The 59,617-nt window shown below is 40.5% G+C and overlaps 4 protein-coding genes across 4 annotated transcripts; 3 read left to right on the top strand and 1 right to left on the bottom strand.

The window, feature by feature from the left end:
• Nucleotides 1–7,238: 7,238 nt before the first annotated feature.
• On the top strand, nucleotides 7,239–8,446 carry h2ax1 (H2A.X variant histone family member 1). The gene has a single exon (XM_079247790.1). The coding sequence runs from the start codon at nucleotides 7,343–7,345 to the stop codon at nucleotides 7,727–7,729; it is 387 nt and encodes a 128-aa protein (XP_079103916.1). The 5' UTR covers nucleotides 7,239–7,342; the 3' UTR covers nucleotides 7,730–8,446.
• A 755-nt stretch (nucleotides 8,447–9,201) lies between these two features.
• LOC306761346 (heat shock cognate 71 kDa protein-like) lies at nucleotides 9,202–13,547 on the bottom strand (the record flags this gene model as incomplete). The annotated part of the gene is made up of 6 exons (XM_079247471.1): nucleotides 9,202–9,387; nucleotides 11,002–11,217; nucleotides 11,260–11,508; nucleotides 11,588–11,675; nucleotides 12,997–13,255; nucleotides 13,343–13,547. 6 exons carry the CDS (start codon nucleotides 13,545–13,547, stop codon nucleotides 9,202–9,204), a joined length of 1,203 nt encoding a protein of 400 aa, XP_079103597.1.
• A 5,492-nt stretch (nucleotides 13,548–19,039) lies between these two features.
• On the top strand, nucleotides 19,040–26,482 carry crtam (cytotoxic and regulatory T cell molecule; the record flags this gene model as incomplete). The annotated part of the gene is made up of 10 exons (XM_079247470.1): nucleotides 19,040–19,061; nucleotides 19,287–19,424; nucleotides 19,534–19,686; nucleotides 19,802–19,921; nucleotides 21,839–21,994; nucleotides 22,406–22,630; nucleotides 24,473–24,538; nucleotides 24,627–24,773; nucleotides 24,893–24,979; nucleotides 26,307–26,482. The coding sequence occupies 10 exons, from the start codon at nucleotides 19,040–19,042 to the stop codon at nucleotides 26,480–26,482; spliced, it is 1,290 nt and encodes a 429-aa protein (XP_079103596.1).
• Nucleotides 26,483–28,790: 2,308 nt separating this feature from the next.
• On the top strand, nucleotides 28,791–32,701 carry LOC306761556 (heat shock cognate 71 kDa protein). The gene is made up of 9 exons (XM_079247777.1): nucleotides 28,791–28,876; nucleotides 29,819–30,028; nucleotides 30,143–30,348; nucleotides 30,426–30,578; nucleotides 30,658–31,213; nucleotides 31,282–31,484; nucleotides 31,687–31,885; nucleotides 31,957–32,189; nucleotides 32,272–32,701. The coding sequence occupies exons 2-9, from the start codon at nucleotides 29,824–29,826 to the stop codon at nucleotides 32,467–32,469; spliced, it is 1,953 nt and encodes a 650-aa protein (XP_079103903.1). The 5' UTR covers nucleotides 28,791–28,876; nucleotides 29,819–29,823; the 3' UTR covers nucleotides 32,470–32,701.
• Nucleotides 32,702–59,617: the final 26,916 nt, after the last annotated feature.

Here is a 59,617-nt window from a genome sequence, read left to right as displayed (position 1 = left end):
TAATTGGGATTTTAAATACGGTATATATTAAAAGTCATTGATGTTGTCTTTTATCTGAGGTGACTGGATTCATCAGTGTACAGCTAGTTTTTGGAGTTTAGTTGTGGTTTTATTTTTTTTAAATTTATTTGCTTATTGGTCTGAACTAAGCAGTCAGGTCCTTGTAAATGATCCGATTCTCTTTCTAATGATGTAAAATCCTGAAAAACTGGACCTTATTTGATCCTGAAGCAGCAGCTGAAGGGAAACTAATGAAGAAGCTGGATTTATATTTTGTTATCATCATAATGAATGGCACCAAATGGCCTTGTTGAATGTGTTTTATTGAAATCATTTTAAAGCAGGAACCAACACCATAACCAAATACATAAACACAGGATGACAGTACTAAAGTACTCAGGTGAAGCAGAAGTACATCATGAATTAATCAGCTGAATATTTATCAATCAAAGAAACAATTTGTGAGACAATTAATATCTCCAACTAATAACATGCTTCTATTTACATGCAAAATATTCCTATTCCTATTATTCATATTGTAAATATTTGACCCTGTAGCAGCTACAACTAAACTCAAATTAATCTTTCCAATGTTATTAATTTATTATTAAAAATTATTAATGTCTAATTCTAAACATGTATAATTATATAGCTATTATAGATAGATAGACAGATAGATGACAATATTTACTGCATTTATTTTACAATGTTAAATAAACCAACAATGTTGTAAAGCAGGATCTCATTTGGAGACAAATTAAAGTCACGTCTCACCTTGTATGGACTACAGCGTGCTGCTCCACCTCGTCCTTACTGTATGTTTGAGCGTGTCTGCTCTTACTTCATGACTTTATGTCATTTATACTGGCCTCCTTCCCAGATAAATAGTTCACAGGAAGCCCACTGAGAAGGGAAGGCAACACAAGCCGGCCGATCATCTAACAGACTTTGAACAATAGGTAAATGTATATGGTGTTTCTTTGGTTTAGTGTGACTTTATTCTAAGGATGTCTGAAATTAACTCACCATGTTGGCGCTTTGCCTGCCAACATGTCTGGTAATCACGCCAAGTAAACTGGTTGGTAATGATAAGAGAAGCTGAGTTTCCACAACGTCTTAATAGTTGTTCTTGTTACGTTTTCATTTGTCAGGATTGAAGAGTTTTCATGTTTTTTATTAGGTTTTTCTAAAACTCCCATGTTCAGAGTCAAAGACCATTTAGGATTACAAGACGACACGAAAACCAAAACAAGAAGAAGCTGCAAAACTTTTAAATGTCTGTCTTTACGCCCGATCTTATCCAACCTGACGGCATTACGTAACTAAAGTATTAATACCTGTTCTTTTGTTTCAGGCATATTTACATAAGATGAGAGCTCTGCTGTGACCTCTGCTCCGTGTAAGTGCCCCCCATTTGCCGAGGGCGAGTAGTCTTTGTTAGAAAACTAGGTCTCCTGCTCATCATCTCAGACTTGGAGAGAAAGACACACCCTGGTGAACAAAACCTCCCGCAGCCGTCACCTGAACCACAAATACCCCCTCAGATCACCCTCCAGGAATCCAAGGACCTGATCAGGACAGACCACACAATGGAGTGGAGATGAGCTTACACTGAGCTTAACACTAAGATGTTTCTTTTGGCTGTCTTTAATGTCTCATTTGTTTCACTTTATACGCCTGAGATCCACTTTTGAGTCCTGGAGCTTTGTTTATGACCGCTTTCTTAAAACCTGACGTTATCCAGATAAGTTCATAATGCTTATTATCACGTTTTCCTTTATTTCTCAGCTTCTATGCAAAGAATTACCTCAAAAAAGTTAGGATACTAAAATGTTGATAAAACAGAGAAGAATGATTTGGAAATCTCATAAATCCAGATTTTATTCACAGTAAAACATAAAAAACTTGTCAGATGTTGAAACTGAGACATTTCCCAGGAAAACATCAGCTTGTTCTGAGTTTAATGGCAGCAGCACATCTGTAAAAAGTTGGAAATTAAATTAAAAAACAACTGGAGAAGCATCTGAAAACTAGTTAAGATGAAGGGCAACAGGTCAGTCACATGACTGGATAGAAAAGGAGCATTTCAGAGACAAAGAGTCTCTCAGATGCAAAGATGGGCAGAAGTTCACCAGTCTGAAACAAAATCAGTCTAAAAGTTTAAAAAATCCAGGAAAATGTCCTTCAAAGTAAAATTGCAAAGACTTTGAAGATGGCACCATGTACAGAAAGGTCTCGATGATCCAACAGACCTGACTTAAAATTGATGCATTATTGTGAAGAAGCTGTTTGATCCATTTGATTTGATTCATGTGTGTTGGAGCAGTGAAACAATGAAAACAATGAAACCTCTGAAATGTATAACAATAAAATATTCAGCTAATTTGAAGGAATCTCTGTATGCACAGGACAAGGCTAAAAGTCTAAACAGGTTGCTTGTGATTTTGGTGTCCTCAGGCCAGATTGCATTAAAAACATACAAGATGGAAATTACTGCCGAGACCCAGGAAGACTTCCAGAAAAGCAAAGAAGAAGCCATGTGTGGACAGGGTCCAGAAACAGTGCAGCTCATCTAAAATAGTCTGAGGCAAAGTGGAAAAATGGATGACAATGTGAAATTCTTTGTGAAAACTGTGGAAGTCGTGTACTGCAGACTAAAGAGGACAAGCAGCCTCCAGCTTGTTGTCAGACAATAGTTCAGAAATATACTTACAAATATTACAAACTCAACAACATATGAAGACTACTGTGCTGTGTTGCAGGCTATAACTCAGGGCTCCGGTTCTGCCACCAGATGAACGATAATTTAGGATTTTAATATAAACAACAGATGTCCTGGGAATCTTTAAAAAGCTACATGAATGTTGTCTAGCTAAATTTTTTTCATCCAGATTAATTTTTTCCCTTCATGTGAGTTTGTTGACTGGTCTTTCCCAACTTGTTCATCATTTTTTCTGCTGATCAGTGAGTAGGAGTCATTTGATAATCCAGCTGAAGTGCGCGTGAGGAGGGGGATATTGATACAGATAGTCGATACTTTGATATCGGCTAAAGTATTGGTTTTGATGCGTTTTTAACTGTTGAGATACCACTGTGTTGGTATAAAATGTGACATTTGTTTTCATTTTTGTGAGTTTAAGGCAATGAAACTGCATACGACACAGTGTCCTTCTGCGTCACATGATAATGGGAACTTATGGTATCAGATCAGTCATCATGATTACGACTGTTAGTAACGATGAGGTTTTGTTTAGTTATTTTACTGGTTTATTGTGGGTTACTCTGCATTATTTTCATTATATAATAATCATTATTTTTAGATGTTTGAATTTCAATTTTCCATTTAATCAATGTGAATAATCTTATATTAATCTATTGTTTACTGGTTTCTTGTTGGTTACTCTGCATTATTTTCATTATATATTAATCATGTTATTTTCAGATTTTTTTTTTTTAAATTTTCCATTTAATAAATGTGAATAATCTTATATTAATCTATAGTTGAATTATTTTATTATTTTAAAAGATTTATTTGTGTTTAATTTACAAAACAGTATTATTAATGATTATTTTAAAAGTATTTTATTTCTGTTATTGATATTCTTGAGTTTTATTAACATCCCATATTGCCCTTGCAATAAAGATGATGTATAGCGTGTAATTAGGATTTTCCTATGAGGGGCACAAAGTATTGATATCACAAAGTATCGGTATTGACTTGTGGTATCGCTCATCCCAACTTGCATTGTAATAAAGATCCAAAATGTTCTCCCACAAGCAGCGATAACAATATGAAAATGTATATTTCTTCACCATAATCAGCTGTTAATATGTGTTACTATGATAAGAAAGAACAACCAGTTCTCTGTTTGAAGGGCTGAAAATAACCTCATCACATCACAGACTGAATCAGAAACACTCAGAGTTGTTCTAAATCATAACTTTTACCGCACAATAAGTTTAATCTGCAGTCATAATTATCATTTAGTCTGTTGAGTATTAAAGTTTCCTACAAAACTCTGTCCTAAGAGCTTGATTTTCTTGGTTCCTGAAGACATTTCAGCTCTCATCTCATCAGTTTTTAAACAGTCCGAGGGACGTTTTGGGTTATAGATGGAAAAGAAACATTCACATGTAATGGCTTGTTTAAGTCACATGACCCGCCTGACCACAATGTGGGTTTGTCAAGTCGTGAATTGTTTACTGGCCTGACCAGAACTGTTCTGGTCACATGGTGCAGTGTGTGAATTGCTGCGAAACCTCCCGAGGAGGCGGGTCAATGTGAAATGAGGCCACCACCTCCGTTCAGAGGTAGCTTGCCTTAACATAGATGGTTTCTTTTACTTCTCTTCTAAATGTGTCATCTCTGTCCAAAATGTATAAAAACGCCTCAGCACTGGCGAGTTAGAGAGAAAGAAGCCTTTTAGATGAGTCTGGCTGCCTTTATTCAAGCTATTAGGGTTAGCATGACCTGGATGACTCAGAATCTCCTCCAACAGATAAATAAACAGATAAAAACGTCACCTTGAAGGCCTGACAACCTGCTGCTCAGTTTCCTGAATGATTTCTGAGGAAACAGATCTGAAATAAAACAGTTTCTGAAACAGAAGAAAAGCTGAAGTTTTGCTCACGTTAAAATCTGGCTTTAATAAATGTTCATGGACTTTCAGATCCAGCAGAGGAGCGTCAGCAGCGAGGAAGATTTGGTCACTTTGGTCTGACTTTGTTGAGCAGCTGTGACATTGTGTAAAATGTATATAAATAACAACATTGTGAAATTATTTGTGACGCTCATTAACCCATATTTTACTCCCAGTAGAGGATAAACAACATATCAGATGTTGAAACTATATTTTAATGGAAAAAATTATCTTATTTTGACTCAAAACAAATCTGTAAAAAGCTGGAAAATGTGCAACAAAAGACTGGAAAAGTGATTACCAAAAAGAAAAAAACAATTGTAATAACATTTGACAAGTAATTACATTACTTGGCAACAGGTCAGTTACATGACTGAGTATAAAAGGAGCATTTCAGAGAGGCAGAGTCTCTCAGATATAGAGGTTCACCAATCTGACGTTTATAAAATCATCAAAAAGAATCAGGTGGAAGGAATCTCTGTATGCATGGGACAAGGCTAGAGGTCAAAACTGGATGCTGGTGGTCTTGGTTCTGTCATTCAGCACTGCATTAAAAGCAGACATGGTGATTTTACTGGAAAAAAACCAGCATGGATTCAGGAAGTCTTCCAGAAACCAGTGTGAACCCAGTTCAGGCTGACATCCACACATGCAGGTTAAAGCTCCATCATATGTGAAGAGGATCCAGAAACACGCCGTCTTCTCTGGACCAAAGCTCATTTAAAATGTTCTGAGTGGAAACCTGGATGAAGATGTGGAATAGTTTGTGGACAGCATGGACGGCGTGTCCTGCAGACTAAAGAGGAGAGGGAGCATCCAGCTTGTTATCAGCCTGCATCTCTGATGGGATGGGGTTGCATTAGTGCCGATGGCGTGGGCAGCTTCCACATCTGGGAAGCTCCATCAATGCTGAAACATCTGCTCCCATCCAGACAACGTCTCTTTCAGGGAAGACCTTCCACCATGCTGGACCACATCCTGATGGTGGAACAGGAGAACTGGTCCGGTAGGACCACGCTGGACCACATCCTGATGGTGGAACAGGAGAACTGGTCCGGTAGGACCACGCTGGACCACATCCTGATGGTGGAACAGGAGAACTGGTCCGGTAGGACCACGCTGGACCACATCCTGATGGTGGAACAGGAGAACTGGTCCGGTAGGACCACGCTGGACCACATCCTGATGGTGGAACAGGAGAACTGGTCCGGTAGGACCACGCTGGACCACATCCTGATGGTGGAACAGGAGAACTGGTCCGGTAGGACCATGCTGGACCACATCCTGATGGTGGAACAGGAGAACTGGTCTGCTGCTCACCAGTACAAACCATCATGGAAGCAGCTGGAATCCTGCATCAGACCAGAACGGAACGACATTCCTCTGAAACTCCATCAGCTGCTCTCCTCACTTCCCAGATGTTTACAGACAGGTGTTGGGAGAGGAGATGCTAACGATGCTAAACATCATGTGGAACTACTTTTTACAGACATTTTGCTGCATCAGATTAAAAATCAGATCATATTTACAATGAAACAATAAAGCTTCTCAGTTTTAACATCTGATAAGATCTTGTTTCATTTACATTTTACACAACATCCAAACCCTTTTACGTCAGCCTGGTTGTTTCCTGAGCTTTTTCATTTTGTTTTATTGTTATTATAATTTTTTTTTATTCCTTGTATGATCTATTGTTTTATTGTGTTATTTATATATCTCGTAATTTTTGACTGATGTATAGCACTTTGTCCCAACTTTACAAATGTAAATATGTATAAGGGTACAGCTATATACAGCTAGGTATCATCATGTATGTGTGTTTATGTGTAGATATATGTATGAGTATATATATATATATATATATATAGGTTTAATCATTAATTATGTGCGTAGAGGGTTGGAGTAAAAAAGTTATACTTCTTCCCACCCATTTTTAGACCTGTCAACAGAACACATGGCTATTGTAGAGGCTATATGTATATGTATGTAGAAGAGTATAAATAATGTTGACCAGTCTGAATAAAAAAAAAACAACCCCAAAAACAAGACTGTGGGTCTTTCAAAGGGCTTTACATTTAACACAACACCCGAACCCTTTTACATTAGCCTGGTTGTTTCCTGAGCTTTTTTTTTTTATTTTATTTTTTTTTAATTTATTTATTATCTTTTTTTTTTTATTCCTTATATGATCTATTTTTTTATTGTGTGATTTATTTATCTCGTAATCTGATTTACAGCACTTAATCCCAATTTTGGTTGTTTTAAAGGGCTTTAAAAATAAAGTTGAGTTGAGTTTTCATTTATTTGTTTACTTAATAAATGCGTTCACTTCTATTTTATTTCCATTTTTCAGATACAGGTTATTTAAAGGGTCTTACAATTCCTCTGTGGTTTAGTCACCAGCTGATCAGCAGGAAACACACATTGCTTCCTCTCCACGAGTCCTGTATTTATAAAGTTCCTGTGCAAATTCCTGTGCGCCGTTTCTTCTCCGGGATTGGCGCATCGCCTGCCAGAGGAGCGTCATGACCGCAAGTCGAGCTGCGCCATTGGCTCGTGCGTCTCAGTTTCACGCCCCCCAATAGGAAAAACCTTCACGTCATCCATCCTGACGGTCACGCATAACCACGCAAGGTTCACGCGCGCGGCTCCGCTCCTGTCCTCAGTGTGTTGTTCACCGAGCAGATCGACTTTCAGCAAACATGTCTGGCAGAGGGAAAACCGGAGGCAAAGCCAGAGCCAAGGCGAAGTCCCGGTCCTCCAGGGCCGGACTTCAGTTCCCGGTGGGGCGCGTCCACAGGCTGCTGCGCAAAGGCAACTACGCGGAGCGCGTGGGCGCCGGGGCTCCGGTGTACCTGGCGGCGGTGCTGGAGTACCTGACGGCGGAGATCCTGGAGCTGGCTGGGAACGCGGCCAGGGACAACAAGAAGACCAGGATCATCCCCCGCCACCTCCAGCTGGCGGTGCGTAACGACGAGGAGCTGAACAAGCTGCTGGGAGGAGTGACCATCGCGCAGGGAGGCGTGCTGCCCAACATCCAGGCGGTCCTGCTGCCCAAGAAGACGGAGAAACCGGCCAAGAGCAAGTAGGAGAGAGCACCGAGCCCCACCTGGAGCCCCCAAAGCCAGCAACTTTTTCATAACAATGTGCTTTTTTAAGATAAAAGACTAGATGGCGTTTGCGTTTTTTGGCTGTTTCTAGAATAAAACCAAGGCCTTCTCATCGGGACTAAACTGACTGTCTGCTCGGGAAAATGGAGGCTGGCGACAAAAAGAAACATTTCCCTTCTTCATATGGACCACTTCTGAGGGATGGGCTCGTCTTTTTTTTTTTTTTTGTTTAGATTGGTTGCAAAATGTTGTGATGTTGTTAATTATGTCGTGTTGTTTTATTAAAGGCTTGTAGGAACCGTCTGTGTTGTCATCCGGGTACTTTCCGCCTTTCTGGCGTTGACGTGAAGAGTTTGTTTAGAAGATGCTTCTTTCTTTTAGCCATTTTACTTCATTTGTCTTTAATATGTTTATCTGGGCTTCACATAAAGATATACGTCAATAAGTAGCTCAACAAAGCATTTTATTGGTCTGAACATGACATTGTTGTAGCCCTGAAAAACCAGTTTAAACAGTGGGCGTGTTGAGTTTTCCTTGTGTGAAACAAAATGCCGTCAGTGTAGGTGGAAAGTCTTAATTTAGCTTTCAGGCTTAAACTCTATTAAAAAGTCCATCTTATTTATGAAAATCTATTAGTTTCATACAGTAGTGCTCATATTTATTCATACCCTTTCATTAAAGAAGGAAAAAACAGCTGCCTGTAAAATAAGCTGAAATTGAGTAAAGTAATGATAAATAAAAAATTTTATGAAAATCATGACATTATTTTCTAATTCTGGTTCAATAGAAATATTTTTCTTTAAAAAGCAAACAAATAAGATAATTTATTACATATTACATCACTCATGAACTAATACTTTGTTGAACAATTCAATGTTTCCGCTAGTCAGGTGTTGACAGGTATTTTGTCCCACTGTTCAACAGAAAAGTGCTCTAATTTGTCCAGGACCAATTTGTTTTTTTTTTTTCTTTCTTCAACTCAATTAAATGAAAAAACAGTGTCTTTAATTACTAAACTATATTTTTGCAAATTTTTAATTCTTGTTCCTTTTTTAAGTCTCCAGTTATTTGAGTGATTGTTGTAAATTCAGCCTTTTCTTTAATGAAAGGGGATGAATACATATGAGTAGGCTAAAAGAGCTGAAGCCTCATTAATACTATATATTATTTTTTTAAGGGTCTTGTTAAACATTCAGATAAAGCTTTACAATTTAATTTAAATTCTTAATATGGTCTAAACATTAGAAAACATTTATCTTGTTCTTCCTCCACTGGAAGACGATAAAAACATCTGCCAAGACATGAAGTTTCAGTTAAAATTTATTCTTCAGGACTGAGATAATTCAGTGTTTTCTTGAATCTTTAACATCTGGATATGAAAAACATTCTGCTTCTGGGTTGTTCATGCTTGATTGTTATTCAGAGACGTTGAAGAGCTGCAGGTGTTGCGTTTAATCAACTTCCTCAATGGTAGGTCCGGAGGATCCTCCACCTCCTGTGGCACCACCCGGTCCCGGGAATCCACCTGGCATTCCTCCGGCCATCCCACCAGCGCTCTGGTGCAGCTTGGTGATGATGGGGCTACACACCTTCTCCAGCTCCTGCAGCTGGTGTTCATACTCGTCCTTCTCTGCCGTCTGAAATAGAAACATTTCAGTTTACGAAATCACATGTTCAAAATTAAAATCTTCAACCTGAACTTAAATATTACAGATTCAGATCAGTTTAAAGCTTTTCCAATCACTCGTGGACTTGGACATGTCAGCCCATACATCATTCTCAAAAGCAGTGGTTGTCAAACTGGAGCTCGCTAGATAATCGCCTACATTTATCAAATAAATTTGGGATTTTTACCAATGCAGAGATAAAAATGTCAAAGTAGCCTCTTAAATTTAAAAAAATAGAGTATTAAAATTTAAATATGGCGTTATCTCCAGCAGAGAAGCTGATTTTCGGCTTGTTGACGCTGTTCTACAGAAGTGAACTGGGGCCACCAAAAACCACGCTATCCTGTACATGAAGATTCTGATGGTTTTCTAGCCTTCCATTGAGGGGTTTCTGCATGATGATCCATCACCCAGTTAATCACATGTTCTTGGTGGTGGTGGGGTTCTTGGCACAAAAGGTCTGAGAATCACTGCACTTAAGAAACAGTTCAATTTTAAAGCCTTTTGAAAATTTGCTTTTCAGTCCATTTACTTCCAAAGTTTCCAGTCTTCTCATTAAAAGCACCATTTACTCCTCAAATATTCCTATAAACTGATCACACGGTGACGGCTGCTGACTGAAATACAATAATACACGGCCCTAACTTGTGTTCATTTCCGCTGGAGATAATAAAATGTATGAAATAATGTGCAAAGGTGTTGATGCCGCTCTCATTTCCTCTACTTGGCTTCCAAACGGCCACATTTATTTATTATTCCTTTAAAAGTCCCAGGTTTTCCATGGTTTAAACATTATTTTTGTCATTTTTCACCCATTTTCAGTCCAGTTTTTATTTATTTGTTTGTTTTAAGCTACACAAAATGGCCTATAAATCATTGGGGATATCTCAGCATGCTGTGCAGTGTGTCCCTAATATACCATATAAGAAGTATCTGACCTTAAAAAAAGGCCTTACAGATACATCCAGTGGTCACCAAATCCAGTCCTGGAGTTCGACCTTCCTGCAGGTTTTAGTGTTTCTTTGCTACAACACACCTGACTCAAATGAGATTTTCTGCACCAGCCAGTTGATGAACCACTGATTTAAGTCAGGTGATCTAAACCTCCAGGTGATCCATCTACTGTCGGCCAAAGCTTCATCAGAAATGGTCTCCATGGAAGGATGTCTCCCAAGAAAGCCTTTCTTAAGGAAGGGAGACCAGGAGAAATGGAAAGGAACTGGACTGAAAACCAGTGGAAACAGGTCTGACTGAGGGATCTGAAGCTTAACATGACCAAATCAGTGTGGGATCATCTGACAGAGTATGGAACAAAAGGCTTCGAAAGAAAAGCTTTGGAAAGTCCTTTAAGAAGCCTGTCGAGCTAATAAAGAAATGACAGATAGCTTGTCTTAGACAGTTTGAGCTCTTTTTACAATTATAGCATATAATCAATATAATTATGAAGCTTATTTCTGGTTTAACTAGAAATGTAAATGAATGAGGATCACTTTGTTCTGTAATTTTGATGATACAGTTTTTTTTTCATCATTGAGAAGATGTTGGAAAATTGGACTTATTTAATAAACAAGCACGAGTTCTGACCTGGTTCTTGTCCAGCCAGCTGATGACCTCGTTGCATTTGTCCAAGATCTTCTGCTTGTCGTCGTCGCTGATCTTGCCAGCGAGCTTCTCGTCCTCCACGGTTGACTTCATGTTGAAAGCGTACGACTCCAGGCCGTTCTTAGCCGACACCTTGTCGCGCTGGACGTCGTCCTCGGCCTTGTACTTCTCGGCTTCCTGAACCATACGTTCGATGTCCTGGAAGAAAAACTGCAGTCAGAAACCGTGCAGACGTGCGGCGAGTCTGCTGCGGTCGGACCGAAACTCACCCTTGTCGTTGGTGATGGTGATCTTGTTCTCCTTTCCGTGCTCTTGTCTACAGCTGAGACGTTCATGATGCCGTTGGCGTCGATATAAGTCCTCCCCACCGAGATGAGTGTCTCCGGCCGTGGACTTGACCTCAAAGATGCCATCTTCAATGGTCAAGATGGACACGTCGAAGGTGCCGCCGCCGAGATCAAAGATCAGGACGTTTCTCTCGGACCCGACCTGAAATCAAACGACAGAAACGATGAGCCGGGTCCATTTAGGGCTTCACATAAGAAACATTCAGACGGGAAAAACTGACCTTCTTGTCCAACCCATAGGCGATAGCAGCGGCGGTCGGCTCGTTGATGATACGCAAAACGTTGAGGCCAGAGATGGTCCCGGCGTCTGTCATTCAGCACTGCATTAAAAGCAGACATGGTGATTTTACTGGAAAAAAAACAGCATGGATTCAGGAAGTATTCCAGAAATCACTGTGAACCCAGTTCAGGCTGACATCCGTGATCACAGCGTTGGACACAGACTGACATGAAAGACAAAACAGATTGTAAGACTCATCCCATGAAATTTAAGTCCTTTTTTCTGCATTTTATCTGTTGGGTCTCTAAAATCTACACTTAAATAACTTCATATAAATATTATTATGTCGCCTTTAATACAGTGTAGAACACATTTCTTTCTTCTTTGTATCAAATCAAACTTGACTTTTAAAGTATTTTAATGCACAAAGCAACACAAAGTGTTTTATATAATTGTATTAAAATACAATAAAGATTAAACAAGCCTTCAAACACTAAATTAAATAATAATGCAAATGATTAAGAGAAATTTTATTGGTTTTTCTCTCATAGCCTTTCAATGAAAATCTACACAAATCACCATAAACATCTGTTTTTATTTCCTAATAATTTTTTTACTCATATTATCAATAAAATAACACTAAATAATATCATTTAGTATCTGATGGTCATCCTCTCAGATAAACAATGCTGTGAAGCACGTGACCATGAACGATAAATAGCATTACACCGGTTTTATTTAATTCGTTTTTATAGATCATTTCAGCAAACAATCACGTTTGATGTGTGGATTTTATTGTTTTATGTTTTGATTTTTGTGAGGAGTCATCTGTACATAAGTTTCTCATGAGGGACGATAAAAATAACTTGAACTGGAGCAACCGGACCGTAAAGGCAGCCATGTTGCTTCCTTCCTTTGCTGTTTTTCAGTCATTAATCTTGGGATAATGTTGTTGTCAAACTTATTTATTCAAAAAGTTTTTGTTCTTTTTAAAAGCATATAATAATTCTGAATCTCACACATGCCGTGTACCCGCTGTATCGCATTTAGTGTGTTGGGCGGTGGCCAGTTTGAGCCCAAATCCCAGTCACATTACCCTGTCAAAGTCCAGTCTCTACTGGTGTTGCTGAATGAATCATACTGTAGAGCAGGGGGGCCAAGTCTGGTACTATCCTGCAACGTTTAGATGCATCTGTTCTCCAACACGCCTCTGCAGAGCTGAATCACATGCAGATGAGAATAAAAGTTGCAGGACAGTAGATCTTGAGGACTGGACCCCTTGGTGCAGACAGCTACTCAACATAGCATTTTACCCAGAATGAGTTGGCTTTTAATGCTTTTATTTGTTTCATTGTTTTATATTTTATGGTTTTAAATCTTTTAATATGTTAATTATGTTTTGTTTAGCACTTTGTGGCTGTCAGAAAGTGCTTTACAAATAAAGCTGGCTTGGCTAAATCTACCTTTCCCAGGTAGGCTTCAGCAATCTCCTTCATCTTCGTCAGCCCCATGGAAGAGATCTCCTCGGGATAGAAGCTCTTAGTTTCACCTTTGTACTCAACCTCTACTTTTGGGCGCCCGCTGTCGCTGATGATGTTGAACGGCCAGTGTTTCATGTCAGACTGGACCACTGGGTCCTCAAACCGTCTGCCAATCAAACGTTTTGCATCTGCAATGAAAGAAATCTTTTTTTTTTTAGATGCTTTAAATTCTCTTATGTTGCATGTATTTTTCCATTGCAGCAGGGAGACCTTACCGAAGAACATGTTGGTGGGGTTCATGGCAACCTGGTTCTTGGCTGCATCTCCAATCAGCTTCTCTGTGTCTGTAAACGCCACGTAGCTGGGCGTGGTTCTGTTGCCCTGGTCGTTGGCAATGATTTCCACCTTGCCATGCTGGAACACACCAACACAGGAGTAGGTGGTCCCCAGATCAATTCCTACTGCTGGCCCCTTGGACATGGTCGTTCTGGCACAGGGAAACAAAGGGTGGTGAGACTCCAGCAGGGGGCAGCACAGGTAAAGTCTGCACGTGTGAACATTAATGAAGAATGAAAATGCACTTTCCGGATTTCTTTGTTTTTGCTCCCAAAAAGCCCAAAAATTCATTTCTTTTTTATTAAAGTGGTCTGAAGGAAAAGCCCCCCCCCAGACTGTCTGGAGGTCTTCAACATGTTTCTTCAGATGTTTCTGTTTTTTCTCTCATTTTTAGTCCATTTTTTGCATCTGATCATTTACAGAAGATACTATTTAGTGTGTTGATAACAGACCCATGAAACATCAGTTCATGGAAAAGGCTCCAAATTACGGAGTTCAGCTCTTTGTTTCCTGCCACTAAATCTGGTCTCATTTCTTTAGTTTCTTCTGTCAACATGACAAAAATAATCCTAAGAATTTTTGTAGCAACTAGTTTAGAGGTAAGTTTTGATAAAAGTAATGTTGTTAATAAAGGACAGAACTACAGATTAAATCACGGATCATGTGTCAGAGGAGTGGAGACATTTTACTGCCTTAACTCTGTGGTGTTTGTTTGTTTGGGCTTTTAAAAGGTTATCTCTGGGTCTGAAGTGCGGCTTTGGCGCAACTTTCCGCGTTTGTTTATGAACAGATCACATTGTATATTTTCATTCACTCTGCTGCATCAGGAGCTTAAACGTGCTGACCATCCATCAGACCATCCATCTGACCCCCTCCATCGTGCACGTGGAGCTGTTGTCCCGCATCTGTGCGCCAAGTTGCTCCGATTCCTCTCCAACTTCATCGCACAGTAGATTAATAAGTTGTGATGACATCACGAGTTACTGAAAATGTATTATTATTATATTTAATGTTGCAGAGAGGAGGAATTGAATGCAAGTCGCGTGAGAGGCTGATCAGCTGGCGCGTGAGTGCACTGACAAATGGCAGATATTGTCCTCCTACCTGGATGATGCTGCGGTGCCTCTCACTCCCCCTTCTTTCTCTCTCCAGCACCAAATGAAGATGACAATGATGCTGGCTTCCTCTGCTTCTGGATAAACTGCCTGGAGGTGCGCGAGCCAATCAACTTCCAGAGCAGCGCCCGCTTCCAGCACGTTCCAGCTCAGTCCCCGTGGTTAATCCCTCCTCCTCTGATTGGCTCAGACCCTGGAGGAAAGAAAAGGGAAGGAAGAAGAGAAGATACCTCTCAGGAGGTGGATTAAAGACAGAAAAAGCTGGAGAAGGAAGGTTCCAGGGTTTCCTTTGTGCAGAGGTGAGAACAGAAGCGCTGCGTCATTGTTTGATCAATGTTGTTGATCAACTAAAACACTCCTGTATCATCAAAAGTCATGTTTATTCAAAGTGTCACACCTCTGTTCTGTTGACAGTCAATATCTTTGTTATTATTTAGACCACAAATTATTAATGTGAAATCCAGACTGTTTTTAAAAAAAAATAGTTTCCTGTCTAAATGATACGAGGGGAAAAAAACATATAATGTGGAGGAAATCTAAAAATATTTACAAAAAGGAAAGAAAACTATTTTTAGGTTGGAGAAATCTGATTCCAGTTATTCCAGTTCCACTTATTTAGCCTCAGATTAGTGAACTTCTTTCCTTTTTTACATCCAAGAGACTCTGCCTCTCTGAAATGCTCCTTTTATTCCCAGTCTGTTACTGGTGTGTTGCCAGTTAAACTAATTACTTGTCAAACTCTCCTCCTGTTTATTTTTAATAATTTTTTCCAGTTACTTTTACAGCCTTTTGTTGAACCTCTTTCACCAAATTTACTCATATTTTCCTCTGATTTTAAAACAAATCTTTTCTCCTTTTTTTTCTAAGAAAGCAAGTTGTCTTCTTAAACCTTTTTAACCTTATTCTATTTTATTTTTTCTACCATTCAATAATAATAATATTATTAATATTAGTAATTATTATTATTATTATTATTATTCTTATTAATAATAATAATAATAATAATAATAATAAATTATTATTGTTGTTATTATTATTAGTGTATTTTATTGAATTGGTATCTAATATAATTTGGTCAACTGGTATTTAAAATGTGATTGATAAATAAATTAGGCTTAATTTTCCATGCTGCTGGTAAAAATGCGTCAGTTTTAACATCTTAAATATTATCTATCTTGCATTTGGAATAAAATATGGGTTTATGAGATTTGCCCATCATTGTTTTGGCTACGTGTTGCACATTTGGGATTTTAAATGGAAAAGCACTTTTTTATTTCTAAACAGGAACAATCAAGTTTTTTGCATGTCTGAAATCTGTTCATGAAAAGCGAAAGCTTTGTCTCCATCCCTGGAATCATTCCAGCGCTCCTTACAGACAATCCCGGGTTAGACCTGGTTCTGCTCTGGTTGTTGGAGGTTATGGTTCTGTGGATCCTCCTCCTGGGATTCAGTCTGGTTCTGGTTCTCCATGTGTTGGATCTGTTCTCGTCTCTGATCAACATTTATCCTGTTCACCAGAAATCAACCACTTTGACTGAAGGAGCTAAGTCTAATCAAAGCTACTGAGATATCAAAAACCATTTGCCCTTCCGGGCCAAACATCTGCCAAGCCAGTGATGCGTTCCCCCTATATGCGCCACCTGCCCAGGTAACCATACAGCGCCCTCTAACAGCACCAATGAGAACACAATTAAACAAATTGGCTCCTATATTGACATCACATTTGTGTTGAAGAAACATATTTTGATACCAGGGAAGTCTTCGGGTTTATTTTGATATGAATTGATCTTCTTTGGTCACCAGAGAACATTCAAACTTATTTTACATTGAAAAGGTTTTGTTTTAAGTCTAAAATCGCCTCCTATGTATTAATTTACTCTCCCTTATCTTCTGTGCAGTAATGTTCCACAACATCAGCTGTAATGTGTTTATTAGGCTTGACCTGGCTTATTTTCACTATTAAAAAGAATTAAAACAGTGATATTCTTTATTATTAGAGTTATCCAAAATCAACGTTAACCCATATTTAGCAGACTGACGGGTGTTCATCACAGCTTACAAATCTTTTCCCACTCGTTTTTTTAATCGCTCTTCTTCACCCCCCCTTCATGACTTATAGTGTGAAAAAAATTAAAACCCACAGTTTAGATTAAAAGTCATGAGCAGCTGTAACCTAGATTAATTTAAAGTCCCCCCCCTTCACACCTCACCACTTAAACCAAATTTCCAATGGTGTTTTGAGTCGACCGCCCACCCAAACAGAAATACAGTTTACCCATTAACATCTGAATGTGGTGGGAAAATTCCAGCCCCCTCTTCTCATCTGCTTTACTCGAAGGTCAAAAGGTGAAGCAACACCCCCCCCCCCCCCCCCCTCCATCTTCCGACCACCACTAGACCAACATACAGCAGTAACAGATACACTCTGGCTGTGAAAGATATTAAAGATATCTCTCTCTCTCATTTCTTCACAACAACCTGCTCGTATTAAAACTCCACAAATAGAAACACATCAGTGTTGGGTTTAAGCATGACCAGACGCTGAAATGAAAAGTTTGGGGAAACCACAGGCAGAGGAGTGATGTCATGGAAGGTCCCGCCGCCGCTACGTATATAACTCTGCTGAAAGGGAAACACTGCAGAGTCCAACTGTGAGCGTTAGCGACAGAAATGGAAGTGAAGCTGCAACTCGCCGTCTTTTTGCTTCACATTCAGGGTAAGTTTTTGCTTCTATGAGAATATTTTGACTGGATGTGGTTGTTATGAAAGATATTAAAAAGAAAAAAAATGACAGGATATGAAGAATGACTGAAGCTACGAGAGGAAATGACTGAATTCTTAAAATAAAGCAGCTTCTCTTTTCTTTTGTCTTCTGGTTTTCAGACAAACTTTAAGGAAAATGCACATTTAAGTCTTTTGAAATTTATTTTAGAAGTATTTTTTTTTATAAAATTGAATGATTTTAAGACTTGAAATTGATCATTTTTGAAGTTGGAATAACCTTTTTAATGTCATTTTTTACAACTAAAGACATTTTAAATTAGGTTTTATTTCTGCTTGTTCTGACAGGAGTGTAGAAATTATGTTTTTCTTTCATTAATCTTTAAAAAATTGGAAATAAATAGGTGCAAAACCTAGGTGAGATGTTTTGCACAGACAAGGTGATGCAGACTTGTAAATACTGACACTGGTTTATTATCCTGCTTGTTTAAAACCAACACATTTGAGCAGCAGCTTTGAGATACAAGACGTTCACCCATCTTCTGCTATCTGTTCATAAGTTGTTGTGTAAAATCACATTAGTGACACATGCCATGAAAAATAGCAGCGTGTTAAAAGTTGCAAGAAGAACGGCGGCATGTAACACTTTTTTTTTCGTCATTGAAATTAAAATAACTCCTTTATGAGCCTGTTTTACAATGGTAACCAGTTTAGCTGTTTCCTGTTCTGATATATATTATTATTATTATGATATATTTGACTGTGTTGCACCCTGTTTTAACAGATATTTAAGACCCTTTCTATTCATTTCTGAGTTTTCTGTGTATGTCTGAAGACAGCGTCTTAGTTTGGACACAAAGTCATTATTAATCATTACAGCCGGGCTTTTTCAGAGCCGTCCTCACAGAACCAAACTGATTAAACCTGTCCAGTGTCTGTTCTTCAGGAACATGAAGAACAGGACCTCGACTCATTATGACTACTCTCTCATAGAAACAGTTTAACTGCTTGTAAGGGTTACAAAAGATTTGCACTGCGTTGATACCATCAAACATAAAACTACTCTACTCTCTGAATAAGTACCTTTTTTTGCAGTTTGTACCTGACAAAGACCCTTAAAGCACAATTTTGGTCTTTATACTGTACAAGAGAATAAATCCCTGCTGTTGGAGGTGCAACAGTTGTACCTTTTAGAGTTCCTCTCTTGTGACAAGTAAGTAAAATAGTCCTTTTTTTTCTGAGAATAGACAACCTATAATGATGAAATGAAGACCAATGTGCATCAAATCAGCCAGGTGGTTTTAATGTTATGGCTGATAAGTGTACATACAACACAATCAGGCTGAATACTTCCTCTATAGCAGGTCGCTCTGCAGTACACTTTCATCCGTGTATTACTTATGTTTTATCTGGTCATGTAAGGAATGGAAAAGCTTTCATGCTGAGAAGATGTGAGTTAATTCTTGACCCTTCAAGCCCACTGCTCTCCACAGCGGGTGTCAACAAGCCCCCCCCCCCCCACATATGTGTTTTCCAAATGACTCGTCATTTTCACCCCACAGGAAAGAAAAAAGCAGCCAAAGCCCCCGTTAGCGGCCCACACAGAGTCTATATTCTCTTTCACACCCGCCTTTCTCGCTTTACTTTCTCTTTCGGTGAAGAAACACTGACCACATTACTTCCTGTCGCAGTACCGAAGCTTTATAATGGGATGGGGGTTGGGGGGGGGGGCGTCTTGAAGCTGCAGTACAGATGATGCTTTTCTTCACATCACCCCACCTCCACACTCAGGCCAGTAATATGGGAACAGATGAGTGGAAAGGTGAGAAACAGGGTTTCATTGGTGTGTTGGAGGGAAAAAACGTCCACTCCAGATTTAACTGGATTAATTTTTAATTACCAGAAGATTGTTTCTCGTTTGTTCCTGGATAACTGGGCAATCTGGACACCACCACTGGAAAAACAGAAAGTCCAGGCAGATGTATGGTTCTTAGTTGTAATTTTCAAGGAAATCAAAGTTCCTTTTTTTTTTAAAATTTCGTTGCAGTTTCCCTCGCGATATGGCAGCATGTGACTGTGATGAAGGGCGACACACTACACCTAACCTGCCCCATCACTGATCACAAGACCAACGTGGAATGGAAGAATCCAGACCAAGACATCATGTTCTTCAAACGGACCAAAGGTGCAAATGGTGCCATTTGTACGTGATGCACACCAATAACACTGACACAGCCGCCACCATGATGTGAACGAGAGGTTCTAAATGTCTTTTATTTTTTATTTGTTTCCAGTGTTAAAGGACAAACGATACAGCATCACCAAGCTTTCCAAGTCCGAATACTCCGTTAGCATTTCCAATGTTACTTTCAGTGATGGAGGCAATTACACTTGCTCCCACTATGGCAAAGAAACCACTGAGATCAAAATGGAGGTGACTGTGTTGGGTGAGTTTGATGGCTGCTCAATGACTCAATATTAGATTTACTTCCCAACATGCAACATTTTAACCAAAATATATCGTTAAGTATGTCATGATGTGAAATATTTGGTGTTTTTCAGGTTATCCCAGTATGTCAGTCGCAAAACATGAAGGAAGAACAATCATAAGATGTGTTGCTGAGGGAAATAAACACGCTCCTGAGATCAGGTGGAAGTTCGATCACAAGCCTGAATTCCAAGGTGAGCTGAAAAGAACTGAAAGTCTTAACTTTACCAAAGAAAAGTACCACATAAGGACAAAAATGATTATTTGTTTTTTGCCTCTAACTGGTCGAGGGAGATGGCAGCTCTTCCTGAATCTGGTTCTGCTGGAGGTTTTCCTTCCTGTTAACAGACTTTTTCCAATCACTAGCGTGTGGATGTTCAGGAAAGATGAACTAAAGAGAAGATTTGATGCAATGCGACGCTTTCGTCTAGCAAGCAAACATTTTACTAACCTGTTTATTTAAATGAGACATATGTGAAACGATGGAACTTAAAAGTGGTAAAGTTGAAGCCGTCTGCCTCCTGATGGCATATCAGCATGCAGCCACATATTGTTGGAAAATAATGCTTGAAGAATATAACAGCTGCATAATATATGAAGGCAAATATGCCGTCCATGGTCATTGCATTTCAAGAAGAATGTATTTCACCCAACTGGTCGAGGCAAAGACTTGGCCTTCCTGAGTCTGGTTCTGCTGGTTTTTCCTTCCTGTTAAAGGGAACTTTTACCTCTCTGCTGCGACTTAAACTGGATGTTCAGGACAGGGGATTTATTATTATTTATTATTTATCACACCTGTGTGTCAGATAGGAGAAGTCTTAGGGTTTATTTTGATATGAATTGATCTTCTTTGGTCAGCAGAGAACATTCAAACTTCTTTTACGTAGAAAATGGTTTGTTTTTAGTCTAAAATCGCCTCCTGTGTTGTATTTTACCCTCCTTTATCTTCTGTGGAGTAATGTTAGACAACATGAGCTGTAATGTGTTCATTAGGCTTGTATGGAGCACTATTAAAATCACACAGGGGAGCCCTTAAAATGCAATAATTCTGACTTTTACTAATACAGAAATTGTATTAATCCTTTTCAATTTAATTAAATTACATCTTAATCTTAGTACTAACTATGATAGTTTTTTAACGTGAATAAAGGGATTTTATAGAAAATGGGCCAGTTTAAGTCTTTTTAAGGGCATAAACAGGTAACAGAGGACAGTTGGAGGTCTTAATTTTACATTTTACCCAAATGAACAACGTTCAGCTGCAAGTGGGACAACATAAGTTCTTAAAACTTTTTCGTTCTTCATCTTTTATGGGAATAAATGTATTGTATTTATTTATTTCATTTTTATTTGACAGAGACAAGTATGCTCCATGAATGATGGCACATACTACAGCATTTTAGCCAAGGCTAATTTTCAATGCCCGTCCCTAGTTGGGCTTTTACACAATAAGAAAGTACACACAGATTACATTGCATTATGAAAATTAAAAGTTACACATATTTGCCTTTATATATACATACAAAATACAAATACGTATATATACACCAAAATGTAAAATTAAGTAAAACACATTCAAGGCTGTCAATAAATTCAGTTTGAAATAAGAACAGTGTCAATACATTCAATCTAAACTACCGATTTGCCACCCACATGGAAAAAATTACAATACTAAAGGTGAGTACAGGCCTGATTTGTCTTTATCCAGTTTTTAAGTCTGGAAGTAGACCTTTTAAAATCCGGTATGGTCTTAAGGTCTGTAGGGAGCACTTTCCATAACCTAGAACTCTTCACAGAAAAGGCTGTCTGCCCAAAACTAGTCCTAATAGATTCTGAAAAGGAAACATTAGCATTTCCTGACTCTGCTGGTTTGAAGCTGAAGACTAAAAATAACTCATTTGCATCTGTGAAGCAGCTTCTGAAAGCAAAGCTGCAATTTTCAATGATTTGATCAAATTAGAATAAAGAACCACAGAGTGGGCTTGAGTCTTCATCAGCACACCCACCTGTGGCTCAACGTGACTCACAGTGATGGAAAATGTCACACTTTAAACCAGTTTCCATGTTCACTCATTGCTCCACCTGCTTACGATATCCGTCTTGTTCCACAGTTCAAACAAATGTTTACCGTGAAGGTAAAAAGATGACCTCTGCTGGGATGTTAACGGTCACACCGGGGAACAAGAGGGTCACCCTGAAATGCCTCGTTCGCCATCCGGACCTGCTCACAAGACCTTTGATCCAATTTGTCAAAATTGGAGTAGATGGTGAGTCATTTATTTTTCATTTAATCATTAATTAGTAACCATCAGAGAGAATGGCTGGAACTGGTTCTCATTTTACCCAAAAGTTGTTTACGCTAAAGTACTTCTACATGCAGGGTGGTTTTTTGAGGAACAGTGACAGTGTGGTTGTGTCGTCACAAAACAGGGAAAGCACTGGAAACTTCTTTTTTCTCATGAGTTGCTTCATTACACTGTCCACAGCTCTGAGGTGTGAAACTACACTGACCAAAAGCCAAAAAAAGGCTGCCTTGTGCTGCTTCCTCTTTCTACTTATGTAAATAGTCGAGCTTCTTGCATTAATTTACGAAACTTGAGGTGTGATTGGCAGATTTTCCTCATGTCAGCGTGACTTTTCAGAGATTTTCCCATAACTGAGTCCTGTTTCTATCACAGCTAAAACCACGGCTGGTCCACCCACAGTTCCACCTCGGGGGTCAACAGGGGCAGCAGGCACAACAGCAACATGGCTCATACGTGGCAGAACCGAGGAATACTCTACAACCAGAGGTCTGAGCGGCCCCTCGACCGAGGATGAGTGGGTTTCAAAGACTGCCACGGCATCCTCTGGACTTCCTCTAAACCCTGTTACATCTGCAGGGCCCCGTGTCAGCACAAATGGTGAGGGATTAACACACTCTCAGCAACAAGTTGTTTTTAAGACAAATTAGGGAATAAATTACACCAAAAGTTGATCCTGGAAATGAATCTATTCACCAAAAAGTCAAGAGCTTGGTTGATAACAGAGTGTATGTGAGGTTATAAGGACAAAATGTGGGAAAAATTCACCGATGACAACATAAAGACGGAAGGATGAACTGATCAACTGGTCCGACAGTCTGAAACAAGCTCTGCCATTGTCTTTGGGAACATTCTCCAGACTTATAGACTTTCCAAAGCTCTTCTTTGGATGTTCATGCAGTTTCAGTAACGTTGAGCTCTAAAATCTGGGGAGGATTCATCCCTCCACCAGACCTGTTTCCACTGATTTTCAGTCCAATTCTTGTGTAATGTCATCTAGCATTTTATCCTTTTATACTTGTTTCTAGACAGCCACCCTCCCATGGACCCATTTCTGATGGATCAGCCAAAGGTTCAGAAAAATCTCCTATATTCTGTATCAAGTCTTTACTGGATTTCTGATCCTCTTCATCCGCTTCATTGTCCTCCATTCCTGCAGGACATGTTGCAAAATGCCAGGTTTTCAACTCTAGGCTCATTGGAAATCTCCAAAACCCATCAAACTTTTCATAAGTGCAACTAAAACTGGAACAAGTGACGCGTCTCTGTGACAGACTGCTGGTAAAAAATAGGGCCTACAGATCTCATTTGACATGGATTTGCTGCTAAGTTGTCTGTAATGTACAGACACAACACCGATTCTTCCTTTGAGTTAGGAACCTTTTCATGCTTTGCTTTTCAGTTTCAGAAGGACTAAAAACACAATCTTGTGAAAATGGTCCAAACTTTAGCAGAAAATTAGCTAAAAAGCAGCAGATGTCCAAAGAAACACCTTCAACCTGCTGATCAAAACTACTTTTATGGATTACAAAAACATTTCAAGGTTCCGTATGAAGAAGTGAGGGGTTTTGCAACGTTTCTGTTGAATAAAACATGCATTGGGCCTGCGAGATGGAAACGATCAGACCCTTACACATTGTACTGTGGTTGTGATGCTACGAGATGTGTTTCCTGTGTCGGAGAGCTTGAGGTGAAATGTGAAACTCTGTCACGGTGAATGCATTCATAGAGTCTGAGAATGGAACACGAAAGTTTAGTATCAGAGATCTTATCTCTCCCCCTCTGAAGTTTGACTATACGTGTGTTTGTTTTGACTTTTTCCACTCTGAGAGCCAAAAAACATGAAAAAAAAAACTATTTTATGTGAACATTCATACATTTCAACTTGTAATGATTGTAAATGGACTCAACTGTTTACGTTTCTTCATATTAATTTCTATTTTCCCATGAAATATCTTTATTTGCTGCAGATTATTCAGGATCCTCCATGTTGCCAGACTCAACTGTGATGAGCAATGAAACCATCACTGAAGAGGCAAACACCACAGGTGATGACTGGATGAGGGATTCTTTGTTGTTTTCTGCCATCTAGTGGTCATTCTACATCTAACATTGAGCCAGTTTGTTAAAAAGCAGCTGCAGTGGCTGAATTATTCATCCCATTCATGCATTATGTACCTTGCCTCATCCTGTAGACCGGGATGACTCGGTTCCATAAGGGCTTCAGTCCTGCAGGTTTTCCATGCGTCCCAGTTAATGTCATAGGCTGTTGGATCCATTTAATTTGAGTCAAATGTGTTGAAGCAGGGATACAAATAAAAACCTGCAGGATGTACACTCGTTCTTAAAGGAAATTTATGATAAAAATGTATTTCAACATGTGTGTTAAGCTAAACACCAATAAACCAAAAATTTTTGTATCATCTGCAATTTTTCTTCAAGGTGGGACATTTTTCCCAGAAACAACAGAAGACGTGAACTTCAACAACAGCACAGAGATGACAGGAGGTAAACAGACACATCCATCTTCTGCACGCTGCAACTTAAATGTGTGATGTTACAAGTGAGTGACATGTTGCCTTCTGTCCATCTCCAGAAAATACTGACAGAGAAATGATGAAAGGAACTAAAGGAAATTCCTTCCTACTGGTCATCCTGGTTACGTCCCTCATCTTCGGCCTGCTGGTGGTGGTCATTTTCTTTGCCATCAAGCTGAGAAGAGCTCACATTGCCTGGAGGAAAGGTAAGCAAGCCGCGGTTTTCTGATTTTCTGTGTGGAAAGGTATCGGCATAAGTATGCCGAACTTGTGGTGTGAACTAGTTTTTCACGTGGAAAACGTCTTACAGTTTTTATTGTTACAGAAAATGAAGACTCTAACCCGTCAGAGGAGAGCAGCAGATCAAAATCAAGCCATGAAGAGAAGAACGCGCAAGGACAACGGCGAAGAGGTGATTCAGAAATCCATTTTTAATCTTTAGGATTTATATTTGAACATTTTATACTTCATCTGAATATTATGGGGTGTCACTTTTTGGTTTAGAGAAGGAATCCTGCTCATTATTTCCTGGTTAGAAAGTACCCAGGCGTAGAAGTCTGCTGGAAAACGTGGTATTAATTGATAACATTTATTTATTGATAGAGGAATAACCCCTTGAGATGCACCATCTCGTTTTCAACGGGGTCCTCTAAATAAAAGTAACAACACAAATCAGGAGCATCAGTGTCTACAAAAAAAAAGAAAAGAATTAAATAGATAAATAACAAAAGAACAATTTAAAAATAAATAACATGTAATACATGTGATAGTCATCATTAATCATACATCCATACAAACACACACACACACACACACACACACACACACACACACACAAACCACACATTATAGTTTAATAACTTGTGAGCAGTAAAACGGTTTTGAGTCCATGTAAGAGTTTGTCGTTGATCTGTGTTGAGACATCACTTCAATAATTAATGATCCAATAACATGCGATAGTCTGATCATGTATTCGATGCTCTGAGAAGAAACATGTAGAATTATCGTCAGATATTTTTGGGTTTGTTCACATTGCCGCTGTTTGGTTCACTTTATACGAGTCACTGTCACACAAACTAGGACACTTATATACCTTTTTTTATTTTAACCTCAGTATCTTTCCAGTGTTTTGTCTGTATTTGTATTCAAGTATTTATATATTTTCTGTATTTATTGGTGACTGGATGGAGTTCTTTGTACATCAGTTTGGGGAGAAAAATCAACCATTTGCATTAAGAACTGATATGTTGTATTTAGTTTATAAGCTAATTTAATGATTCTATTCTACAGTCATTTAGCAGACGCTTTTTATCCAAAGCGACGTATATATATATATATATATATATATATATATATATATATATATATATATATATATATATATATATATATATATATATATATATATATATACATATATACCCCAATAGGCACATCGGGGGGGCAACTTAGGGTTCAGTGTCTTGCCCAGGGACACTTTGGCACACAGTCAGGGGAAGCCTGGAAATTATTCCCCGACTTTTGAGTTGAAAGACGACTGCTCTTCCTCCTGAGTTACAGCCGCATCCCATGAAATGTTAAAGTAAATGTACTTTACTTCTCATTAAAATTTACGATCTTGAGTTTTAGATTCTGGAGGCTCTTCTCTGCCACTCTGCCGGCAGACATGGGGCAGTTCTGCAGCCTGTTTCCACAAAATATCACTAAACCTGAAATCTGTCCGTGTGTCTGTCTGCCAGGAATCCTCAACACAGCGTTCACACAGTATGTCGTCAAGGAACCCACAGCGATAACTTCAGTCGTAAACACAGCTGCGATGATATCAGAAGAAAGACCAACGAGACAGCCAACCTTTCAACCTCAAACCCAGACACAAAGTTCAGCCAAACCTGACATAAAGGAGACGTCACTTTGACCGCCATACAGAATCATCACGGTTTTTCTTTTTTTTAAATTTTATTTTATTTTAACTGCACATGTAAGATGTTGCGCTTGAAAATGTCTGCAGCACTTTCTAAAAAAAAACAAAAACAAAAACAACAAATATATCTGTGCTGATATCACTGTGAATGTTAATAAGGTGCCCAAAGATGTGCCAAGGTCACCACCAGCATCCTGGAAGGCTGAGTCTCCATATTTCTCAGCATTAATGGAGACTTATAAGAACATGGTTTTTATTCTTCTACTGTGTTCCGTTCCATTAGCTCTGCTGCTTTATAAATACCCACACTGCGTCTATTTTCTGATGTTTGATGTGGACATTAAATGAAGCTGCAGAAGCTGGAGGAGTTTTCTGTACTGCACTGCATCCTTGTGACTGGCTGGAAGGACAGCTGCATGAAGAAGCAGATTCACTTCTTCCTGATGAATTGTTTGTGAATTAAAGTTTACTCAGAAATGAATGTCTTTTGTAAAATATAAATGCTGTATAAATGTATATATTTTGTACCAATAAATGCTATTTTGCTAGAATATATTGTGTCTGAACATAAAAAACACCAAGTTGTATGTAAATGGGGAAATTAACTTAACATATCCATCAAACTTCTGAAAGATCCATCCATCCATCCATCCATCCATCTTCTGCCGCTTAGTCAGGGTCAGGTCGCAGGGGCAGCAGTCTAAGCAGGGAAACCCAGACTTCCCTCTCCCCAGCCACATTTGCCAACTCTGCGGGGGGATCCCGAGGCGTTCCCAGGTCAGCCAAGAGATATAATCCCTCCAGCGTGTCCTGGGTCTTCCCCGGGGTCTCCTCCCAGAGGGACGTGCCTGGAACACCTCACCAGGGAGGTCCAGGAGGCATCCTGACCAGATGCCCGATCCACCTCAACTGGTTCCTCTCGATGCGGAGGAGCAGCAGCTCTACCCTGTTCTCCTCCCCGATGACCGAGCTCCTCACCCTATCTCTAAGGGTGAGCCCGGCCACCCTGCGGAGGAAACTCATTTCAGCCGCCTGTATACGAGATCTCCTTCTTTCGGTCACGACCCACAGCTCATGACCATAGGTGAGGGTAGGAACGTAGATCGACTGGTAAATCGAGAGCTTCGCCTTCTGTCTCAGCTCCTTCTTCACCGCGACAGACCGGCGCAGAGTCCACATTACTGCAGACGCCGCACCGATCCGTCTGTCGATCTCGCGCTCCATCCTTCCCTCACTCGTGAACAAGACCCCGAGATATTCATACTCCACCACTTGAGACTTTAAAAGAGCAAAACAATAAATTTATTTAGGACCTAACCTAAATGTACTGCTGCAAAATACCTTCCAAAAAGGGGAGTAAGTCTGACTGAGGAACCACAAATACAGATGGTAAGCAGCTTGACAGGAATTTTGGAGGACTGGCTATGTTTGGATGCCGGGCATTTCTTGAATATATCAAACATAATAAATCATTTTAGAAAAGCAAAACAACATAAACTGGTCGGCTGTGAATTAAAGTACATTTGAATTGCTATTATCTTGTTTGATCTGGGTGTTTATACTTGTTGAGGTTCTTTTAAAAGTGCAGTGTGAAATTAAGTGTTTACCTATAAACACTTTACAAAACACCAAATATGCACTTTACAAGACCCCTAATCATCAGCTAAACCTGCATACCAGGAGATTTAAGTATAACCACAATTTAATCATAAAGTAGTTCTTCTGATCTTCCTTCAAAGAATCATCTTAGTTTAATTCAGGGCAAAGCTAAGTCTGTTTTATGTTTCATGACCGAATGAGAAGATTGAGCTTAATCCGTGTCAAAAGGCTTTTTAAATCCTGAACTAATTTAAATCCTTGGAAATTGTCTCAGATGCATAACTGAAAGGCTTTTTAGGCTACAACAAATATACTGCAATATAGCTAAATTTACCAACACTTCTCACGATGCACTGTGAACAAAAGCCCCCCCCCAAGTTCTGCACTAATTATTAAAAAATTAAGAGGTATTTATACGGTTTAATAGAGGAATTAAAATCTAAACATAACATTTAACAAAGAGGAAAATCGTTCAACAATATTTTGTGTTTTAAGTAAAAAAGCTTTCACTTCGAGCCATGCGGTCATTCACTGATTATGAAATATAGATCACGAAGCAGGAAGAAGGCGGGACGCTCGTTGACGTCATCGAGTATACTGAACCTCATTGGTAAAATGTGAATGACAAACTCCAAGACTCGACGCTGATTGGCTGCCGTGCCGGGCATATAAAAAGATCCGCCGTACGCTAGGATTCCTTTCCCTTCTCATCCCGGCGAGGTTGGACGTCCCTCTCCGCTCTTGTCCATTCCACATCAACACATTCTGTCAACACAAACCAACAATTCGGTGAGTTATCTTAGAAACCTGTTAGTTGTGATGTTATGAAAGCTAACCTTTTTATTTCAAAGTGTTTGTGTGATACTTTGTAGCCAGAGCTGTTTAAGAACAAAATGTTTTCATGTTCAGTTTAAACAAAACTTCATGTTAAAATGGATGGAGAGTAAATATGGTTGGCGATGAAACGGTGTGTCGCATTAAAGCACGTGCACCGTGCTTTAGTCAGCTGTTAGAGCCGGGTGAGGTGGGGGAGGAGGTGATTCCAGCAGCTTCCAGAAGGTTCTCGAAAAACCTCTAAGCTTCCTGCAGGGACGGACTTCCGGTTGCTCTTTCTTCATATATGACCGCCTTTTTTTTTTTCTTAAATCATATTAAAACAGAATATTAAGTCAAACATGATCACGTTGGGATTTTATTTTAATTTGAATATGAATTAAAAAAGAATTTTGTAATTTCTTTGACGGTAGGAAGCTGCTGTATCATTGTCACGTGGTCACGATGGAAGCCATTTTATTTCAATGCGGCTTTTTCCTTTTTATTTCTCTCCTTCCTGGTTTTCCTCTTTAACACGTTTGTTGACCCTTTTAACATTAATAACCTTCCCCTTTCACATCGGAGCTTTTCAATGTCTCTGATTTTAAGTCTCCCCTTAAAGCCAACCTCTTTATGCTGACATTTGGTCATACCTGAGCTCTTTGTGTATTTTATCTTTTACTTTTAGATTTGTTTTGTGTCCAATTTTTTTTAATGTGCAATGTTTAATTTTGTGGAGTGTTGGTTTGTTTGTTCAGCACTTTGGGCAGCTGCTGCTGTAGAAATGTGCTGTTTAAATAAACTTATTAATCCTAAAAATTTACATAAATTGTTTATCCTATGAAATGTTCTTAACTTAAATGTTCTTTTAACTTTCTTAACTTTAAAACTTCAATGCTTTTTTTATTTTGTTCACAGGAAACATGTCTAAGGGGCCAGCAGTAGGAATTGATCTGGGGACCACCTACTCCTGTGTTGGTGTGTTCCAGCATGGCAAGGTGGAAATCATTGCCAACGACCAGGGCAACAGAACCACGCCCAGCTACGTGGCGTTTACAGACACAGAGAGGCTGATTGGAGATGCAGCCAAGAACCAGGTTGCCATGAACCCCACCAACACAGTCTTTGGTATGTCGTTTCACAATTTCTTTACATTCTTTTGTCAATTTTGCTTTGTGACCTTTTAATGCCTGCTTAAAGTTTTAATGGATAAGCTTTAATAATATTTTAAATTCTTTCTAGATGCGAAGCGACTGATTGGCCGCAGATTTGATGACCCAGTTGTCCATTCTGACATGAAACACTGGCCCTTCAATGTGATCAATGACAACAGTCGCCCTAAGGTCCAGGTCGAATACAAAGGAGAATCTAAGTCCTTCTACCCTGAGGAGATCTCTTCCATGGTTCTGACAAAGATGAAGGAGATTGCTGAAGCCTACCTTGGAAAAGTATGTTTGGGTTTTCAATAGTTTGTGTGAAATTTGACCCTTTATAAAGTACTAATGGTTTGCCTTTGCTTAATCAGACCGTAAACAACGCTGTGATCACAGTACCCGCCTACTTCAACGACTCCCAGCGTCAAGCCACTAAGGACGCCGGGACCATCTCTGGCCTCAACGTTCTGCGTATCATCAACGAGCCAACCGCCGCTGCTATCGCCTATGGGTTGGACAAGAAGGTCAGTTTTTCCCGTCTGAATGTTTCTTATGTGAAGCCCTAAATGGACCCGGCTCATCGTTTCTGTCGTTTGATTTCAGGTCGGGTCCGAGAGAAACGTCCTGATCTTTGATCTCGGCGGCGGCACCTTCGACGTGTCCATCTTGACCATTGAAGATGGCATCTTTGAGGTCAAGTCCACGGCCGGAGACACTCATCTCGGTGGGGAGGACTTCGACAACCGCATGGTGAACCACTTCATCGCAGAGTTCAAGCGCAAGTACAAGAAGGACATCAGCGACAACAAGAGGGCCGTCCGTCGTCTGCGCACCGCCTGCGAGAGGGCAAAGCGCACCCTGTCTTCCAGCACCCAGGCCAGCATCGAAATCGACTCTCTGTACGAGGGAGTCGACTTCTACACCTCCATCACCAGGGCTCGCTTCGAGGAGCTGAACGCCGACCTCTTCCGCGGCACCCTGGACCCCGTTGAGAAATCCCTCCGTGATGCCAAGATGGACAAGGGTCAGATCCACGACATCGTGTTGGTTGGTGGCTCCACCCGTATCCCCAAGATCCAGAAACTGCTCCAGGACTTCTTCAACGGGAAGGAGCTCAACAAGAGCATCAACCCAGACGAGGCCGTGGCCTACGGAGCTGGTAAGATGTCAGAACCGACTGAACAGTCGGCTTTGCCGTTTCTATGGACTAAATCTTTGTATTTGTAGCCGTCCAGGCTGCCATCCTCTCTGGCGACAAGTCGGAGAACGTGCAGGACCTGCTGCTTCTGGACGTCACCCCCCTGTCCCTGGGTATCGAGACGGCCGGAGGCGTCATGACTGTTCTGATCAAACGTAACACCACCATTCCCACCAAGCAGACCCAGACCTTCACCACCTACTCTGACAACCAGCCCGGTGTGCTCATCCAGGTGAGGACAAGATGCGCGGCACTCACCTCTGTCATGTTTCGCTGTGATGACGTTTATTCCTGCCATTCGTAGTTTCCACCAGAGGTCGTGAGACCAAAGATGGCCCAGACCTTCCTTGGATGTCTGAGCGAAGTGAAGCTGGCAGACGCTGGGAGCGCTTAGCTTTCTGATCCGTCCGTTAACCCCCGCGTCCTTCCAACAGGTTTACGAGGGCGAGCGTGCCATGACGAAGGACAACAACCTGCTGGGCAAGTTTGAGCTGACGGGCATCCCTCCCGCTCCTCGTGGCGTTCCTCAGATCGAGGTGACGTTTGATATCGACGCCAACGGCATCATGAACGTCTCAGCTGTAGACAAGAGCACCGGAAAGGAGAACAAGATCACCATCACAAACGACAAGGGTGAGTTTCAGTCCGACCGCAGCAGACTCGCCGCACGTCTGCACGGTTTCTGACTGCAGTTTTTCTTCCAGGTCGTCTCAGCAAAGAGGACATCGAACGTATGGTTCAGGAAGCCGAGAAGTACAAGGCCGAGGACGACGTCCAGCGCGACAAGGTGTCTGCTAAGAACGGCCTGGAGTCGTACGCTTTCAACATGAAATCAACCGTGGAGGACGAGAAGCTCGCTGGCAAGATCAGCGACGACGACAAGCAGAAAATCTTGGACAAATGCAACGAGGTCATCAGCTGGCTGGACAAGAACCAGGTAAATGTTGTTAAAATTAGGATTTTCTTTTTCCTTTTTACCTGTGGCTTTCTCTCCTAACCTCGTTTCATTTTGTTCTCAGACTGCAGAGAAGGATGAGTATGAACATCAGCAGAAGGAGCTGGAGAAGGTGTGCAACCCCATCATCACCAAGCTGTACCAGAGCGCTGGTGGGATGCCCGGTGGTATGCCCGAGGGCATGCCCGGTGGCTTCCCCGGAGCCGGCGGCGCTGCTCCAGGTGGTGGATCCTCCGGACCAACCATCGAGGAGGTCGATTAAACATTCCATCACTTCAACTACCTCCTGAGATGTTTTCTAAGGAAGAAACCCTCTTACGGCGCATGTTTCACCAAGCTTTAAGAGCGTTATTTAATAAGTTAAACAGGGATCGGTTTTAATTTGTTTGGGACACAAGCGGGAACAACTTGTCTGCACATCTAAGCACTCGCTTCATATGAAGTGTTTTGTATAATGAGATGTCACTTCCTTGACAATAAATCTTGAAACCCTTTGCAAGCTTTTTATTTTACTCCTGCTTCTCTGAGCCTTGTGAATGAAATACTTATATTAAAAAGGTTTAACTTCACTTTTCCATGTCGGATGATGAATAAAATATTTGAGGACATCTAGTGGGTGAAGTGGTTTACTGCCTTGCTAAAATGCAGATTAAATGGTTTTTATGAATACTTTTTGCCAGCCAAGGGGAGGTTTTGCCTATAAAACCTCATTAAGTTAATGTTCAGGTGGCTGCTTGTTAAAATGGATCATCCTGTCAGGTGGTGCTTCAGTTATGGAAAAACACTTCTAAATAATATGACTGAATTACCTGCAAATTGGCCAAAGAGGTAAAAGTACACAACATTCAAGCTTGATGTACAACTTTGCTTCATAGAACAATTCCTACCAGCTTTTACAGTAAACATAGATGGCACCTGCTGGACTTTGTAAAAATGAACATTTCCAGGGGTATCAAACTCCAGTCCTCGAGGGCCAGTTTGCTTGTTTCCTTTTACCAACACAGCTGATTCAAATCAAATGGATCCAGCAGCTTCTTATTGACCTATTTGCGTTTCAATCAGGTGTGTTGGAGCATGGAGACAACAAAAACCTGCAGGATGACCTGAAGTTTGACAACAGTGATTTAAACCATTCACAAATTAGGTGCATAGATTACATTTTCACAATTTATATTGTGCAATTTGTCAATATTTTCCAGTTTTTCCCCTTCCAATATACTAACCAGTATCAGGTGATCATCAGTGTGTGATTAGTGTCTCAGGTGTTGTGTGTATTTTTAAATAGCAGCCAACTTTAAACCCAATAGGTCATGTCATGTACGATGAAAAAGATTTGCACACAGTCCTGCCTACCTTATCCGGAAAGCTTCTTGTTTTGGGGCCAAGAGAAGAAAATGATTAATTTATATTTTATTTGGTGACCGCTTTGAAAAACAGCAGGTTGAAGATGGAAATTCAGAGCATTGGAAGGAGCACTGGAACGCAGCATACTACGTCGTTTCCATGGAGACAACGGAAGAAAACAAGTGAGTTGTTTGAGAAGTTCATTTATCTTGACTTTTTTAGTGATTATGGTGAAATTTAACAGTATTTCTCGGAAGAAATCCATAAAAATGTCCCAGATAATGTATTTTATGACAAAGTTGGGACTGAAATGTGTGTTCTCTGAATGCTAACACGTTGTATGACAGCATGACAGCTGCTACAAACAACACAACCTGAACGTTACTCGGCTTTGATATTTAACAGTGACTCTATGCCTTTTATGCCGCTAGTTTTTCCTAAAAACCAGCTGTTTGTTAAATTAAAGGTTTTTTTTGTTGTTGTTAGTTGTTCCATGAAGGTTTGGGGCTGTTAAATGCATGTGTAGCTGATTAAATAGACTAATCATTTGCTGGCTGGTTCATATCATTATGACAGGACAGATATTTATCCATATTTTTCGTTATAAATTACTGACCTCTGAAAGTTACAGATTTTTCCTCATTTTCTCAGAAAAGAGGCCTTGTCCATGTTTGCACATTCTTTTCCTGGTCTCTTCTCCTTGCATGTAATTTTAGGCCTTAAATTAGGAAACAAATCCAAAACAAATATGCCAATAATTTATTTTTTGCTGATTGTGTTTCTAAGTTGATTGAAAAAGTTTATTTGAACATCATGAAATCTATAAACAAAAACAAAAAAAAACTCCATAGAAATAAAAGATGACAAAATGTTCAAAAGGAGTGGGTAGAAGCATTAGCTTATATGTAATCCCACCCCAGTGATGAGCAATACATTATCAATAACAACAACATTAACTCATAGCAATACAACAGTAGTAACCCAGTATATTTGTAATGACTATATAAAAATAATAATATCCTTTATATGTCATAATCTATATGAATACAATAAGCAGTTAGTCATGGAGCAATGCCAATAATAATAATAATAATAAAAACAATAGCAACATTTATATCAACAACAACAGAACTATTCAGTGTATGTAGTATGTCTTCATTCTATAATATTTCTGTTTTGCTCAATTATCATGTCTTTGTATATTGACTTCAATTTTTTACCACTGCAATGCAACTTCTTTGTTTTATCTTCAAGTTACAGATCCAAAACTTTCTTGCAGTCGACCTAAAACATGGATGAAGAGCCAGTCTGTGGAAAGATGTGTCTCATGTTGAAGGCTTGCAGGTCAGATAGAGAGAGCTTCAATCAGGAGAGACCATGCCAACATGCTGACCACCATCAGAGGAAGAAAGCCGACAGGAATGAGGATGCAAACGAAGATGAGGCCGAAGATTTTCAGTTGTATGATAGTCTTGAAGTAACAACACACTACCAGGACGGGAAGAATCCCAACCCCTTCCGGACTAAATATTTGGATGCCAAAACGGATGACGGAGGGAGAATAAGGTAAATTTGCAAACTGGGTGTTCTGCAATTTGACTGCATGCAAAGCTTTAAACCAAAAGCGTTCATAGCAGTCAGATTCTGAATTAATACTGCATTTTAATTCCTGTTGAAGCAGTGAGGATTAATTTAGTTTTCACATTTTCAGCTGAGCTTTTGTTTGACATTGTCGTGTTAATTTAAGTTCAAGTTTATTTATATAGCACATTTCTGCAGCAGCAGCTGCCCAAAGTGCTGAACATTAAAACAACAACACTGCACATGAAATAATAATCCTAGAGCTGTTGCATCACTGAACTCTGTTTTTACATAGCAACGTCTTAGCTGCGGTTTTAGTGCCTGTGAGACTAATGTCACTTTTTCATACTTTTTTAGCATTATCTTATCAATAGTCTTGTTTTTTATAGTATTGTTTCTGTGTTTTATTTATGTGTTTAATTATTTATTTTATCGTTTGAACATGAGAGCGGTCTGTGTCACTTTCATTGCACTTGTGCAATGACTAAGTTTATTGAAATTAAAATAAAATCTGGACACAAAACAAAAATCTAAAATAAAAGTAAAAAAAAAATTTAAAATACACAAAGAAAAAGCTCAAGTATGACCAAATCCCAGCGCAAAGAAGTGGGTTTTAAGGACAGACTTATAATCAGAGACAGATTATGCAGCTTTGATGTGAAGAGGAAGGTTGTTCCATATCTCAGGAGCAGCAACAGAAAAGGCTGGATTTTAATCTGGCCAACGGGACCTTAAGTAAAAGTTGAGAAGAGGACCTAAGGGTCCTGGCAGGAGTATGTTGATGTAACAACTCTGACAGATACGAGGGAGCCAAACCATTTATGGCTTTAAAAACAATCAATAAAATATTGTACTGGGTCCTAAAACTAACTGGAAACCAGTGCAGAGAAGGGAGCACAGGGGTGATGTGATCATAACGTCGTCATATTTAAGACATGAGAAGGACCAGAGTTGCACAAAGCATCTTGGGATATTCCTTAAATTCCAGGTTAAGGATTCCAGTTGAGGCACTTATTTTTAAGGATGAAATAATAAAACCATGTGCACCATGAATGCACCAAAGATATTGTCTTCACAAATGGCAAAAAAAAAAAGAACATTTGTCAGAGCAAATCCCGTTGGTTTTGGTGGTTTGGTTGTCACCAATAAGCCAGTAAGTAAAATGCCTCTTTTAATTAAATTACTTTCAGTTTAAGCTCTTGAAAGTAACCATACACCTGCTACGGCACATGCTGGTTCTATACCTGCCTTCCTCTTATAGATGCAGACTCAAAACATCAAATAGATCTCTATAACTTAGAAAACACACACTGGAACTTATCTAAATGAAACAAACAAAACAAATAAAATGACCTGCACCAAACTACAAAAGTTCCTTTTAAAATGTGTTTAAAGTTTCCTCTTTCCCTTCAGATGCTTCTGCTCATCAGGTAACCATTGGTAGAATCTGTAAGGTGTCTGAATGAATAAATAAATAAATAAATGAAAAGGACTTTATTTATCTTGTAGGGAAATATCTGCTTGAATCTTATGTTGACTGACGATTTAGTCAGATCTCTCTCTTTAACAGCTGTGCTCTTTGGGCTACTTCGCACCTCATGATCGCGCCACAGATTGAAGCTGCCAGAACTTTCCACTCAGTTATTGATAAGTGATCTTATCTCCACAAGCAGACGGTGTGCTGAATCATTTATAGAGTGTCGGTTGCCTCATCTGCTGAGCACCGCGGTGAAGCTCTCAGCTTACCAGCAGTGTGTGGAGTGATTGACAGCTCACAGGAATGTGGTTGCATGAACAGAAGGGATTGTCATCCGGTCATGTTTTCTTTTATCAGTGGAGAGATTAAAGTACCAGGAAGTACTGGGAGTATTAAAGTACTGGGAAATAGAGATGTTTCCATGGAAACTGTACAGTTTTAATCATGAAAAATATCTTGAAATGCATCAAATGTCATCACGATTTTCTTAAATGTTCAACATGGATACATTTCTCTGGTGAGGAGAGATTTAAAGTGAAAATGCACGTTTTCTACAATTGGCAGCATTTCATTTATGTCCACAAGAATAAAATCTTAAAACTAACAGTTTATTTTTTTTTAACTTAAATCACTGTCTACATCCTCAACAGTTGATTAATACAAATATCTAATCGCATTTAATCATGTAGACATGACTGGCTGAAGTTTTTCTTGTCCCACTTTGGGTCCATTTGTACCAACATGACATGGTTTAACCAGCACAGTCTACCTGAGTCCTGCTGCTGACCATGTCCATCCCTTTCTGAGCACAGTGTAGCATCTTCTGATGGAAACTTCCAGCAGGATGATGCACCATGTCACAAAGCTCACATCATCTCCACCATGACGATGAGTTCACTGTCCTCCAACGGCTCCACAGTCACCAGATCTACATCCAACAGAGCAGCTTTGGGATGTGGTGAAACGGGAGATTCTCATCATGATCTGCATCGACTTTATGATGCTGTCGTGTTAATATGGAGCAAAATCTCTGAGGAATGTTCCAGACATCTTGTTGAATCCATGGCACTAAAAACAGAGTTAGTTCTGAAGGCCAAAAGGGGATCAAGCCAGTTTCTAACCATGTGGATCTAATAAAGTGGCCGGTGTGTGTAGATCAGTTTGACATGCAGTTACATAATGTGGCCAGTAGGTGGCAGCGGTTGTTTTAATGTTGAGGACTTCCAGTGTTTTTAGCTGAGAAAAATGCCAATATGTCTTTTTGCTGAAGGTATTCTAAAACATGGTGGTGATAGATGAGGCATGGAAAAATCTGAATACAATTTTGTTTATAAAAAGTTTTTTGTTTATTTTTTTTCCCCAAAAAAAATCTAAAACAAAAGCATGTAACCCTTTCGGCTGCTGACCGACCTTGTTCAGTTTTCCATGAAGCCGGACTGTCTCTTTCCCCTGGCGGATCCAAATGAATTCAGTTTAAGCGGATAAGAGTGATGCTTAGGTGGAGTACAACAAAGCAAATGGAAGCAGCAATCAAAGCTTTTACTTTTAAACAGCGCAGGGATGATAAATGATAAATAACCTTCATTCATCACTCAACAATAAAATCGAGACGCAGGCTCTGATGATATAGTTTGTGAGAGTGACCTAATTGTGATGTTTTTGTTTGAGGGAAATGAGATTTTTGTTTTGTTGTGCTGGATCACAATAAGTGCTCATTCATGTGCCGTTAGCGGGGATTAATGTTGCTGTTGTGGGATATCTTCCATTCTGTTTATTTGTTTAAGGGACAAGCATCTGCGGTGAGGACTCCACATCCCCTATCTGCTCTGTTGTTTGGTCTCTCTCCTCCAGTTTCTGACAGATAGTCATTTGTCTTCAAATAGAAAAGGGCCATTCTCAACTTTTCCTGTCGTTAACCCTCGCCGATGCACAGCAAGTGTGGAGTCTGCCCCCAAAGCGCATTGTTTCAGAGGAAAATGACCATGACATATTCTCACAAAAGGCTCATGCTTCATAGCGGCGAGGTAGCGGACGCAGTCCCTTTCCCATCACAGCCCTCTCGACCACCTTCTCAAAGCCTTTCCACACAATGCCACTCCACAGTTTACAAATCCACTGGGTATCCCTCATTCAAGCCAAAAGATTCCTATTTAGGCAACTCCATTCATCCCCTCTTGGCTATAATTTACACCCATCTCACTTGAAATATTGCAGCAGGATTGTTCAGCATCGACCAGTTTTTTCTTTTTTTTTTTCTATTTTCCCATTCTGTGTTTGTCAAAATATTTCACTTGCTTTTGTATTTAGGCGTGTGTATCTTAGGCGGGAAATAATAGACTGCGGTGTTGTTCCAGCGTTCGGGGCATCACGCCCAGCTGCATGTCGTCTGTAATGCATTCTCCTACTTGTTTGAGTCTGAGTCATTAGAGAGACATCCCTTACCCTTTTGGCCTCATCCAAGTGAAGGGCCCTACACCATTGCAACAACACCCCCCCCTCCAAACACACACCCAATGCAACGCACAACACCACGGCAGGAGAATTAGACTCCCCTCGTCCTCCCAGTAAGCACAACAAAGAGGCTCTCTGCTATTTATTTTAATGAGATCTTTTCATCACCATCAGAAAGAGCATTTTAGTCCGCAATTTTCGGGCCATTTTATAAGCTGAAAATTGCCGTTTGTGAGCCATTCCCTCGCTAGTAGCTCTCAAATCCTCTCTCATTAGTGTGCCTGGAGGTGAAAATACGAAAATTATCTGTAAATACAGGCTCATAATCCCCCTCATCTGTTTCAATTTCAAAGTCTCTAATAAAGCCCAGCTCTCTTTGTTTGAGGACATCATCATTTTAATAATGGTGTAATGCCCCTTGCTCCTTTGACCTCCCAGTACAGACCTACAGGCTTTCAGGTGTCTATAAAACTCCATTTGGGCTTGAAAATGTCATTAATAAAATAGATGCTGACAATTAAATCAATTACTAATAATTAAGAGTGTTCTGCATGTATTGAGACAAACAAAAGAGCCTCAGTGTGCTGTGATGGTCAGATGATATTTTGAGTGTGTTTTTCTTTAATCTGCAGCCAGCTGCTCCCTGAGGATGCCTATTCTGATCTCCGCTACGATCCCAGTTGGAAGACCAAGCTGAAGGGAGCCGGCCAGTTTGGCAAGGGTCCACAGATTTCCACTGAGGAGCACCACCAAAACCCCAAAGACGGGAAGGGACAAGTCCTGCAAGGAGGCTACAGATACGTTGGTGACACAAGTCCCATGTTGGACCATGTACACCTACAAAATGGTCAAATTAGCTCCTTAGCATCTCCATGCTGTACAAACTTCACCTTGCAGCCGAGACCACCAGAAGGAGAGCTTACAAGGCCAAGCGGGACTCAGAATGAAAGTAGTCAGACTTTGCAGAGAGGGAAGGATGCAGAGAGCTGTGGAGAACACACTAGCACAAACAAGTCGCAGGCTGTGCACCTTCAAGACTTTCAGAACTGCTACCAGCAAGATCTGAGACACACAACACGAGGAGGAACCGTTCAATCGCAGAAAAAGGTTCTGTCAAAGAAAAAGACAGGAAGTGTGGCGAAGAACATCGTAGAAAGCAACAAAATCACCCTCGGGCGAAACACGTGCAAAGTTGGCTCCTACACAAGGGCCCTCACACTGCTACAGGGGACGTCACATGAAGGGAAAAAGGTGTGTGTTTGACTTGAATGGGGGGAAAAAACTGCAGACAGCAAAAGGCAGGTTTCCTCAATCAATCTGCAGTAATAGAAACGGCCACTAGGGGCCGCACAAGCACCAGTGATGAGTTCAGGACACCAATTAGGATCAGGCATCCACACGCTTCAGACTAAAGCAGACATTTCAAATGAAACGGAATAGATTATTGATTTTCTTGGTCATTTTTAGACATTTTCCCAGAGTTTTAATGTGTTAGACCAGTTATTTTTCATTTATTTCACACAACTCTGTTTAGGTTTTGTTTTTGCTTTGTTTACAATTAAAAACAAGGGTTTGTAGTTGTTCCTGATGTTGGTTGTGTGGTAGTAAATAATAGCTATGATAATAATAATAAAATTAATAATAATAATAGCAATAATTCTAATGCACTTTATTTGAAAAGCACACAAGGACGCTGTACAATAAAAAACAAACCAAAACAAAACCCAGTAAGCATAAAATGTAGATGATTTAGTATGGATCCATATGCACAAAAGACAAATACAGTCCATTTTATTTAGTAATATGCTTTATATTTTGATCATATATAGTGTATGACATGAATAATTAAAACATATTTAAATTTTTTAAAAGTATTAAAATAAATAAAAAAATAAAGTATATGAAAAAGTACATAAAATAATTATAGAGAAATATAAAAATAATTTTGCTCAGATTTATGTAATATTTTGGTCATTTATCTGATAAAAGCCAGGCTATTATTATTATTATTATTTTTATTATTATTATTATTGGTGACAGGAGTCAGCAGTTGCCTGAATTTCCTCTTTTCTCATGGTAAAATTTGGTTTTCATCTCTTTTTCCTGTCCTTTTGCCCCCCTTTTTGCATCAGCTAGGCCTTTGCATGTTTCATAATATGGATGCTTTCTACAGTCTATGCATTTTATTGCCATCTCCAGTAACAAGTAGCAGGCATATGTTGTTTTTTCTTTTACCTAGTCTTGAAATTTTATTTGACAAAGGGTCAGAGCTGTTTGTGTCTGCCATCTCCACCAGCACATAAACAGAGAGACATGTCTGGCTATGCAGCGCTTATTATGAGTTGATGCGTACAACAAGAACATCAGAGACGGATGGTTAGCAATGGGCTCTTAGGCATCCCTGCACCTGGCACAGTGGCATAATTGGTCAGGATGGCCTACACTCCCCATTTGTCAGGCCACAACATTGTTTGCTAGATATAATACCCCCCTCCCAACCCTTGTTCACCCATCTGAGCCCCAACCCTCTACAATGTCTCATATCATCACCATTTACATAGTCAAGAGCCGTTAGCCGTGTGTACTGGTAAACAGAGCCAGAGCCTTTTCCACTCTTTAACCTGTGTTTTTTTTTCTTTATCTTCCCTCTGAATTCAGCCATTAGTTTCCTGCTGCCTTATTGCCACAAATACTTGTCACTTAAACAGACAGATACGGCATAGAAGAGGCAGTTATCTTGTGTTAAGTTTGTTGGGACTGAAACGGGTTAAAACAAGTAGATGTACTGGTATCAATGCAATTAATAATAAATAAAAGCAAGTTTTTATGGCTGAGTGTATAAAAACAGGTAGAAATAGAAATTGATCAGGATTTGATCTAATTTTCAGTCCTATATTATCAGGAAATGAAATATCAAAGTAAATGTTTAGAAAGAACGCAGGGTCATTTTTGTTATAAGACTCTAAACCTTATATCTTTGTATCTGGTTCTTTTCACCGTGACATCATGTGATCAAATGGCATCAGCTTTACCAATCAGTGCAGGTCTACACAAGCTGGTTGTTACTGGCTTTTTTTCTGAATACCCCATTTAGTCTTTTGAGGAGAGCAGCAATCTGAAGGCAAGTTGTGATAATTAGACGTGTTATTAAATGTACACAATTTCCTAATGCAGCAAATGTTTAGCCCGGCCAAGTGGGAGAGTGGCAGTAGAAATGATTGGCTTCATCGGGGTTCGGGCCTCCTTTGATATTATAAGACAGAAGTAGCAGATCAATCTTCTGCTATTGCACTCGGCCCTCAGAGTCCCTTCTCTACTCGCAGGCCCTCACTTCAAAGCCAGGGGAACATAATGTACAATCTTTTAATAGCTTTAGACCAAAGCTCTTGGAAGCTCTCTGCCACTGTATACCCTGCCTCAGTCTAAACACCTAATCAAGATTACCTGGGCTGGCCACAATAGCAGCTAAATGCAATTCAAGATCCACAGAGCCTTTGAAGTCTTCATTGCAAAAAGCTGATGTTTCCCGGGTTCAGGAGGTAATACAGCTAGCTGCAATTGCCAGACTTTGTTGTGACATCCTCTTGCAGAGAAGCAATTACGGACCTCCCAATTTCCTAGAGAAGATATTACACAGCTTACCGAGCTCATAATGCAATTCTTACTTGATCATTTGTTCCAGCTGATTGGGATTTTTTTGTAATGGCTGTCAAACGGCAGCGGCAGAGGGAATGGGTAAAGGTGAGAGGTACACAGCCTTTGTGTGGATGGGTGTGTGTCTGTGCTGTGCTGGACATAAAGTAGTGAGTTGCATCTGCGCCTTGTCTTCACACACCTGCTCTGTGCTGGTCTATCATCTGTAATGACCCAGAAATATCTCAAATATCTGAATAGGTTTGCGTGAGTTTCAGTGAATTACTAAATGAGCAGCAGTTTGTTTAGAGGTGGAGAAAAGAACTTGCCCTTGAAAAGTGAGCAGACTTTTTTGTATTCTCTAGAAGTTATGGACTTCTGATTTTGCTATTGAATTTATTTGAAGATTAAATCTCTGTGCTCCTACTGGGTTGGTCCCCCGTTTGGTCTTCAGAACTGCTGGTAGATCTGGTGACTGTGGAGCCGTTGGAGGACAGTGAACTCATCGTCATGGTGGAGATGATGTGAGCTTTGTGACATGGTGCATCATCCTGCTGGAAGTTTCCATCAGAAGATGCTACACTGTGCTCAGAAAGGGATGGACATGGTCAGCAGCAGGACTCAGGTAGGCTGTGCTGGTTAAACCATGTCATGCTGGTAGTAAGTGGACCAAATGTGCCAAGAAATTATCCCCCCCACCATGACACCAGCAGTGGCCTGAGGCGTTGATCCAAAGCAGGATGGATCCATGTTGTCATGATGTTTCCAGCAGATTCTGATCCTACCATGTGAATGTGGAGCTGAACTGGAGACTCATCAGACCAGCAACGTTTCTCCATCTTCTATTGTCCAGTTCTGGTGAGTCTGTGTGAATTGTAGCCTCAGTTTCCTGTTCTTACTGACAGGAGGGAACCTGGTGTGGTCTTCTGCTGCTGGAGACCATCTGCTTCCAGGTTGGACGTGTTATGTGTTTAGCTATTCTGCAGATCATGGTTGGAATCAGTGCTTATTGGGCTTCCTGTGGCCTTTCTATCATCTCCAACCAGTCTGTCCATTCTCTAGAGACATTTTGGTCCAGACAACTGCTGCTCGCTGGATATCTTTTCTTATTTTTTCAGTGATTTTCTATAAAACCTAGAGATGGTTGCGTGTGAAACTGCCAGATCAGGGATCTCCAAATCTGGTCCTTGAAGGCCAGCGTTCTGCTGGTTTTGGATGTTTCCCTACAGCATCACACCTGACTCAAATAAAATTTATCTCCACATCTTGTGGTCAAGTTTTACCTGTCTGTGAATGATCCATTCCCTTGAATCTGGTATGCTGCAGTTGGGAATTCCTGTCCTAGCAGATCAACAGTTTAAGAAATACTCACTTCAAGTAGAATTTTGTGACTTTCTCAATGGAAAAATGGTGTTTTTGGCTCATTTTGATGGATCAGTGACATTTATTTTGTACATTTCTGGATCCATTGTTGCCCAGTACCATCCCGAGACTGAGAAACCACTTCACGGCACCACATCTCAGCAACACAATCATCACTTTCAACACACAGTGGGTTTGTTAAGGATCAGACATTGCAGGAAGCCAGTAAAAGACAGAGGAAGGGACAGAGCAGAGACTTTGACTGCCTGAAGAGAGCTTAGAGAAGAGACAGGATGCAATTTGAAAGCCAAATTATTCCCATATGGGGCAGCAAAGTGACCTACTTTAAATCCTTTCTTCCCCATTTTGATGCTCAGTTTGAGCTTCAGCAAGTCGTCCCAACCATGTCTACAAGCTCATATGCGTTGAGTTGCTGCTGTGCAATTGGCTGATTAACTATTTAATGCAAACATCTAAGAGGAGTACTGAATAACAAGGCCAGTGAGAGCATGTTGCCTCACAATGAGACATTAGCTGTAAGTTGCTTGTCTAAAAGGTTTTTACTCAGGATGAGTAACGGAGGCAATCAAGCCTTCACTTTTGAGAGTTATGTTAAATCTGGATCCTATCATTCCTCCTGACCTTCACCTGCGCCGGCTCAGAGAATTAGTGACATTCAGTGAAGGGGGAAAAAAAAACCCCTCCTCATTCTGTCAATACCATCGATCCACTCAGATGGTCCTTTGTCACTGAGGGGAGCCTTGAAGTTAACTAAATGATTTTCATTACAGTGTTAACAGAATGCTTCAAACCGATACATTAGCAACAAGTGAAAGAGTAAATTGATGTAATACGATGTGGTGGTAGAAGGCAGGCATGGATGGAAATGGTGGAGTATTGATACATGAAAGGAGGTACTTTTTTGTGCTTATTTTAAACGCAGTCCAGAGACGATGAAAATATTAAAGATGTTTCTACATGTTGGTTGTCTCATTGTGTCCATCTAAAGGTGAACAGAAGTCTAGGGGAGACGGTAAGCTCACAAAGTCCAGAAGAAGGTTCATCGTCCAGGCAAACAGTCCAGAAAACACATCAGGTAAGAGGAGCAGCCTTCTACCTTTTCCTCACTTTTAAAACTTAAAACCCAGTTTTATTCCTTGGCCTTTAACCCGGCGTGAGACAGCTTCAGTATGTTAAACTTTGCTTTTAATTATTGGTTTTATTTGCTATTTATTCATTTTCTTTCATTGTTTTAATTCCTTGTATGGCCTGATGGTTTATTTTTTATTTAATTGCCTTGTTACTGTTTTATTCTGTTGTTATTCTGGCTGATTTTTTTTTTTTTTTTTTTTTTGACAGCACTTTGTATCAACTGGTTGTTTTAAAGGACTTTATAAATAAAGCTGAGTTGAGTTTTCACCTGGTAGACATGGGCGTAAAGACGAGGGAAAATCTAGTTTTTAATTTGAACTAATGGGCTGCCTTGCTATCTCTGTTTTTTTAATCACTTTCTGGGAATGTGGAAGCAATCACCGTAGGAATTACAGCAGTGGGCCTTGCCAGAGATTATTCAAATAAAGAGTGTAGTTGGAGTAAAAAAAAAAAAAAAAAAACATCATTATTTGGAGCTCTTGAGCGGCCGCCTTAATGTTGCCAAACAGAGGAGTAGAAATATTGTCTCTGCAATGGGCAAAGCTGGTTTCTGCTAAATCAGAGGCATTAGATGCATGAGAAACACCGTCGCAGACCCCCGGCTAAATAATTTGGCCAGATCATGCAAAGAGGCACCACAGCCCTTCTTACCCTTGGGAAAGAATTGTTCCTCTTAACTAGGAGATCATGTTGGTCTGTTGTTGTTTTTTTGTGGTGTAAATGGGCTGATTTAGAGCTGCTGCTGTTGTGTCCACGCCACCTTTCAGAGAAAAGCCTCGGGCCGTATACGGAGAGGATTTACAATCTGAAGTGTGTATTAGCGACGCAGTTTCAGCTGCACGGAGAATAAACTGCTCACAAGTCTGTCACATGTTGGAATATGACAGGAAAACACAGGGAGTTGTATTTAGAGGTAATTTTCTGGCATTACTTTAAGCTTTTTTAGTTGAGTACACTGACAGATTTTGGTATATTAACTCTGTGTTCATGTTTTTTTTTCCATACCAGCTTTTACAAATAACATTTGAATGGCAGTAATATGCTGGGTAAATGTACTGAAATTGATTTGTGCCTGCAGAGACAGTTGTGCCTCATACTCCCGTGACATGCTTTATGAATCAAAGCAGAACAATTACTTATATTTTATGCTGCGGATTGAGGCGTAATTGGAATATTGTGTGGTGTAACTTAGTTTTAGAGGAGGAATGTGGCTCAACATGATTGACTAGGTGACAGGAGCCGACGGGGGAATAAGGTGAGTTAACTTGTCAGCCATGAAATAAATGTGCATGTTAGTGAGGAAGTGAGGGGTGTGACAATAAGATGATCAATGTTGAAACATTGATTCAGCAATGAATGAGTGAGTGAGTTTGTTATAAGCTTTCGCCTCCACTCGATGCTGCTTTTGCTGCTTTTGCTCGTTGACTCTATTCTTTATTCGATATTCTTTATCCTGATTCCTGCAGGTGATAAAATGAGTTAGTTGTGCCAGAGTCCTTTGTTGGGACTGTGAGCTAGTCTGTTGTCGGTTCCATGTCGGTCTTTTTATATCCAAAGCGTATCCATGCAACAGAAATTTCCCTCTTTTATAAACAAGCTCATCAGTTTTGGTTGGCTGGTCATCTTTTAGTGAATCATCCTGCTCTGAAGCACGTCTGCTACCGTCCTCCTCCATGTTTGTTTATATATTGAAGCATGCCGTAAAGTGCATCTTGACATACAGCAGTAAAGCACCTTATTGTAAACGATAGAACCTCAAATGAAATGATAGACATTTTCTATCGTCCACACGATATATATCGTCATATCGCCCAGCCGTACGATCAAGAAAGTTTTCAGTGTTAAAAGTTGCAACTTTAATAACAAACCTAAACATTTGTAATCAGTTAAAAACAAGTAATCCGCATGTGGACGTATCGCTGCTTGTTGCTTCGGCAACCTGCACCATTAAAGGATGTTTTAAGACTGTTTATCCTGCTTTTAATCTCAGGTCGGCCAAATCAGCAATGGGAAGAAAGTCCATCAGAAAGAAGATCTGAGTCTCTCCCCACAGCAGCAGCCTCCTCCTCCTGGGGTCAAAGCTGCACATGGAGGCGGTCGAAGCTCTCCGTCAGCAAACCCGACACCTGTAATTCATCCAGGACGACAGGAGATGCCTTCATCACGGCCACCTGCAGTCCACCTCAACATCTTCCTCAGTTCTCCGTCTGATCTCCTTCCTGTCCTCCAGCAGACGGGCCCAGATGCCGTCATCAGCTTCGCATCTCTTCACAGTCACACCCACTGGGGTTCTCCACCTGACGTCGCCTCGTCATCCGCACGTCAGACATGTCCTGGAACATCTCAGGAAGGTCTGCGGTAAGCACACAACGTCCTCTCCAGAAGGTTTAAGAATCACCCCAACAGTGGAGCAGATGAACCGTTTATTCTTTATTATTCTCTGTTTATTCATTCTGACTACAATAACACGATGGATGCTGAAGCATTCACTCTGTCATGCTGCGGAAATTATTCTCATTAATGCATGTAATTATTGCTCAGTGGTTAAAGTTTGACAAACACCAACAGTGTTAATCCTGGTAATGTGTGACAAACTTGTCTCGACAACAACTGCTCGACCTCCATTGAGTTTTCTACGTATCTGATGTTTTAAGGCACACTGATGTCTCTTTACGTGATGTTTGGTGAAGATATGACCAAGAAATGCAGCAACAACATCAATATTAAGGTCTTTATTTTCTCTCCTGAAGCTCTAAATGTTGTAAACTACCTGAAAGCTGGAACATAAATCATTCTGCCTCCTTTTTATATTTATATTTTTTATTGTTAGCAGTGAAAAAAAGATACATATGAAAAATAAATATAAAATAGTTTTACAGCAACGTCATTTTTAAGTGTTTGTTTTTGGCAGATATAATAATGTTTTTTATTCAAACTTAATTAGTCTCCGTTGCAATAACACAAGAAACCTTTTCAACTCACCTGTTACCTGGAGAACACAGGTGAAAATGTGGATGATCCCAAAGTTTTCACAACATCCATTAAAACAAAGCAAACAAACATACAAGAAAAGAGCTTTAAAAGTTTTGGGGCAGAGCGAGTGTTGTTGAAGTAATTTTTGTTGGAGACACCTGTCAGTTAATGGTGGCGTCATCCAGAAATCACAACATTATTTTTCTTTTTATTCTTTATTTCAGACCCAGAAGGATCCATTTCACAAAAAAACAACAAACTCATAAAAAAAAAAGAAAACACAAAAGTTATTCCACAATGGTCGATGTTCAAGATATAAAGAGGTTCACCAGTGGTTCCATAATCTGGAAGAGAAGCTGGCATCACTGCGTACAGGATTAACTAACACAACAAATAGGTTATTTTCTGATTTAGACACCCTACCATAGACTGTATATGAAGAGATGGACGTAGCCTCCGTGACGTCACCCATAGGTTTCTGAAGTGCTGAACTGAACCTCGGTGGGCCGTCCCTGCAATTGCCATCTTGGCAAAGGCATGCGTGTCGTCTCTCCCGTGAAATACAAATATGGGCAAAGAGGTGGAGCTGAGAAGGGGGCAGTGAGCATCATGGTGGGTGATTGACATCAAGCGGACTTTCTGTAGAGCTAACCGAGCTAACCTGTAAATAACAGGAACTAACCAGCTAACGGAAGTAAGCGGGCTAAAGCTAAGTCACGTTGTTAACAGGCTAAAAACTGCAGTTGCTCTACGTTCTCACTTGAAGTGGGAAATCGGGTACCTGTCAATCAATAGGACAAGCCACTAAATATGCCGAACTTCGAAATTAAATTTCTTTTAAACGGGCAAGTTAGAAAAAAATTCCCTCCCCCCACAGTTGTCATGAAGGTAAACCTGACCTATTAAACCTAAAAAAGATTTTTGTACCAGGCTGTAAACTTGTTTATTTCTGCTGTAAACATGTTTATTTCTGCCATGAAGTTGGTCTTTTTAACATGGGAGTCTTTGGGGATTTGCTCTGTTTTGTAGCCCTTAGTGGGTGAAGGGGGAACTGCAGTTTCATGCACTTCCACATAGGCTTCACTTTTAACTGCTGGAGACTTCGTCCATCTTTCATATACAGTCTATGATCCTACACATAAATCTGTACTCGCACTGGAACTTCTTGACATTCTTAACAGCAGCCTGCAATTTCATCAAAACCACTTACACCATCTATGTTAGATGGGAGAGATATTTTACAGTTATTAACATATTTTATCTCTTTCCAGAAGTCATAAAAATTAGATTTTTAGAAGTTCCTTGCTAGTGAGTCTGATCTCGTTGTATTTTCATTTTTTTCTATTTAACGAAGTGCATATTTAAATCGGGCATTAGCACGTGTTTTATTTTCAAACAAGATACCTGGCTTGTTTTTTGCTGTCTCAGCCCAGCTTTTGGAAGCACTTCAGGCCTCTGTCTAGAGCTCTCCTACATGATCCTTCCAACCCGGCTTAGCATAGCAATCATAAAAAATTATGATTAACTGAATAAGTTTACAGAAGAATATAAAATTACACCCCTCACACAGAATTGCCTGTGGTTTCTTTGTTTTTTTTCAACAAGTGTTAACAAGTCAGTAAGACAGTTAAAGTAGTTCAAATACAATAATTTATACTTTTCTGATTTACTTTCAAATTAACAAGTCATTTTAAGCATCAAAATAGGGTTTGCAGCAGGTGCAAAATGCTCATAAACAAAGCCTAATTATTACACTAAGTATTCTACAGTGAGGCACATAAGTATTTCAACAACCCGTGATTTTGCAAGTTCTCCCACTTAGAAATCATGGAGGGGTCTGAAATTTTCATCTCAAATGCATGTCAACTGTAAGAGATATAATCTAAACAATCTGGAAATCACATAGTATGATTTTTTAAAAACATATTATGTGTATGTTACCACTGCTAACAAGTACCGTATTTTTGCGACTATAAGGCACACTTAAAAGTCTTTTATTTTTTTTCCAAAATGGACAGAGCTCCTTATAGTGCGGTGCGCATTATGTGTGTACCGAGTTCCAAAATCAATAAATGTTGTTGTGTGACTTAGATGAGTGCTTTGCTTGACTGACTGAGAGCGTTTCCAACACGCTGCTTTATATAGATAAAAGGTGGACAAAGCAGATGGTAGCGTGAGAACATCAACGGGGAAAGTGTGGACATGAAAGAAGATGCTAAAGGCATGCCCCCAGTAGGTATAGAGTGCATTATGCAGAACATCATCAGTTTGGCTAATGACCGCTTATTAAAATGGCTCCTGCGAAGAGACACGCTTACGTTCAAACTGCCAAACGTTCAAACTGCCAGCTATCGGCTACGCGAACAAACATGGGAATCGAACAGCCGTGAAAGAATTCAAGATTAATAAATCCATGGTATGCAAGTGGAAGAAGCAGGAAAACGAGCTTCACCAAGTCAATAAGACGAAGCTGAGTGTCCACAGAAACAAGGCGAGGTAACACGAATTGGAAGACTGTCTTGAGCCGATTCGGGCTTGATGAAGGAACTCCAACCATTGGACTTGGAATAAACGGGGCATTCAAAGTGAAGTTGCGAAAGGGGAGCGATGGATGACAGATGGCGAACACAGTTTTGAGGCAGCGCCAGGCGAGTTACGCCACAATTTGTGAATGGATTGCGGATGATTGGGCTAACGTGTCTGCTTGCTCTGTTGTTCGAGCTTTCGCAAAAGCCGGCATCATTTATGAGGAGCCACACGGCAATGAGACTCACTCTGACTATGAGGAGCAGGAACCCGGCGTGTTTGATGGAGAACTAGCCCAGCTGTTCAGTTTGGATACAAAAATGAGGACTTTGATGGATTTGTGAATGAGGATTGATCAAAAAACAACATGAAAACATTGTTGTTCTTCAATAAACTCAGTTCTTCTTCCGCTGCCTTTTTCAAAACATGCAAGCAAGAATATTTTAAGCTATAGAGTACCGGTATGTTTTACCACACCCGCGCCCTAAAATCCGGTGCGCCTTATGTATGTGTTAAATACAGAAATGGCACCCGTAACTGAGACTGCACCTTTTAATTTGGTGCGCCTTATGGTCGTGAAAATATGGTATTTGAACACCTGTCTATTATCTAGAACTCTGACCCTCAAAGACCTGTTAGTCTGCCTTTACAAAGTCCACCTCCACTTATTATACTAAATCAGAAGCACCTGTTTGGGGCCATTGGCTGCATACAGGTAGGGAGGACCGATTGTCCTCCCCATACAATCGATAAGACTCCAACTACTAACATGGCCAAGACCAACGAGCGGTCCAAAGACACCAGAGACGACATCGTAGACCGCCACAAGGCTGGAGAGGCTACGGGACAACTGCCAAGCAGCTTGGTGAAAAGCAGCTTGACGCTTTGGAAACACATTTTCTACGTAACTCTACCCAGTAGTTATGTTCCCCATTTGCTCCGACATCTGTGCTGCATTGTTAACCAAGTCATGACCAATTACCCATCATGCCTGCTGTTAGTAGCGCACGTGCGTAGAGCCGAAGATCAAAATCCTTCACTTAGTTAAGTTTCAACATATTAGAGGATGGAATAAGTTAGATTTAAGTTCTGATAAACCAGGCAGGGTCATGTGTTTAATTGCAGTTTAAAGTAAAACTTTATTCAATAACCTGTCAAAAAAAAAGGCACTTTTATATCTTATAATTGTTTATTTTAGGATGCCTGCATCGAAGAGTTCATTGACCTGTGAACCAGAGGGTCAGAGGTGTCCATGTGAGACTCAGATGAAGGAATTTGTGCAGAACCTCCCTGACACCCCCACCACATTATCACAGGCGTCAAGCCCTTACCCGGTTTTGCCCCCCATCGGAAAGGTGGTGACAGAAGAAGCGTCTGAGCTGTGCAGAGGTGAGAGCGCCAACGCCACCCGCCCGGCGCTCAGAGGCAACTCCAACAGCTACCTGCTGCAGATGGAAAAGCAGAAGCACATGAGAGCGAGAAGCACTTATAAGGTGAGTAACTTTGTCTGTGGAAGGAGAGAATGGTCCCATCTCTGGAGCTGTTGTATCGTCATGTTTGCAATATATTCTCAGCGTCATACGGATCAAAAAAACCCTCAAAACAAGTCCCATTCTTACATGCCGATACAGAACTTATGAAAATATCTTCTGCCTTTTTGTTTCTAAACACCCAGAACAGCATTTAATGTTTGAAATAAGCAACAGTTCTCCAACTTTCTGATAGTTTTTCTCCTGTTTCCAGTCCAGTCCGTGTACCTGAAGATTTTCAGAGGAATGTGATCTTGTTTAAGCTACTTAACACTGACCTATGAAGCTTTCCGGCATAAAAAAAGACTCCTAACTCAAAGGACAAAAACGTGTTTGTTGACACATAATGGACAACTGAGCAAACAATGAATTTTAAATGGAATCTTTGGGCTCTTTGTTTTAAGTAGCCTCACAAAGACGCATCATCTGTTCCCAAGAAGCTTTATTGTACAACAATACAACACAATTCTGTTATAGCAGCTACAATCTCACAAGAAAAATACTTAAAATAGAAAAAAATAAATAAGAGCAACATAAGTAGTAAATATCTTGTAATATTAAAATGCAATTAGAAATGTTTGATGTAAATAGTCAAAAGGGCAAAACAACATGAGTTGCAGCTCACTTACGAGGCTGGGAGGTAGTTGTGTGGGTGTGTGGTATTAGTACCGAATTAAAACAAACTTTACTTACAGTGCACTTTATCATACATGAAATGCAACTACAAGTACTTTACATTAAGCATGTAATGAAAACCCATTAAATCTACGTGACCATAAATCACCAATTGTAACATCTGCATAAACAAAGTTACATAGACATATATGAACTTTAACACAAAAGACACACACACGCGCGCCCATGTACGTAAACAATGTCTTAGTAGTCGTAGTAGTATTGGTAGTAGTAGTAGTAAAAACAGCACAGACAACGCAAATTTAAAGAAAATGGTATTTTTGCAGCAGCTGAATGGTTTCCAAAGAGTTGTTGGTTGAAAATGTGGCGTTTCTCAGCTTGCTGTGCAGAAAGTGGACACATAGAGCACTAAAGGACTAAAAAAAAGTCTCTACAGCAGATGAACAGGATTTGAAATCCAACGAAGACCCGAACCACGACCGGAAAGATGCATCTAGACCAGAGGTCTTCAACTCGGTCCAACAAGGTCTGCAATCTAGCAGGTTTCCTTCCTCCAACGCAGCTGATTCAAATGATTGATTGTACAGAACCTAATAGTCTGACTCAGGTGTGTCGAAGCGGAAGTACATGGGAACCCTTGTAGGACTGAGTTGGAGACCTCTGGTCTTGGCCTTCGGTAGAACAATCAGAAATGGTCTCCATGGAAACACTGCTGGCAAGAAGCCGAAAGAGGCTGATGTATGTCACATGACACGAGAACTGAAGACAAATGGCAACAGGTCTAATGGAGGGATGAATCCACTCCAGAACCCGGACCGCAACATCATCAAAGCAGTACAGGATCATCTGGACGGAAGGCAGAACTGCAGGCAGCAACACCCAAAGAAGAGCTTTAGAAGTCTGGAGAACTATTCCTGAAGACAACGTAAAGCTATGTTCAGTCCAAATACTGACTTTTAGCTTAGTAAGACTTGTCTAAATACTTTTAATTTAATCACATGCAGGTCTTTGTTTGAATGAATCAGTTCAGCAAAAAGGTTTTAGCTGCTACTTATAACTGCAAATATGCAAAAGTTCCTTCTTGTATAAAATATTTATTGGTCTTTATGGAAAGCATGTGGTCTCAAATGACCTTAACGCCTAAAGTTTAAAAGTTTTCCTGCTGGAAAACTTGTGCATATGTGTATATATATATATATATATATATATATATATATACCTCAAAGTGACAAAACCTTTACCTTTTATTTACTCATGTGGTCCTAAAACACACTCAACACACACTCCGTGGCTGCATTTACATTGGAAGAAAAGAAGACATTATGCAGTTTGACCAAACAAAAGTAACACATGAATTGTTCCGTTGTGTAGCGTTGCCCTTTAATCCCCATGTGCATAAGGGTTACATAAATAAACGTCCCTTTGAAGTCCCAAATAATCCCCTCAGCTGTCTCCATGTGGGGACTCCTTAATCCAGCCGGAGTTTTCTGGTGACTGAGGGCACAAAACATCAGGTTAATTGTCTAGCTCCACTAAGATACACTTAATTGCTATAAGATGATGACTACATAAACCGCAGAGCTGCAGGCTTTGAGAAGCCATTTGAAGATGTGTTAGAGGATAAAGTGATTAGGAGAGAGGGAGTCTGTGAGGCGCAGGGCCACTAAAGATGCCCATTTGCATTTAATGATTTAGCTGTTCTTGTTGTTCTGGTTTGTCAGACTGGGCTATTCAGGTGAGTCTTGAGTACTCGCATCAGCTCTTAGCAGTGTTTGCTGCAATTATAAACAAGTTTGCATAAAAACTCTGGTAGTAATAGATTATTCTCAGTAGTGCTGAAAGAGGTGATGGAAGAAACTGGTCAGATTTCTGGCTCAGTTTTTGTTATCGAAGACTTTAAATTCTTTATCCCCAGCAGCTGCACAGCTCACACAAAACATCAGCCTTTAAATAAGGATGCAGTCTTCAGGGAACCTGTAAAAATCAGAAATGAAAAGATAATTTTTGAAGCAGAGAAGACAGAAGGGATGTATCCACATCGGAGCCCTCACCTCTTGACCTGCCATGTTTCCCACCATGTTACACATCATGTCTGACGAGATTATAGGCTCAGTTTGTAAAGCAGTCTGTCTGCAGAGCCAGGGCATGAAAGCAGATGAGCGTGACTTGAGGGTCGGAGAGAGGAGAGGGGCTTTGAAAGAAAAGGTACCCTGTTGTGTCCTTTGCCAGTGGCTGAAGGGAAACTGAAATCCTCCTTCCAAAGAGCAGCCAGAACAATCTGGAGCGATTAGCTCCCTTTTGTTTGGGACAGCTTGTAGACAGCATGCACCCGTGTACACATAATCTCTTACACACATTATTATTGTCTGTGTGTATGTGTGTGTATGTGTGTGTGTGTGTGTGTGTGTGTGTGTGTGTGATATGCAACATGATCACCACAGTCATTCTGTCTCTGTCTGAACTGGCACTTTAACTTCCTACAACTGTTTAACCTGATATGTAAAAAAAGACTCAACAGATACAGATTCACCATCACTGTGCTTTTTATTAGCATTCACACTCATCAGACACTTGTTACTGCCGGGTTTGATGCCATTTTTCCTTTGAACCGCCATAGCTCTTGGTGTCATGGTTTCAACAAAGTGTTGGGACACATTCCTTAGAGATTTTGCTACATAATGACAGGAAGTTGCTGCACATCTATGATGAGAATCTCCCATTCCACCTCACCACGATGAGAATCTCCCGTTCCACCACATCACCATGAGAATCTCCCGTTCCACCACATCACCATGAGAATCTCCCGTTCCACCACATCACCATGAGAATCTCCCGTTCCACCTCATCATCATGATGAGAATCTCCCGTTCCACCACATCGTGGTGAGAATCTCGGGTTCCACCTCATCACCATGAGAATCTCTCGTTCCACCTCATCATCATGATGAGAATCTCCCGTTCCACCACATCATGATGAGAATCTCCCGTTCCACCTCATCACCATGAGAATCTCCCGTTCCACCTCATCACCATGAGAATCTCCCATTCCACCTCATCACCATGAGAATCTCCCGTTCCACCTCATCACCATGAGAATTTCCCGTTCCACCACATCACCATGAGAATCTCCCATTCCACCACATCACTATGAGAATCTCTTGTTCCACCACATCATGATGAGAATCTCCTGTTCCACCACATCATGATGAGAATCTCCCGTTCCACCTCATCACCATGAGAATCTCCCGTTCCACCTCATCACCATGAGAATCTCCCGTTCCACCTCATCACCATGAGAATCTCCCGTTCCACCTCATCATGATGAGAATCTCCCGTTCCACCTCATCACCATGAGAATCTCCCGTTCCACCACATCACCATGAGAATCTCCCGTTCCACCTCATCACCATGAGAATCTCCCGTTCCACCTCATCACCATGAGAATCTCCCGTTCCACCTCATCACCATGAGAATCTCCCGTTCCACCTCATCACCATGAGAATCTCCCGTTCCACCACATCATGATGAGAATCTCCCGTTCCACCTCATCACCATGAGAATCTCCCGTTCCACCTCATCACCATGAGAATCTCCCGTTCCATCTCATCACCATGAGAATCTCCCGTTCCACCTCATCACCATGAGAATCTCCCGTTCCACCTCATCACCATGAGAATCTCCCGTTCCACCTCATCACCATGAGAATCTCCCGTTCCACCTCATCACCATGAGAATCTCCCGTTCCACCTCATCACCATGATGAGAATCTCCCATTCCACCACATCACCATGAGAATCTCCCGTTCCACCTCATCACCATGATGAGAATCTCCCGTTCCACCACATCGTGATGAGAATCTCCCGTTCCACCTCATCACCATGAGAATCTCCCGTTCCACCTCATCACCATGAGAATCTCCCGTTCCACCACATCATGATGAGAATCTCGGGTTCCAACACATCATGATGAGAATCTCCCATTCCACCTCATCACCATGAGAATCTCCCGTTCCACCTCATCACCATGAGATTCTCCCGTTCCACCACATCACCATGAGAATCTCCCGTTCCACCTCATCACCATGATGAGAATCTCCCGTTCCACCTCATCACCATGAGAATCTCCCGTTCCACCACATCACCATGAGAATCTCCCGTTCCACCTCATCACCATGAGAATCTCCCGTTCCACCTCATCACCATGAGAATCTCCCGTTCCACCTCATCACCATGAGAATCTCCCGTTCCACCTCATCACCATGAGAATCTCCCATTCCACCACATCACCATGAGAATCTCCCGTTCCACCACATCACCATGATGAGAATCTCCCGTTCCACCTCATCACCATGATGAGAATCTCCCGTTCCACCACATCGTGATGAGAATCTCCCGTTCCACCTCATCACCATGAGAATCTCCCGTTCCACCTCATCACCATGAGAATCTCCCGTTCCACCACATCATGATGAGAATCTCGGGTTCCAACACATCATGATGAGAATCTCCCATTCCACCTCATCACCATGAGAATCTCCCGTTCCACCTCATCACCATGAGATTCTCCCGTTCCACCTCATCACCATGAGAATCTCCCGTTCCACCACATCACCATGAGAATCTCCCGTTCCACCTCATCACCATGAGAATCTCCCGTTCCACCTCATCACCATGAGAATCTCCCGTTCCACCTCATCACCATGAGAATCTCCCGTTCCACCTCATCACCATGAGAATCTCCCATTCCACCACATCACCATGAGAATCTCCCGTTCCACCTCATCACCATGATGAGAATCTCCCGTTCCACCACATCGTGATGAGAATCTCGGGTTCCACCTCATCACCATGAGAATCTCCCGTTCCACCTCATCACCATGAGAATCTCCCGTTCCACCACATCATGATGAGAATCTCGGGTTCCAACACATCATGATGAGAATCTCCCATTCCACCTCATCACCATGAGAATCTCCCGTTCCACCTCATCACCATGAGATTCTCCCGTTCCACCTCATCACCATGAGAATCTCCCGTTCCACCTCATCACCATGAGAATCTCCCGTTCCACCACATCATGATGAGAATCTCCCGTTCCACCACATCATGATGAGAATCTTCCATTCCACCTCATCACCATGAGAATCTCCTGTTCCACCACATCATGATGAGAATCTCCCGTTCCACTACATCCCAAAGCTGCTCTGCTGGATGTAGATCTGGTGACTGTGGAGCCGTTGGAGGACAGTGAACTTATCGTCATGGTGGAGATGATGTGAGCTTTGTGACATGGTGCATCATCCTGCTGGAAGTTTCCATCAGAAGATGCTACACTGTGCTCAGAAAGGGATGGACATGGTCAGCAGCAGGACTCAGGTAGACTGTGCTGGTTAAACCATGTCATGTTGGTACTAAGTGGACCAAAGTGGGACAATAAATATCCCCACACCATGACACCGCAAGTCTGGCGATGATTTGATCAAATATTTAGTTTATTTATTAATTTAGTTTTTTAGTTTATTGAACATTGGTCAGAGAGGGAAATATATTTTTTATAACTCCATAACACTGGAATTATAGAATCCCATGGACACTTAAGTAAACAATATATGAATTACGATGAATTTCCCACATATCCCCCAGAGAACAGACAAGTGGTTGTGTGTCCTATAAACTAAAACAACAGTATGACTTCAGATGGTCTGTATCATTATGAAGCAATTAAAAAAAGCAACACAGCAACTACATCAAATATATAAATGAATACACAAGTGGTTGAAACAAAAAATAAAATAAACAAATGTAATGAATATATCATCTTTGAGACCTATATTTGTTGTTTGGAGATTTTTATGGATGCTGGAATATTATTGTTGTTGTGAATGTTTTGGACATAATAATCATGGTTAAAATCAAATAAAATCAGACCTTTTCATGTCAAGAATCGACCACATATGCACACAAGGTCATCTGTTGCTGCACGTCCAATGTGACGTCACATCATGTTGTCTTCCATACCAAAGTCTGGATGAATTACGCAGAAAAACTGACAGCATCTTTTACCCAACAATGTTCAGCTGTCTAACTTCCTCTTTCTTTCAGGCCTACACTTTGAAAGACTACAAGCAGCTGGAGCTGGATGTTAAACTACAAGGCTTAGGTCCCGACTACACAGTTAAGGAAACGGCAGTAAGTGTTTTCACATGACTGTAAAAAATGCACACATCAGCAGAAACAATCACTTAACCTTTGACCTGCGTCACTGTACTTTAAAGTAAACTGAGGAAATATTTATATATAAAATAAATATTTATATATATTTATAAATATTTATTTATAAATATTTATAAATATAGTTGTGACACAGTAGTTGTACATTGTCTTTTGTACCAGCAGCACAGCTTTTTCATGTCAGAATATGGACGTTTCATACATCAACATGATGAATTCTGACCTCCAGAGCGTCCATTAAGCACCTATTGTCAACCGTCAAGCGACAGACAGTGGAAAAACATCATTTTCAACATCATTTTCAACACAAATATCCTCAGAAACAATGATAGCCATGAAGATGAGCGGATCATACGTGTTGAACATAATCACAACAACTTGGCTTTGATTTATGAAGGCTTTATGGAAGACGATGATTAGCTGTCAGCGTTGATTCCATAGACTGTATATAAAGAGATGGGCGGAGCCTCTGTGACGTCACCCGTAGGTTTCTGAAGAGCTGATTCGAAGCTCGGTG

This window comes from Telmatherina bonti (assembly GCF_933228915.1).
Source record: "Telmatherina bonti genome assembly, chromosome: 10".
NCBI lineage: Eukaryota > Metazoa > Chordata > Actinopteri > Atheriniformes > Telmatherinidae > Telmatherina > Telmatherina bonti.
This window is presented reverse-complemented; position numbering and strand designations above follow the sequence as displayed.

Bases quoted from the DNA above. Each gene is read 5' to 3' on its own strand.
- LOC306761556 (XM_079247777.1), top strand. From the start codon at position 29,824: ATGTCTAAGGGGCCAGCAGTAGGAATTGATCTGGGGACCACCTACTCC. The intron at 31,214-31,281 runs GTAAGATGTCAG...TTGTATTTGTAG, and splicing joins GGCCGTGGCCTACGGAGCTG to CCGTCCAGGCTGCCATCCTC. The intron at 32,190-32,271 runs GTAAATGTTGTT...TTTTGTTCTCAG, and splicing joins GCTGGCTGGACAAGAACCAG to ACTGCAGAGAAGGATGAGTA.
- h2ax1 (XM_079247790.1), top strand. From the start codon at position 7,343: ATGTCTGGCAGAGGGAAAACCGGAGGCAAAGCCAGAGCCAAGGCGAAG.